Genomic DNA, 72089 nt, shown 5'->3' with positions numbered 1-72089 from the left:
TTTTTAGCATTTGGCAGGATTAAAGAGTCACAATTCACAACATGCAATGAGTATCAGCTGTGAAATGTAATCAGCTAACAGGAAAAATCACCCATTTTTCTACTCAGGGAGTATGTTTTCTTCTTAACCTGTTTTCCCCCAGTGTGTCTTGATTCCCTGAGATGGACATGCATGTTCCCTGTAGCTGGATCCCATGTATATCTGCTCACAGGCTGCACCCTGGGTGGCCTCCCAATGTTGGAACAAAACTCCAAGCTCACCCTTTATTGTTTGTATAGATCTTATTGTTTGCCTGTTAATTTTTTGAAACACTGAGGTTTAGTTAAGTAGTTCTGTTTTGGTCTTGTACCATTAATTTTCACTAGGTCAGGTGTCTTCTTGACTGCACTAATCTGTGAGTGCACCCTACTCAAAGTTGAAGAACATGAGTTTCCTTTTAAATTGAATGGATTTTCCTGGGTCCACTGGAGATTACCCACTCCAAGAAAGTGGTGTCCTTATGATCTGAGGAGACCTCTTACTTCCAATAGATGTTCTGGATGCTGGTGAAAAGGTCTTGGCAGGGCACCTCCTCATATCTTAAACTTCCATTCCTTCAAGATGGTGTTATAGTTATATGGTGTTATGTGTGTGTGTGTGTGTGTGTGTGTGTGGTGTTATATATATGGTGTTGTATATATATGGTGTTTTATATATATATATATATATATATATATATATATATATATATAATATTTTTCTGCATTGCTTTCTTAACTTTGAGCACAATGCCTTCCCTCAGTTTCCCAGAGCATCTAGATTGGCCTCTAGATGCTCAGAGACTGTACTGGAAGTTGGGATATAACTGACAGGAAGAAGGACTTGGCAAACAATTTGGGATTGCAACCAGAGGCTCCAGACCAAAGAGAGTGGTGACATCAGTACTTCATTCCCAAATCCCCATGATCTTGAAGGGCCAGGTGCCTCTTCCATATGAAAATTTCTCCTAAACTCTAGTCTCAAAAACCAGAATCCACATAAAAGAGGCATAACCCAGTCAAGTTCTTCCAGTTCTTTCTATCCCAGACTAGCCTCTCTCAAACAAAGGAAAGAAAAAAAAATGTTGAAAGAAAACATAAAATTTAGCTCAACTTAATATTCCACTCTTTTTTTCTAGGTAATGGGTTCAGGACTTGTGGAGTCAACTCTGAAATCTCTCTTTCTCTGAGTCCACTTTTAATGTGTCCATAAATCTTGTTAGCTATATTTTCAACTATATCTAGAATCTGAACTCTTCCCCAAATCTCAACTGTTAACACTTACTCCAAGAATCCATTATTTTATGCCTCATTTATGAAGGAAGCTTCTAATTTGTCATCTTTTTTTACTCTCTACTTTTTCCACCCAATTGTACATTCTCAACTCAATAGTGTAAAGGGATTATTTTTTTCATTTAGAACCTATGAGAACCTATTCTCTGATCAGAATCCTCCAAACCTTCCCCACTCCTGGTCTCAGAGCCCATATACTAGACCCCTAATTTTCAAGCCCCACTTAGTCCCTCCTCTTTGATAACTACCTTCAGGGGCCACACAAGGCCTGCCTCTTCCCTGTCCCCCAGACTACAATCTAAGTATCCTGGAGGAATTATCTGAGAACAGTTAGAGACTGCTCTGTGCTTTTGTGTCACTCAGAGAAAAGTCAAAGTCTTCAAAACTCCTCCAAGGCTATATTATTCTTGTCTCCTACCTTGTCTCTTCAAGTTCATCTATTCCAAATCTTCATGCTTCCAAACAGTTCCTGGAGTATTTGGAGGAGTTTGCCATTGTGGACCTTTGCACTGGTGCTTCCTTCTACACAGAATTCTCCTTTCCTTGCACTATTTTTCTTCATAGCAAATACTACCTTATGATCTACCCAATTTCATACTACTATAATATTATATACATTATAGTATCATATTTTATTTTATTTTTTTAAGATTTATTTATTTTTATACAAGAACTGGGGTACAGGCCAGTGGCACAGGAGGGTGAGAGGAGTCACCAGAGACAGAGTGGGGAGCAGAACAGGCAGAACAACCGAAATACACTGCCGAGGGGAGCAGCAGGAGAGACAGGAGAGGTCTGCTGCACCATGTGGGTATCTCCCTGGTGGGCCCATAATAGAACCCATGCTGCAGAGGCTACGGACAGCTTCACAGCACTGGGTTCAACCTGCTGCACCACCAAGGAGGCCCAGTATCATATTTTAAAAGGTAAAATCATGACTTGATTCTCATACAAATATAAACTGAAGACAAATCAGACTTTATTTCATTTATTAACTAGTGAATGAACCAGCAAGATATTAAAATTGGTTCACAGAGAACTTGTCTTGCAGAGTTTTATATTCTATATTCAATAAAATGTATTTGCATTGTTATTGAAAGGATTCCCCTAATGTGTCACTTTAGCATGTGGATTATTTTGAGATGAAAGCAAATGAGATCCTGCAGGCTCAAGAAACTTCTTCTTTTTCTATAACTATCTAGAAGAATTTAGATAACCACCTAGAATACCTTGCTCACAGTACAAGTTACTACCAGAAAAAAAACTTTTTATAACCTATATATGTGGCAGCACAAGCATCTAGTTACCAAACATCAACTCTTTTTATAATTCTGTGAATCACTCCCTTCCTTTTAAGCCCAGCCCACCATCACACATTCTTTAGCCCAAGATGGCATATATATCTCATTTTGCCTTTCTATTTTGGACCCCTTTTGTACGCATTTGCTATATATATAGGAAATTATTTTATTTTCTTCTGTCAGCCTAGAGTTAATTTGATTATTCAACCAGAGGAGAAGAAATAAGCGGATTAGGAAGTATTCTCCCTTCTCACAGTTTACACTGGAAGTATTTGCCTTGCTATAGGTTGGAAACTTATATTCTTTTCAGTTTATGCAACTTAAGTTCTAACCCCACAGAGTCATAAAGTAGTCTTGTCAATCACAGTCATACCTTGAAGATTCAGATAACCCAGTGGACTATCTCAGACAAAACATTCCATGGAATGGACACCCAGTGATCTTTTTTGCACTTTTTTTGAGTCTTGGGCAAATACTATATATTTATAGTCTATATGTTAATATACTAAATACTATATATACTAGATATTAATTATGACTGTTATCTCAGACTAGAATGTGAGCTTCTTGAAAGCAATGATTTCTCTAGTTTTTTTCACTGCATATCTCATGTCCACAGTGGTGGTTACAAATACAGTAATCATTCATTAAATTTTGTTGAATGAATGAATATACTACTGTACCACATCATGCAATAACCCTATAGGCACAGTGAAATCTAAATCTATATAGAGGAAAGTAAGAGTTATTATATAAAATATAGTGTGCAGATATGTCATTAACATGCAATTTGCCCTTAGGTTATAATATTGAGTAGAATGCTTAACATCAGATCTTCAACTTTCTTCAACGCTAAGTCAATCCCCACCCACCCCTGCCCAAATGAGTAAGTTCATATCTTTTGTTTCCTTAGTAAGTATACAATGTGTGTGTGTGTGTGTGTGTGTGTGTGTGTAAGGTAAAATTTTACCAGAGGTAAGTTCCAAGTTTCACCCATAAGAAACAAAACCTATTGACTTGGGTTTCTCCCTTACCATCTTAAAAATATCTTGGATGTAGAGGACAAGGGTGCCTAATTACATATGTTTTTTATAGACTTCAGAAGATATTTAGAGACAAAATATTTTCCATAAAGAAGCCTTTTATTTTTAGTAAAATATTTGTAATACTCATGACTTATATAATTGTTGGCTCTACAAGAGGTAGAACTCATTTTTTCCCTCAAATGGAGCATAAGAAAATAACCACTTTACTTTTTGACACAACTTGCTTCATACCAGAAGAGTTCTTCAATCCAGCCACTTGGATTCCAAGTCAGATCTCATCAACAATTTTTCAAAAGAAAGCAACAAACTGTGTATTCTCCCCCAAAGCTCATCAATCTTCTAGAAACCTCAAACATTTTGAAGTTATTCTTTTAAGAAATGGTCACAGCAAATTCCTCACTTAGCCTGTGCATTCATTGAATGCTGGACTGAGAGATCTGGCCAGTTACAATCTCACTTTATAATCTAAGCTTTCTAAGATTCTACCAAAATTTGGATTTGGTATATTGATTCCAAGAAAAGACATACTGAAACCAACAGGCGGTAAAAAAGAAAATAAGGGCTTATTATGTCCATAATGGTGTACTAGCATTTTTTTTGTATTTATTTTTTAAACATCCTTGTTTGTTTTTTCAAAATATAGGATTCCTCTCCTCAGGAGCTGTCACCATGGTTTGCCCATGCTTACAGTGCCCACAGTCCTCCACCACACTCCATCCTGCTCTTATCTCTCTCTCTCTCTCTCTCTCTCTCTCTCTCTCTCTTACACTTCCTCCATCATCCATCCGATATCCCTCTTTCTCCTTCAGGCTCATTTCATTTAAAATAATCCCTTCCAGTTCCATCCATGTTGTCACAAGTGGCATGAGTTTATCTTTTTTGATCACTGAGAAGTGTCCCATTGTGGATATGTACTGCATCTTTATCTACTCATCTGTTCTGGGGAATTTAAGTTGTATCCATATGTTGGCTATTGTAAATGATGCTACTATAAACACAAGTGTGCATATTTCCTTTCAAATTAGTGTATTTATATTCTTTGAACTTATACCTGGGAGTGGAACTGCTGGGTCATATGGTAAATCCATTTTTAGTCTTTTGTGGAATCTCCACATTTCTTTCCACAGGCTGAAGAAATCATAGGCAAAATACTCCATGGCAGGGCCTCCCTGATGGTGCAAGTGTTAAGACACAGCCTTTGAAGCAATGCACAGCCACTGCAGTACGAATTCGATTCCCAGTCAGCCAGGGATCAACCCCATGGCACAGCAGACCTCTCCTGACTTGCCCGCTGCTCCCCTCAGCAGTGTATTTCAGTCAGTCTGCCTGTTCCCCACTCTGTCTCTGGTGAATCCTCTCTCACCCACCACACCTCTAACCTGTATCCCAGCTCTTGTATGCATAAATAAATGAATCTTTAAAAAAATACCCCGTCACATAAATCTCAGAAACATATTTGCAGACTCATTTCCAGCAGCAAGGAAAATGAAGGAGAAAATAAATAACTGGGACAACATCAAACTGAAAATCTCAGTACAATGAAAGAGACAGTGACCAAAACAAAGTGCCCCCCTATTGAATGACTGAAAATGTTTGCACACTATGCATCTGATAAGAGGTTGATATTGAAGATCTACAAAGTATTTATAAAACTCAACAAAAAGAAAACAAATAATCCAATCAGAAAATGGCATTCTCTAAAGAAGACATACAGATGGTCAACAGACGTATGAAAAAGTGTTCATCATCACTTATCATCTGGGAAATACAAAACAATCTCACACCTGTGAGAATGGCCCATCTTTAAGGATCTACAGACAATAAGTACCGGAGAAGGTATGATGAAAAGAACCCTATTACACTGTTGGTGGGAATGTAAACTATACCAACAATTTTCAAACATTATTTCCTTTAATTTTCACAGGATTCCTGGGGCCTCCCCGGTGGAGCAGCGGTTGAGCGCTGGGTTGCGAAGCTGCCCGAAGCCTCTGCAGCGCCGGTTCGATCCCCGGCTGCTGGGCGTGGGTCGCACATGGTGCTCAGACCTCTCCTGCCACCTGCTGCTCCCCTCAGCAGTGTACTTCATCACCCTGCATGTTCTACTCTCCGCTCTGGCTCTGGTGAATTCTTTCACCCTCCCGTGCTTCTGACTGTACCCAGTGCTTGTATAAATAAATAAATAAATCTTTAAAAAAAATTGTTTTCACAGGATTACTATGAGGTAAATATCATCTCAACTTCATCACCATCTTATGTATTCTTTTTTTAAATATTCCACATCCATTTTTTTTAAAGATTTATTTATTTATTTATACAAGCACTGGGCACAGTCAGAAGCGTGGGAGGGTGAGAGAATCCACCAGAGCCAGAGCAGGGAACAGAGCAGACAGAGTGACGAAATGCACTGCTGAGGGGAGCAGCGGGCGGCAGGAGAGGTCTGCGCGCCATGTGGGACCCTCACCCAGCCGGCGGGGATCTAACCGTGCTGCAGAGGCTGTGGGCAGCTTCGCAGCCCAGCGCTCAACCGCTTTGCCACCAGGGGAGGCCCACCATCTTATGTATTATGAGACTGAGGCTCATTTATGGTCAAATGACTTGGCCCAAGTCACAGAACTTCAGATAACAAAAAGAAGATTCAAAACTATGTGTCTTATGCAACCAGTCTTTATTTGACTATAACAGGAGACTATAGCCCAAGTTATTTAACTCTCTTCTGCTTTAATCTCTGCATTTGTAAATTAGTAGTGAGGCTAAAGTCCCACAGGAAAGAGAATTACAGAAGGGACAGATTAAACATATTTACACTTAAAATACATATTTTTCCAAGAATTTTACAATGACCCCTTGAAGATGTATAGAAATGTATCCACTGAACCTTGGGGCTACCAAGGTTGTCATAATCAAAAGTTTCTTGCCTGGGAATTTTGAATTAGTCTTGTTTAATTGAAAAGGACCTTTCCCAATAGAATTTGTAATTCTATTGAAGTAACCACTACTTATACAGTGTAAAGAAATTTCTTAACTTAGGTCTAAACAAAATAACCATGTGGGTTTGGGCATCTCTTTCTGTACATCTAATATTTTGCTTCAGTCACTGGGGAATGGTCATAGTTCTTTTACAGGTTCTCATTGGGTAATAGAAAGGGTGCAATGAGGTAGGGGATGAGAAAATGTCTTCAAAACCTGATAATAAAATTATCAAATGGCATCATAGTAAGAAGTGGTACAACACAAAAAATCATTGTTTTGAACTTATCCTTCTCTTCAGTGGATTATCTTTGTTAGCAAGTTGCTCCTTGCTTAATTTATTCTTACCTGTAATAACAATACCTATTAAGTGTCCATGGAAATGTCCAGGTAATGCTCAAAACATAAGGAGACCTCAATATTACACCCATTTTTCAGGTGAGAGAACTAAAGATGAAAATTTTCAAATAACTGGTTCAATATCATCTAGGTGAGATTCAATGGTATCATCTAACTTTAAACTATATTTATTTTTCCATACCATATCCCATAACTATGGAATTTAGACATAGATAGTTTTAGATATCTCCAGTCATATTGGATATGGGGAAGTGTGATAGCAGACAAGAAAAAATCCTATGGATTGAGAAAAAAATGTTTTCCTTTCATGAAAAATATAGAAGAAACAAGGGAAATTAATTTTAAAAAAGTTATGACCATTTGAAAATAGTGTTTTACCTATCATATCTATGTGCATAGATCCATATTTTAAAATATACCTGAACCCCACCCTAAACTTTGGTCCTCCGTTATTTGTTCTGCCTGTCTTTATCATAATTTAAGCATCATATTTCATCATGTGGAAAGCGTATGTGGCAGGCTAATGGTCTTATATCTAAGTTTCATTTTATAAATATTTATTGCAACTGATGTGTTCATATCTTTGAAGTCATATGCCAGGCTCACCCTGAGCCTGTGCTTCCCTCCCCTGCTTGCGGAGAGTAACTACCCAGCAGTCTGTTTATAGGAGGATCACTTCAATGTATAGCTAATTTTTTTTAACTGCAACTTCTCACATCACTCATGCTTCCTTTGTTATAATTTTTCCACCTTTCACCTCACACCTCAAGCAGCAAAGGCCAGAAGTAATAAACCAAACAATATGATCTATGCTGCTGCTGAACTAAAGCAGCCAGACGGGATGAACTGATTATTCATGAGCCACCTGAAGGTGCTGCAGGGGATCTAATGGGTTCAAAGGAGAGAATTGTACAAAACTCAGAGAAGAAATTCAGGATAGAAGAGGTGCACATTCAACATCCTAACCATAAAACTGAAACTCCTGGACATGATTCTACTGGCAATATAAAACAGGGCTTTAAAACAGAAGAACCAAGTAAAGAAATAGTGCTTCAGGAAAATTAACCAGACATTATGTATGAAGGATTGCCACAGATTGGAGGAGAAGAGACCAATTAGAAGGCAACCACATTAACATAAATGAGAAGGGATGAAGAACTGGAAATAAATATAGTCCCACTAATATTTAGATACTGGCTTATGAGAGTGAAATAAATAGGAAGGTGTCTTCTTCTTCTTCTTCTTCTTCTTCTTCTTCTTCTTCTTCTTCTTCTTCTTCTTCTTCTTCTTCTTCTTCTTCTTCTTCTTCTTCTTCTTCTTCTTTCTTCTTCTTCTTCTTCTTCTTCTTCTTCTTTTTAATATTTATTTATTTATTTCATGCAAGCACTGGGTGCAGTCAGAAGCACAGGAGGGTGAGAGAATCCACCAGAGCCAGAGTGGGGAGCAGAACAGGCAGACTGATGAAATATACTGCTGAGGGGAGCAGCGGGCGTGGCAGAGGAGGTCTGCCCGCCATGTGGGACCCTCACTGGCCAGCCGGGATCGAACCGGAGCTGCAGAAGCTGTGGACAGCTTTGCAGCCCAGCGTTCAACCGCTGCGCCACTGGCAAGGCCCTCTTTTATTTTTTTAAAGATTTATATATTTATGCATACAAGAGCTAGGGTACAGGCCAGAGATGGGGGGGTTGACTCACAAGAGACTGAGTGGGGAACAAAACAGTTAGATTGACTGAAATACACTGCTGAGGGGAGCAGCAGGCAAGACAGGAGAGGTCTGCTGCACATGTGGGATTCTCCCTGGCTGGGGATCAAAATCATGCTTCAGTGGCTGTGGATTGTGTCATAGTGCGGTGCTTAACCCCTTTTGCCACCAGGGATGCCCTAAATTGAGTTTTCTTAAGGTATATCCAGATGAAGACTTTCAGACAAGTGAATCAGCTGCCTAGAGCTCAGTGGATGGTCTAGTTGAGGAATCTAGATTTCATAGTAGAAATAAAAGTTTAAAACAAGGCACAGAGGGCCTCCGTTGTGGGGCAGGTGGTTGAGCGCAGCACTGTGAAGATGTCCAGAGCCTCTGCAGCACTGGTTCAATTCTGGCCGGCCAGGGAGATACCCACATGGCACAGCAGACCTCTCCTGCCTCACCCGCTGCTCCCCTCAGCAGTGTATTTCAGTCTGCCTGTTCTGCTCCCTGCTCTGTCTCTAGTGAATCCTCTCACCATCTCCCACCTCTGGCCTGTACAATTCTTGTATGCATAAATAAAAATAAAACCTTTAAAAAATATGCCTGATCAATTTTAGACAATGGTACAAAAGCAATTCAATGGAGGAAAAATAACTTTTCAAGGAATACTATTGGAGTCCACCCATAGACTTCATTCAATCTAAGCTTCATACCTCACACAACTATTACTAAAAATGGATCTAAAAAATAAAGTGCACAACTAGGAAAATGTTAGAAAAACAACACAGGAGGAAATCTTTAGAATCCAGGGCCAAGTAAAGATATTTTAGTCTTAACAATGCTAAAAGCATGATCCATAAGAGGAGAAGTTGATATCCAGGGTTTTATCAAAATTAAAAACTTTTGTTCTGTAAAAGACCTTGTTAAGAGGATTGTAAAGATAAGCTACATGGTAGTGGGAAATATTTGCAAACCACATATCTGACACACTCAAAACTCAAATGTAAAAATTTGACAGCACAAGTAGAACATATCTGTAAAACATAAAGAGACATTTCATTGAGGCAGATATACATATAGCAAATAAGCACATTAAATTATATTCAACAACATTAGGAATCAGAGAAATGCAATACCCCCCTCTATTTTCTCCTCTGTTATTTTTTATTTTGTTTTCATAGTCTGTTTGTTTTCTTTGTTTTGTTATCTTCTATATACCAGTGAGATCATACAGTGTTTATCTTTCTAGATTTGATTAATTTTACAAGCATAACACCTCTGAGTCCATCCATGTTCTTACAAATGGAAAGATTTTATCTTTAGTATAGTTGCATAGTATTCCACTATTCCCATATATACACCACATCCTTTTTTATCCAATAACCCACTGATGGATAGTCAGCTTATTTCCAACTCTTGGTTATTGTGCATAATGCTGCCATATACATTGGGACGGGTATATCACTTCAAATTAGTGCTTTCATATACTTTGGAGAATTGGGATAGCTGAATCATATGTATTCTCTTCTTAATTTTTTGAGGTATCTCCATACTGTTTTCTATAATGGATATACTAATTTACATTCCCACCCACAGTTTACTTTTCTCCACATCCCTGCCAACACTGTTTCTTGTCTTTATTAATAGCTATTCTCATAGGTGTGAGGTAATATCTCATCATTTTAATTTGTACCTCCCTAATAATAAGATCTTTTCATGCAAGGAAATGTAAATTAAAACTACAATGGGGTACCACTACAAAGCTACCAAAATGACTAAAATAAAAAATATTGACAATACTAAATACTGGCATGGATGCAGAGAACCAGGGTCACTCATATGTTAGCAGTAGGAATGCTAACAAGTCACATGAGCACGTGTGTTCCTTTTTTAAAACTTATTTGATCATATATTCATATTTCTAGTAAACAACCATTTATCTTTAGCATATTTTAACATGTCTTCTCTAAACATAAAAAACAACTCTTTGTATAAAACACTTTACTTTCTATCAATTCAAAGACATTAATGTATACATTAAGCTAATAGGTTTTGTTGCCTTAAGAAATAGACAATCCTGAAATGGTAGATATAAGATTGTTAAAGAAAGCTGTTTGGTTCAAAAACACAACTCTCTATCATAAAGAACAATAAAGATTTCACCTCCAAAAAAAGCATCTTCACTTGTTTTAGTGGCAAGCGCCTTCTCCACGGCACATAGGGGCTCTTCTACCTTTTCAAATAAAGAGTTTTGTCTTGTGAGTTTCTGGGAAGTAATAGCCTACAATAAGTGCATTCCCAGGAACTTTACATTCAAGTGAGATGGTCAATATGTAGAACAGCAATCCAAGGAGAACTTGAGATGGCCTCTACTTGAAAAATTACATGATGAATTAGCTTTCAAAGTTTAAAGACGTACTATAAAAGTAGCTTGACCAATGTTATATTGCATGGCCACTATTATTCTTCAAAATCTAAATTCAGAGAAATTGTGTTTTCTTTTCAAATAATTCATCTCACAATGACACATTGAATAGTTTGTGTACAAAGCTAAATTATTGAATTAAAAATAAAGAATAGAAACAACTTAATGATCTGAAAGATTATGTTTCTCAATTAAAAGGCATCCTCATTATTCTCATTCTTTAATCACAAAAGCTCTTTTACATGAGATTATGCTAGTATTATCTCAGGAACACAAGTAGAATAGGTATTGTTGACATCACCCTACAGAAACAAAGCTTCTAGTTCAAGATCACACCAACAAATAAAATGACACCCTGGACAAAATACATCCTATACTCTACAACAAATTCATCTACTTTCTTGTGCATATATAATTTCCAATAAGCTAAGACTGCACAGTACTCACTCACATGAAATGAAGTTCCATTTGAAACTTTCTCAGCCTAAATATTTTATTCTTAATGGCTTCCCCTTGACTTCCAAAAACTCAGAAATAAGTTTATGTAATTACTAAATTGACTTCATATTAAAACAAGAGAAAACAAGGTATAGGCCAGAGGTATGGGGGTGAGAGGATTCACCAGAGACAAAGTGGGGAGCAGAACAGGCAGATCTACTGAAATACACTGCTGAGGGGAGCAATGGGCTACGCAGGAGAGGTCTGCTGTGCCATGTGGGTTACCTCCCTGGCTGGGGATTGAACTCTTGAACTCATGGTGCAATAGCTGCGCATAGCTTCACAGTGCTACGTCTTAACCCTTTGCACCATCAGGGAGGCCCAAAATGTACTCCTCTCTTATTTTATAGATTCGTAAGGGTCGGGGAAACTCAATTTACATTCAAATTAATATGGCAGGTCCAAGGAAACTTTAATTGAGTCCAAGTTCAAACAAATGACAAAAGTATTCATCTTATTAATGAAAATCTTAAAAGCAACTTAGTTTTTGACAATCTGAGATAAATTTTGAATAAAAATGGATCATGGGAAATAATATCTATGAATTAGTGGAGAGAAGGGCTTGCCAAAAATGAGAGCCAGACTTGGAAACAATCCCTCCTGACAAGTGTGACCGAGAGAAACTACCTACAATGTGCATAGGCAAACCACACATTTATTTAACAATCTTACATAAATATATTCCATGTTGGGCACTATTCTGAATATTTTATACCTTCAAACTTTATGAGGCAGAAAAGATATAACTTAAAAAAAATTAAAAACAATTAAAAAAACTATGAGGCAGAGCTTTTGTTCTCACCTTTTATTTATTTATTTATTTTTAAAGATTTTTAAAAATTTATGCATACAAGAACTGGGGTGTAGGCCAGAGGTGCTGGATATGGGGGGAGTAATAGCATTCACCAGAGACAAAGTGGGGAGCAGAAGTCAGATCTACTGAAATACACTGCTGAGGGGCGCAGCGGGCAAGACAGGAGAGGTCTGCTGTGCCATGTGTGGGTTATCTCCCTATGTGGTTTAGCTCTCTGGCCAGGGATACAACTCAGGCTGTTATAGAGCAACCCCGATATTAAACGGGTTCCTGGCTGTGGGTCCTCACCCGCGCTTTAAAGGGACTTATGAATACTCTACTACAGATACACACAAAAAGGTTAATAAAAAGTTTATTTACAAGAGGAAAGGAAATAAGGAAAATGTACAACTCAGGGAGAAAATAGGGAAATAAAGTCTTTAATGCGTCCTACCAGATCTGACGACCTGGAAACCCAAAGTCACTCTCAGAGCTGGCTGGACGCTGCAAGCTGGCGGAGAGCCAAAATGGGGTCCCCCAAAGCCCACGTGTCTGCCTTTTATATCCACCTGGCTGCTTAATCCCACCCTCAGGTCCCAGCCACCTTCCCTTTGGTGGTGATGGGATTTGGAGTTCCCAGTGTCTTTGGCTTTGACCTGGGGTGGGGGTGGAGTCCACAAAGCCTATATGGAATTTGCTTTGGGACATCCTTTTTCCCCTAACAAGGCCACAGTGGTGATAGCATGATAGCACTGAGTTAACACCTATCCCACCAGAAAGGCCCTGCTCTCACCTTTTAAAACAGTTACACCTGAGAAACCTCAGATTTCTCACATGTGCTCGACTGCCTAGTCAGCTTCAGTTCCCATGAGGCCACTGCCATGCTCTTCCACACCTCTGATGAGGAATCCAGCACACAGCTACATCTTTCAGAGGTCACTTTGAGAATGTCTTTCTATTGGGGCTCCCAAAACTTGTGGTCCAATTTCTACACAGCATCTTATGGGACTGTTTTCAATGCAAAATCAAGGAAAATAGTATTCTCTCCCATAAGTATCATGATTTTTAATTTAGGAACCAAAGGGGTATCCACTTTGTATGCTGTCTTTGGGGTAAACAGTCAATCCACTTCTGCCTGCAGTCATTTCTATCCACTGGGCTCGATTAAAGTCTCTGAAGCCTGACTGGTGAAGAGGCAGCTTTTTCACCTGAATTTCCCTTGGGCACCTACTCCACAAAGGACTTGAAGCAACTTGATTTCTAGAGGCCAGAACATGTATATATTAGTTTATATCCTTATAAGTAGAAGTCACAGCTGAAGAGAAGCACCTGACCTCAACCTTAACCACCCTGAGTTTCAGCTACTTTCCCCATAATTTTGAGTATCTGAAAGTTCTATTAAGTAATTTCTGTCTAACTCCTTAGAATTTATCTCCATTGCTTAATTCATGTCCTCCTACTTCTGGTCTTTCTCTTTTGAAAATCAGCCTTCCAGATGATAGATGGATCGAGTCAGAATCTTAGTTAGGTACTTGTTCAATATAAAAATAGTTTAAGATAACATTTCCTGATTTGTGTAATGTTTAAAACCCAAAGATAAAAACTGTTTACCATTACCCTCCCTTAGCCCCCCGGGATGCCTGGTTGAAGAATGAGCTTGAATAGTGGAATGATCTGGTGCTGGGTGAGAACTGGCCATCTTAGGAAATGGAAGGCATGTTTCTCTTGTTTCTCATATCTGCTGACATATGGCTTTCTGGGCCATGGAGGGGGACCAGATGACATTTACTGTCCATTTCTCTCAAGGAGTCACAAGACTATCCTCTCCATTAGGCATTTCTGAGCTTGGAAGTCATTCTTTTGAGTTTTCTGCCCAGTTTTTATAAAGTGGCAAAGTGAATGATTAAGGTAATACCAAGAAGCTAATTTTCAATGTAACATGTATCATTTTATCCCAAGGAAGTATCAGATTTTTTTAATCTGAGGTCATTAACAGTAACGTCATGACAACATGGTTCTGTCCATGATCTGATGGAGACAAGTGAAAACTCACTGTTTTGAGAACATAAGAGTTAGAGGATTTCAGAGCCATGATCCCCATAATACTTGACGTAATAATGGCTAATCCACATATGATTTTAGCACCCCCAGTCATTTCACATAGTTGGCAATTTGATTGTGTTTAAGGTACGATCACTCAGATGGAAAACAAGTTTTATCTTTAAAAATATCCTATTTAATGACAATTTTACTTAGAGTCTTTGAGGGATAAATTAAATTGACCATGAAACACAAACATTTGTTGTTGAGATCAATGGTGAGAAGGCTCCCTGGTTTCATTTAGAAGGGTTTGATGATTGTCTTCAAAGTGTTTGGAGGCTCTAGCACAATAAACACTTTGAAGCGCAATGCTTTGTCATCCTCCTGCCTTAGGCCTGCTGTTTCTGGCATAGATTAGCAATGTTTGTCTTTTTTTCCCTTTTTTTTCTTTCTTTCACAATGGAAGAGTTTCCCCATAATGACTGCCTTTATCCCATGTGAGCACCAAGCTTTTCAAAAAGCTTCTGCGGTGCTCAACTATGTTGGGACAACTTCATTAATGAAAGGCGTATTAGATGGGATCTTTGTTGCCACATTACAGTATTTGTCTTAGAACACTGTGTCCCCCACATGACAGTGATGCAGGCCCCACCACCACCATAACAGTAGGAATTACAGCAGCAAATTAACTCTTGCCCTAGGTGGTTTTCTCAGTGCTCTTTATGACAGTGACTGAACCTTGTCTCAACACTTCCTCTGACTGCTTCCCAAGCAGAAATCAGTTAAAAAAAAAAAAAAAGATTCATCATTTTTATTCAATAAGTTGACCTAATATTTCCCCAAACCACTTTCAAAATTTTAACGGCCAAGTTATCTTCAAGTAGAGTACTTCTGTGGTGTCCCTCCAGGGAATTTGAAGTCATGGTGGACTCCTAGGAAAACAGGCTCATCTTGAATGTGGACATAAAGTGGGGCAATTGTCTGTTTCTAAGAAGTCTTGAGACAGCTCTGTGGTTCCCGGCTTGTGGAGAAACAATTGCCTTCCTTATTTTTTTTTACTGTAGGCCCTAATTATACGACAATGAAAGAAGCCTAAAAGGGTATAATGGAGACTTTCTAATAAATCCTGCCTTTTCACGGACCAAAGAGAAGACTCAAAATTGGATAAATGGAGAAACAGCAGAATTATTTTAAAGGAGCTGGCACTTGATATGGTGCAAGCAGGAATTCTTGCACTGCTCTCTTCCCTTTTGTTTGGGTGCCTTCATAGGACTGTTTAATGAGAAAGGATCAAACCTTTATATAGGATGAATTTAGAGGTTTCCTTTACATGATTATACATTCTCTTTTTGTCATAATAGACATACGTACACACATATAACATGTTAGATGTGATATATAGATTACATAATTACATATTATACACAATATGCATGTGCCTATATAACATACACACAGATACACCTATATATTTTTCTCTAATAGATTTGTCTTCTTTTAGTTACCCATATAAATTTCATGACAGTGCAACTCCTTTGCAATTCCGTGGGATTTTTACTTAGTCCCTAATATTAAACTCGGCAGGAAATGAAGACGAATGACTGTGCTCATGTGTACACACCTGTGTGCATACACACATATGCACACATAACACTGGGCCCGTAAAGTAAAATACCCTGGATAAAAAAATTCCTCTATGAAGATATAAAAAAAAGAGAAATTAATAAATTTAAAGCAAAAGTGTAACAATTTTCATTTTCTAATTGAGGAAATTAAAACTTTCTTGTGTAAAACAAATAAAAGAGGAATTTGTATGGATTTGGCATTTCAACTGCAGATAAGTAGACATGAACTATCTCCATGAGTATAAGGTGTCTGGGATAGTAAGTTAGAAGTGTCTCAATGCTCAACTCTCATTTCTGCTCCCACATTTCCCCCAGGAAACAAGGGAACCAAGAAAAATCTTGGAAATATAGAAAACTAAAAGAAAGTTAACTTTATACTTGAATACAGACCTGACCTACAGTGCTAGTTACAATTAATTTTACTTTATGCCTTGGGTTCAACTATAAAGGTAAAGATAACATTTACTTGAGGGAAGTTAACCCATGTGTGAAGAACAAAGCGGGTGCATGGGGACATGCCTGGTTCACACACTCACATGGATACTAAAAGACATTATTTTTTCCATATTTTTTCCAATTTCTAGGATGGGTACAGATACTAGAGAAAACCCACATGAAGGAAAGTTTGAACAGTCACTCTTGACGGCAGTTCTGTTATTTCAAATAGGCTGTTAGTTGGAGCACTTTTATTTCCTCTGCATATAGTTCTCTAGCTGTAACAGCCATGCAATTTCAGGCTCCCAGTCAGAAAGAGAAAGAAGAAAGTAAAGAAGGAATGAAGAAGGTGGGAGAGGATAAAAACAGGTGCAGTGGAGACTGGAAGGGAATTTATCTTCATTTCATGTTAGTTGCCACCAGGGTTTGAGAAATGGGAAATTAACAAAAATAATAAAATATAATGAATGTCAGTCCAAGCCCATTACAAATCTTGACAGTAGCAATATATGTTCTTTCACATTTTGAGTGCTCTCATTCACGCTTTTGTTTCTCTCTCCCATTCAATCTTTTTCTCATACTCTTCTAAATAATTAGTGTGAAATAATTATCACCCTGTAAAGGATGTAGCAATATGTGTGCAGAGTTGATCTTGCAAAGCCAATAAGACATAAAATAAAATAAAAAATAAATAAATCCCAAACAGGTTTTTTATTTAACATAAGGCCAAAGAAGCTATCAGGCGTTGCTGAATACTGTCCACTAACTGTACAAAATATTGACTGCATGCCTCGCAAACAACAAAATATCCGCTGGAATGCCATAGAAATAAATAACTTCTGCTATAAACACATGGAAACATATCAAACTGTTATCTCTTTAAACATATTGTAAATAAAAAAATTACCAGTACTTCTACACAATAAATATTAAGAAACCATTGACATAGTTGAAATGCACTCATATAAATTAACAACTTTAATTACATTAGCCAAACAGACATTGGTTAAAAAAACTGCATGTAGTATGCAAAAAAAAAAAAAAAAAAAAAAAAAAAAACAGACAACATCAATCACAGAACATAAAAAGTTTTAAAACAAAACAGGCTTCAGATTATCTTGGCTTTCATAACTATATTTTTCTTTTAAAGAAAAATATCAACCCATTGTCAATGCACTGTTTTTCAAAGCATTTAAATAGAGGGTAAAACCCACTGGAAATTAATACAGAAGAAATGATTCACTTTATGCAATAAAAATAAATAATAATATAGCCGAGACACGTGGTTTGCTTCTGCTTTTGAAGATGTGAACAGCTTCTAAGCATTCATTTTCTCTGACCAACAACAGCTTCTCAGTGATAAAGGCTTTATTTAAAAACAACGTCCACCCCCAAACCTCTGCTCACATCTACAAATTTCATTTATTGTGCAGGTTTTCTGGGTGACTACGTTTTTCTCTTCATTGAAAGGGAAAATTGCCAAAAGGCCCACAGGAAATCATTATTTTCAAGCAAACATGATAATTTTAATATGACAGGTATTTGTGTGTTGTATTTTAGAGTCACCTCTTGAGGTCCAATCTCATGGGGGTGAAAAACAATTCACTTGCTCTATCTTGGAGGAGAATGTAGGCACTCTCCTTAAAAATGGAGTGTGGAATCAATCTTAAATAAACATGAAATTATTTGGTCTGAAGGGACAAGAAAATTCCAGCTCAGTTGCTGGAACTTGCATTACACTTTTGAAAAAAAGAAAATGTCAATCGAATCTACAAAATATATGTCATTTTAAAAGATATTTGGGGACAAATGCTTTTTAATCAATGCTTCTAAGATTGGTGCCGATAGATGACCCTAGGAAAGAGTAGAGACACCATGATCAGACAGGGCAACTCTGGTTTCAGAGAAAACGTACTGTAAAGAACTCTTTTGGTCTTACGCTGCTACATGAAAATGTGGTTGTTCACGAGATCCCATATATTCCAGAATTATTAAAGATAGCAATTTATAATTCTATTTCTACTTAATGAAATAAGGTTAAAGTTTGTAGATGTATAATAACTTCATCTACATGCATTTAAATTATTTAAATTAAATCACCCTATTAAAATAATGTCATATGGAATTTCATTTTGCTCTGCTTCTTTTACTATGGCCACTAATCAAACCCCATCTCCCCCAGTATGTTGAGGAATTAAAGGACTTAAAATGATGGCCTACATGAGCTAAATGGGGGTTACAAGTAGATATCAGCTGACCTTTTAACTTCTATGTTTCCATTGCCTAGGCCATTTTTGCTACTGTACAGTGAACAAGGACTTGTGTTCCCATGCTCTTTTCGTAAGTTCCAATATTAGTTTCAAATAAAAGACAATGCAAAAGGCCATCAGAGATTTTCCAGAAATTTGTTGAGTTGAACCTCATTGTCTACTCCTCTGAAAATGTTCCTCACCTACATCCACCTTCCCCACCTGCATGATTTCCTGGCCCATGGTTAAGAGTTAGGAAGTAAGTATTAATGTTGCATATTCTCTCTTCAATTAGAATCCACTCTTATGCAATGCATGTATTTCTTGCATAAGAAGACGTGGACTTTCAGAATTTATAAGTATATTTGCTCAGCAACGACATTAAAGTAATTTGCCTTCATGCAGCCTAGTGTCATACAGACAAGCGCTAAGTCACCTATTGTAATGTCTGGTTTCTCACCAATACTTTGTTTTCCTACCATTAACTTTTTAGGAAAACCATGAATTGACATAGACCTGAAAGTTTCAATATTGTACAAAACACTAATAAGTGTAATTTCCCCAATTTTTAGAACTTTTTTCAATTTTTGCAAACTTCAAACAAGTCAGTAAATGCAAGGCTATATTTTAAAAGGACATGAATGAATAACCTTGTAATGGCTCTAGACAAAATAATGCTTTGGGATCAATTAGCAAAAAATTTAGCTTTAAGCATGTACTTTGATATAGATAAAACAGTTTTCGTTTTTGCATTTGCATCAGCGCATACAATCTTATACATTGAGCGTTTTGGCTGCAAATTAAAATATTAGGAATTTTTTACTTTTGCCCACATCCCTGCTCGTAACTGATCCTTGTTCCCACACTCTGCTCTTAACACCGTCCCCCAATTATTTATCTTTTAATTAATGACAACATTATCTAGCCCAGCTATGCAAGTAACATTTCTCACAACCAGGCCTTAACAATTAGGAAGAAAATAAAAAAATATGCCAACCCTTATTCTGGCCCAATGATTATTTTTTCTGAAAACTGTTTCAATTTAAGATCGATTCCAATACCTAGAATACATAGTTAGTTGCCCAAAGCCTAGAGCTTTGATTAAGATGAGTTTCCTGCTTTCCAGGCAGGGACTAACGTGTGGTATGGGGGAGGGGCTCATAAAAAAGGAGGGAATTGGATCTCAGAACATTGAAAGAGGGTCTTAATGAATATCCACTGGAATATTTAGGCTTTCTCCCAGCCAAATTTTTGAAATGTGCCTACCAAATTCAGAGTAAAAGCAAAAACTATAGCCTATCCTTCTTAAAAATACTGTGTTTTGCACACAAACATTCATTGCTTTAAGAAAATTTTAAAATGACAGCCTGAAGTGCTTAAAATGCGTATGGACATGATTCGATACATGTATATATACACACAGATATGCATATGCACAAGCAATGTATATATACACATACAAGCATGGAGCGTTACATGAATTTGATTGAACGATATCCAACAGTGTGCAACTACTGTACATCCAGTATGAAATGTCCTGTTTCATGGATGTAAAAGGAGTCAAAACAAACTTCTCATGTCTTTTAAGCCTGAACACAAATCCACCCTATTCAACCTTGAATCTCAACCCCTGACTCATTGATGGTGAATGATATCAACCACAGACAGACTGTTTAAAGGCTCACACAAATGTCTTTGGTGTATGTGTCTATTTTTTAAGGTACAAAATAATAATAATAATAATAATTATAATAATAAAAATAGCTATTTTGTGTGCTGTAGCAGTTCTTTTATAGCTCACATTAAGTGCAGCTCTTAAACCCCTCCCACCCCCACCCAAAGAAAATACTTGTTAAATAAAGATTAGACAGGTCAAACACCATTGTAGTGCAAATAGTAAACAATAAAAAAAAACATTTACAAAATATAGAAATGTTTGGATCCAACAGATGGACAAACATATTCCTTTCAAGTATCTCTCCTTGAAGAAAATAAAAATTAATCAGGTTACTTCCAATACAAAAAAGTCTCTCTTTTTTTTCTCTCTCAGGTAAACAGTTTCAAACCTATTAGGTTGCATAGTTCTAAGATCATAAGCACCTTAACGAAATATAACTTGGTATTCTTTTTTCCTTGATCTTTCACTCTTCCCATTCTTGTTCTTAATTTTTATGTTGGTTTTTTTTGTTGTTTTGTTTTGCTGTGAAAGTGGTGCAGAAAAAGAAAGCGTGACCGTCTGCACAATATTGTTCTCTTACCAGTGTGTGCATGCATGTGGTATGTGGAAATGCCTGTGTGTGTGTGTGTAAATGTGCATGTTGCCTATGTGGTGTGGTGCATGTGGTGTGCGTGTCTGCGTGGTGTGTGTGTGTGTGTGTGTGTGCAGTGGGGGATGTAGGGTGTGTGTGCATGGGGGTGTAGGTGCGCGCACAGGCTGATATACACAGAGAGAGGTCCCACAGACATACCTTATGACCTGGGTAACTGGGTGGGAAAGTGCCTGTAACTGGCCCTTTCAAACTCATGGCTTTCTAGACGCTATTTGGGTTGTGCTAGCCTACATCTGCACAGACTAGACAAGTTGACTTTGAGGCTCACACTGAAAGTGACTGAAAAGGAGAGGACAATGCTCCCATCAAGCAACCTCAGCTGACACTATCATCACATCGATTTTGGAAGAAATGAAAGGTACATGGTTCTCCCTGTCCCTCCAAATTCCCGTCTCCTTCCATGCTTCATCTCTGAGCCCTGGCTAAGGAATGTTTTCACTTCTTCCTTCATCTGTCTCAGGTTTTGTTTTTAGTTTTTTTGTGGTTTTTTTTTTTTTTTAATTTCTAATTTTCTGGTTGTTTACTTCAGAAACCTTAAAAATCTCTTCATTTTGCCACTTTCTTCTCTGGACAACTCTGTTCCCTTCCCCGGGGCCAGGGAGCTCTATGAGCACCCACACTCCTCTACTATCATGTTCTGAATGTCCTTCTTGATGATGTTCTGCCCATCATCATAGTACAGCATGGACATGGGTCTCAGTTTGGTGGGCACACAGCATGACTTGAGGTTGGCGAAGGGGCTGTGGCCCCGCATGCGGTAGTGGTTGATGACCGTCGAGTGAAAGGAGAGGGAGGACCCCGACGTGCCTGCTATGTGGCTTGGGCACTCGCCCTCGCAGTAGTTGGCGTGGTAGCCAGAGGGGGCAATGATCCAGTCATTCCAGCCGATGTCCTTGAAACTGACATAGAATTGCTTCTTGCAGCAGATGTTGACCCTGCCGTCGCACTCCAGGCCGCGCCGCCGCCGCCGGTGAGGGTGGTCTTCCGACTGCCGCGCCTGCAGCATGAGGAAAGGTCTGTGGGACTGCTCCTTCTCCTCGTCTGCCCCTGCTCCTCCTTCTCCGTCCTTCTTGTCCTTCTTCTTGCCTTCACCCTCCTCTTCTTTCTTCTTTTTCTTGCCCAGGAGTACAAGGCTGGCGCCGGTCTCGTGGCACTGCTCACAGGCAATCCGAATGTCCAGGGAGCTTTTGCCCTGGTCCAGCAATCGCTGGATGCTGCTGGAGACGGGGAAGATGTGCCACGTGCTCTTCCTAGCGTCCACCACCTTTTCTGATATCAACTGCTCACTCCTCTCCCCCGTGAGTCCCTCCTCTGCCTCCTCGCCTGCGTCCAAGCCGCCCTGGGGCCGCTTCTGCTGCTGAAAGAGATTGATGGTGACTTTGGTCCTGTTTCTGTTGGCCTTGGGGACTTTCAGGAAGAGCCAGACTTCTGCGCGCTCCACCACCGACAGGTCACTGCCTTCTTTGGAAATCTCAAAGTGCAGCGTCTTCTTGGCTGTGCCTGAAGAAGAAACACAGCACAAGAGAAAAATAGGGAAACTCATTAGTCCCACGTTTGTGCCGACTTTCAGGCAAGCATGGTCCTGGTTACAAGCCATCTCCACAGGCTGTCAGTAAATTCTGACCCACGGGTTCTAAGGATAGTTTTGACATTTTTCTTTTTCTTTTTAAATAACTTTTTTTAAGATTTATTTATTCATGCATATAAGAACCGGGGTACAGGCCAAATAAATGTATGCATTTATTTATTCATGCATACAAGAACCAGGGTACAGGGAGGCGAGAATATTCACCAGAGACAAAGCAGGGAACAGAACAGGCAGACTGACTGAAATACATTGCTGAGGGGAGCAGCGGGTGAGGCAGGAGAGGTCTGCCGTGCCATGTGGGAATCTCCCCAGCCAGCGGGGATGGAACCGGCTATAGACAGCTTCACAGCACTGTGCTCCACCGCCTGCACCACCAGGGGAGGCCCCGGTTTTTGGCATTTTTCAATGGTGGGAGAAAAATAGCATTTTGTGACATGTGATAATTATATGAAATTTAAACTTAAGGGCCCAAAAGTAAAGGTTTTTTGACTACAACCAGCTTATTCCTTGACAGGCAGCATCTACCGGCTTGCGTGCTATGACACTGCTTGAACAGTGGCGTGAACAGAGACCCTCTGTCCCACAAAGCTTAAATATTTACTCTCTGGCCTTTTACAGAAAAAGTTTGGCAATCTTGCTCTAGAAAGTACAGGGCCGAGGTCTCAGTGTGACGGGGGCTTTGGGGATCTGGGTTAGCTGACTCATTGCTTAATCTCAATTTTCATCTCCTATAAAATGGAAATGACATGAGATTTGACCTACTACTGCACAGGTTTGGAAGCATCAAATGGGATAACATAGACACAAACACACTGTAAACTACAGCAAGCCGTGGAAACACCATTACTCCCGCACGAACAAGCAAATAGCGGTCTCCGCCTATCTCTGTGGCATGGACCCACAGCCCAGTCTCTCCCTGCCACAACCTGCTTCACTCCCCCTTTATTTTTATAATGGGTCACTGCAACAGCCTTTTCTTTCCCTTGCCTCTCCAGCACAGAGCCAGACCGCTCTCAATCATTTCTCCACTGAGCAGATAGAAGAATCTTTCCCAAAGGCAGATCTAATCAGGAGGCACATTCTTGAAAGCCCTCTGCTGATTTCCTATTACTCTCAGAATAAACCAGAAAGTGCCTATGACTGAGCTGTGATAGTGCTGCTGCTACCTTCACCCCAGCTCTTGGCTTCATGGCAGTTCTCAGCTCTCACAGCGGTCCCTGGCTCGAGTGGTCTGGATCCAGGGGCTTACTTGAAGCCTTGGTCATCCTTGCACTCTCTCACCTCCAAGAAGTAAAACGAGCTGCTCCTTTGGCCCAGATCATGCCTGCTCCCAACGCAGAGCCCCCAGTTTTCAGATCAGAAGACAGATCCTCTTGAAACTTGTCCTGACATCTCCACCAGCACCCCCATCAGTTCTATTTAAGCAGCCCCCGACTTGTGGTTCTGCTTATCTCCATCATTGCCATCAATCCCAAGTTTAGCAAAAAGGAGGCAACTACTTGCTAACTTAAGAACAACTGGAGGCACCCTTAACCTGGGTTATATTTGATTAAGAGCACTCCCTCCTGCCTCAGAACCCACCTTTTTGGTTCCTTCCTTGTTTTAAAGATTTATTTATGCATACAAGAACTGGGGTACAGGCCAGAGGTACGGTGGTGGGGGTTGAGAGGATTCACCAGAGGCAGAATGGGGAACAGGACAGGCGGATTGACTGAAATACGCTGCTGAGGGGAGCAGTGGGTGAGACAGGTCTGCTGCACCATGTGGGTTTCTCCCTGACCGGGGAGCAAACTTGTGCTGCAGTGGCTACAGGTAGCTTCACAGTGCTGAGATTTAACTCCTTGTGCCACCAGGCAGGCTCCTCCTCCCTTTTGGAATGCAGCTTAGTAAGCACTAACTAGAGCAACCCTTACTGCCAAAGAGGAAATCCCCACTCCGGCATCAAATTGGATTCCGTGACCAGCCAGTTCTAACCTAAGTCTAAAATCAGAAAATCATTTATTTCCATCTCTTTCCATATGCACCTCACCTATATGTTTCTTCACACAACATTAATTAAGAAGCAGAGGCCCAGGGCCTCCCCGGTGGCACAGCGGGTTGAGCACAGTGCTGTGAAGCTGTCCGCAGCCTCTGCAGCGCGGTTCAAATCTCGCTGGCCTGGCGGAAACCCATGTAGCACAGCAGACCTCTCCTGCCTCGCCCGCTGCTCCCCTCAGCAGTGTCTTTGGTCTGTCTGCCTGTTCTGTTCCCAGCTCTGTCTCTGGTGAATCCTCTCACTCTCCCGCACATCTGGCCTGTACCCCAGTTCTTGTATAAATAAATAAATCCTAAAAAAAAAAACAAAACAGGGGCCCAAACTAGAATTCTTGAACTAATCATTTTCCCTCATTTCTGCTTTTACCATGTGGTGACTGGTAGATGAAACACCCTCTTTTCACCACCACTCCCTGCATGTACCTGCTTACAACTATCCAGCACGTGCACAAATCTGAAAATATTCTTAAAGAAGTTTATCTTAGAATTTGCAACTCCCTAGGAGGGTCTCCCTGCCTGGATTTCTATAGCTAACGGAAATCCAGCCATACTTATCACTCTCAGCCCCGAGATGTTTACGGTACTATAAATTTTAGGCACAGTTTCAACTGCTCTGCAGCAGAAGGCAGGCTTTTCTGTGCATTGCACACTGAAGATTCTGTTCTTAATTTAACACACTGAACACTGTGATTATGATAGTGGTAAATTCACTAAGGCCAGGGCCAAAAAGGGCTGACATGTATAGGCTCTCTGGCATCTTTGTGTAAACTTGCTAGGACCGGGCTGAGTCAGTGGTGGCAGTGGCTGTGGTGGTGTGGTGCGGTTGTAAAGGAAGTGCCTTTGCTTTGACTTCCATCTCTGACAGAATTGAAATGAATAATAAAGCTGGGTTTATGATTAGATCATCAGAGTGGGAAGCAGTAAGAGGGGGAAAGTAGCTTTTTGGTTTTTGGAAGTATGATGACTTTTTTCCAAAATGTGTACCCCAAATTCCCCTAGGCTGTGAAGTAGTGGATTTTGTTGATGATTTTTAAGAAAACTGAAGAGAAGATTCCAGGAAGAAGAGTTTAATCCTTTAAATCTACAATGACTATCTGCAGATTTTTAAGGTGGTGGGACCAAAGAAAAAAGATGCAGGAAGCCACCCAAGTCTCCACTCAGCAGCCTGGAGGAGCAGGCAGGCTCCCTGCACTCAGGCACATCCGCCCTGCCCCACAGAGAATGTTAACAAGCTACCTGCTGTTCTCCCTTCTGCCTCTTTGCTGGCCAGCTTCTGAAACCCTAAGCCGCACAGGGTGCCACTCTCAAGACAGAGATAGTAGCTGCTAAATTAGAGAAGCCAGAGGGCACAGGGTTGTGTTTTGTTTTTCTAGGAAAGGGTGTGAAACAGGAGAAGCTGCCTGGCTACCAGGCTCTGAGAGCTCTCTGGGTTTCAGGTAACTCATTCCCACAGGCTGTGTAGGCTTTTACCCACACTAACAGGAGGGGTCAGGGTGAGGTAGGTGCACGGTCCTCGGGTGAGGAGATTCCAGAGGCAGTGCCCACAGGACAGCACACACTGGGCTCCTATGAATCAAGTGCAGAGAAGCACACAGATGCTGGAGGAGAGGGGGGTTGTTCCACCAAGTTAGCCAGGTGACAGCACAGGCAAGTGGCCTTGGAAGAGCCAGCCAGGCCGAGGTCCTCGGCTTCCAGGAACAGCCTACAGGACAGCCCCTCATTTCCCTAGAGCAGGTTTCTAAAGCATGATGTAGCCCCACCCTCCTTCACGGGCAGCTGTACTTGGAAGCAAATGATTTAGTGTTCCTGAGAGAGGATTGTACAAAGAGAGTGCTCATTAGAGGGGGCTCAATCTGTCAGGTGCTGTTATATTAGGATCAGAGAGTCATCATAAAATGACTTTCATCCTGGTCCTGGCTGATAATTAACTGTATGGCATCGCCTGCTTATCGCGGTGCAGTGCGGCGCTGATTTATGCATCCATTTAATTATCTAAGCTGAAAGACTCTGTTCCCTGTGCCCGCATCCATTGCCTGCCTGCTACATTTCTCCCCCATATTTCTGACATTTGGATTTTCCCCCTACTAATTGACATGCCTGTCGCCTCCTTCTCCTGGTGTCCATTTCTGGAACTGCTATTTGTATATTGCATGATAATTTATCAAGAAAAAAATAAAACTGAGATCCAATTTCATGAAAATGCTGTTGCCATAAAGCTCAGGAGGACAGGGGGAAGAAAGAGATTCAAGTCTTCCTAATGTCTACCTTATATGCAGGTACATTTTAAAAGTTCTATTGTATTATGACTTAATAAGCAGTGCATATTCTTTTCTTTTACATTGAGCTTTCATTGCAGAAGGGGGTGGGGAGAACGAGACAGCCAGAAACTGAGATGAGATTAATATTTATCAGGGAGGGCTGTAGGTTTCAAAAGGATATTACAACCCTCAAATTTCTTGGGTATGAAAAAATATAACTAGTCACTTGATTATATTCCCTTTATCTGTATTTTGCCTGAGATCTGATTGCTATACTGCAGTGATGCTTTCAGGATGTTCTAATCTTAAATCTCTAAGAAAAGAAGGTTGCCTAAGGCTGAAGTGTTTGGATCAATTACTAATCAGTTTCAGACTTGACTTAAAAATCTCCTGCTCTAAAATCCTGAAATGGAAGCCTTCCCATGATGCTCTGTGAGCAGGTACAGCATAGTTTATACAGGTGCGCACTGAGTGCCTACACTGTTACCTAGCTAACTAGATATAGCGGGAGGCTTTGCTAACCTTTCGTTACCTACTCTCTGACGATATTTTTTTTTTCATCTTTTGTGCTATTTTTTTCCTTCCCAAGCCTTGTGAGCAAGGCTTGTATCACAGCCTGCTCTGCCTGAGTAATTCACTAAGAAAGTCCCACGCAAACCCATGTGGGTGATAATATTTCATCACTTAAACCTCTGTGAGCTTGGTGGACATACACCAAAGGGAGAGAAGTACATAGAGATGTGCAGGAGGGATTGTGCCCCTTACAGGGGACACCTTTTAAATGTTTCTGGGTGGGAGGGAAGCACAGAGGAAAGGCTGTTAAAGCTGGAAGTAAAAACACCTGGAGCCTGTTTGCCTTTACTTCCAGAATTCCTTTCACATATTTTTGACAACTCGGTCAAGGAGGCAAGCTGACAAGGGTTAAGCAGTCAGCTCTGGTTCCTCCCCTCTCCCACTCTAGGATGCAAAATGCTCCTCTTCCCAGAGTCCAGCAGCTCAGCTTTGTGGGCATCTGAACATTTGCAACGAAATGAGCGATGTACTAATAGAGTATTTGGTTTTTGTTCTGTTTTGTTTTCCTCACCAGGCTCCTGCTTAAAGTATGCTGCCCTTTTACATATGGGTAATAATTATGTCTCTAATGTTAACATGGAAAGCCTCGTTCTATGTAGAGTATTTAAATTCACCATGGGGTGGGGCAAGCCTTGCAGTAAAGTGAGACTGTTTCTTTAATTTTTCATTCTTCGCTGGGGCACTAAGGTGACTAGATATGGCATAGTCCTTGGTAGGGGCATACAGAGCTACCACTTAGACCCTGTGTGTTCTCTGAAGCAATTACTCTGCATTTGGACGGTTTCCATAGGTTTCTGCATAAGGTGACAAATGAGATCTTACAGGTTATTCCTCGTTTAGCCTATCATAAAGGGTCCTGCCTGTAATAAAACTACAGATTTGGTCAAAAATGACCTTGATTGATTTTTGTGAGCCTTAATATTATTTTCCTTAGGATCTGCTATCAGATTGTAAATGCTCAGCCAGAGATCTGCGTCTTCCATTTAAATGGTGATGAAAATGAAGGTTAAGCATTTAGAGAGAAAGGGGTTTTAGGCTCTTAGAAGAAGTAGAAAAAAATTCTTAAAGTTCAATCCACAGAATTTCAGAAATTCCTTCCAAAGTTCCTGAGAACTTTTACACTAGATTTCGGAGCTATGAACCAGATGAGTATGAAGAATTCTACATTGCAGCTAAGAGATCATGCTAGAGTATATCTTAGGGGAAGAGGGGCCAAGACAAATATGTGTTTTCACAAAAAGTGCCTGGGAAGGTATTACTCCCAGTTCTCCAAACATTAAAACTGAATTTCTACCCTGATGCCTTCCCTCAACCCCCTCAAATACAGTTACTTCACAGGCCCAAACCACTGTATCTCTTTTCACATCTTTTCTCCACCATTTCCCTCCACACTCTCAGTTTGGAAACAAACACATGCTCTGAAATGGCACACCATGTTCCCACAAGGCGTAAAACAAATAGTATTTTCTCCCTGTTGGAAGTCACTAGTCATTTGTCGCTAGTAAAAGCGTTGATCCAGCAGACAAAATTCAGGGAAGCAACAAAAATCAGGGAAGACAGAAGACATTTTTTTAAAAGCCCAGACGACCGTATTAGGGAGAGATGTGTGAGCAAATCAGTATTGCTGATGATTCACGGTCACATTTCTCTGCTTTGTTTGCTTCTGAAATTTATCATTACTCTTGTCTTCCATAGAGCTCTGGAATGCTCGCATGTTTCACAAAAATTCCCATTTCCTTTCCTTCTGTCTCATTTAATGTATTATAGGTAGTCATGCTCCTCCCATCCCACAAATCCTAACTTTTGGGGGGTGATCAGAAGAAGCAGAAGATAACCGACTATCAGCAAGACAAGGGTGTGACAGACTGGGGTTTCCAGTAGGTGAAGTTGCATTTCCCTAGATTAGCCAGCAAGGAGCAAAAGTCTTTGGAATGCGCCCTCTTGTGGCCAATCATTTACTATTATCCTGAGAAGAAAGCCCCTAAAGGCACTCTTCCGTGAGGGGTAAATCACTGGCAAGTTCAAAAGACTGGAGTGATTGAAATGCAAGGAGTCAACCCCACCTTGAGCTGGCTTTCTTGGGGTGGGGAACATAACCATCCAATCAAGCCTTCTTCAACTCCTGTTTGGGAAGTACATTTCTAACTAAAATCTCCAACTAGTATCCTCTAGGAGGGGAGGTGTGTTGCTTTCAACAATGCTTAGGCTGTATGAGGATTTTCCATTTCTTGATTTCATTTGTCTGTCCCTATTTTTTCTCCAAGGAGTGCTGTCATTTGCTAAATGAATGACTAAAGGCCCGCATATACATTTGGCAGTATATGGAAACTCAATGACAAACTGTTATTTATTTGACTGACCAGCTCTTATGAATGAAACTAAGATCAAATAAGATATAGCAGTCAAGAAGTCCACTGATTTTAGTCTCATTGACAATTATAGTGATAACTAGCTTGTCTCTCTCTCTCCCTTCTCCCTTTCCCTTAAGGTCTTAAGGTAAAAACAGATGATTCTGTGCTAGCCATGCATAAACTGTAATGACATTGATGTGCAACCTTAGGTACAAAACATAAAAAAGAAAATCATGTTTATGTGTTGGAAAAATTTTTTAGAGAGACTGAGGGATTCCTCTTCACTTAGTCAACATATCTGCTTTACAAAGATGGGGGCATTTTCCAACTGAGCACAATGGCACAGACTCAATTCAGAGCTCCAGGCACATGAGCTTTTGCAGTGCTTCGAGTGTTGTGGCCATATCTTGGCCTTATTAAAACATCAAGCAGAACAGAGGCAAAATGCCACATGTATCTCCAAATTGAGGGACCTTGAGGTTGAAAGGCACCTCTGTGACATGTATGAGGCGGCACTTACTGGATGGATTTTTTCCCATAGAAAACAGTTTACAGAGAAAAGAAAAATGAAGGTTCCTTTGCTATTCTCCCCAAATCTTGAGTTTTGATATAGTTTGATTATTAAGGTTCAATTATTCCAAATTTAACAAGACATTTTCAATATATTTACTATAATCATTCTGATGATAGATTTCTTTCCTAGGCTAGCAAAATCAGCAACAAAGTAAGTACATGGCACTCTATTTGGAGGGTAGGTTGTCCATATAGCAATCGCTAAATTTGTGAAGTCGTAGTAAATCAACTTGAAGTTGATGTGCGAAACTTCTCAGATAAGAAAAATAAGCAAGTGTAATAGACCTTTACTAAGAATCTTGAACTTCAGCAACTAGTCAGTCAAATAATTCACCTTTACTGAAAAAAAAAGTTCAATTTTTTTCAAACTAAATACCTAACAGAAAAAATTTTAAAATGACAATATTTTAGATAATTGGGGGGAAAAAAAAGACTGACACAAAGATGAAGACAATAAGTAAGAAAGTATGTAAATGGTCAAATTCTTTGACTGCAAAATTGCTCACTGGCAAGAGAATGATTTGCTATACCTCAGATATGTTAGAAATAGGGGCATATTGCTAGCATCAGGTGTATATATTACAAGTGCTCAAAGGCATAGGTGTTCTCAGTCATGTGATGCAGGTAATGGCAGCTGAGGAGGAGCTGCAGTGAAGGTGACCATGGGTGGCAAGCGATGTAAGAACATGAACGGTGCCCGTTTGTGTCAGGAGAGACCATTGGACCTCTGGAAGACATTCCCTGTACAAGCACCAGTGTTATAAGCACCTTCTTTTCTACTTTGCCACCAGGAAAGCTCCAACCTGACTTTTATCTTCAATATGCTTCAGAAGATAAAGTCATGATAGATATGTCCTTTGGGAAAGTATTAAGAAAGAGCTTCAGGGAGTGAAACTCCCAAAACCTTCTTAAGAGAGACAAACTTCTGGTGAGAGAGCTAAATTGCCCAGCCCCGAAGCTTGCAGGACATCAGGGTTTCTACAGGGGAAAAGCCAGGTGGCCGGGGTGCTCTCTGATCCCCTAGAATGATGCCCAGGTCTAACATGGTTTCTCGAAAACAGAATGTCTGAATCAACAGGTTTTCAGGATTGGAAATTCTGAGTGTTGCCTTAATTGTTTATACTGCTGCGGAAAACTTTTAAACAAAAATGCTGGGAGTCCCTGCACATACTTTACTGGCCATATGTTCTACCAAACAAAACAATGGCATTCCTTTCAAATGGTTTTGGCAAGGGATATAATTCTTTAGCCTGGCATTACCATGAAAGTAACACAGCATTAACACATCTGTGTGCCCGGACGTGCAGGGGCTTGTAGGCATGCAAAAGGATCTGTGTCACATAACTAAAAATAACCTGACTCCAGGTCTATGGCCTGCACTTTTGACAGGTACTTTCTATTCAGCAACAGGTTAGTGTGGTCCTAAGCCAATGATTAGGATCTATTTATTAAAGTTCTTCCTCTTAAGGATTGAGTGAGAGTTCAGTGTAGTATCTGAGAGCACTTTGTCAAGGTTGCATTCCTTGGCAGAGAGCTCTTAGTAACTTTACAGAGAACAAAACTCTTTGTTTTTTGTTTTTTGGTTCAGAGAGCAAATGTCAGTGTCCCCACAGTGACTGACTGCTGTTCATTGCCAACTGTCCCCCAAAGTCCCTTTAACTGCTTAGAGTGGGATGCCTATATACTTCCAGACAGTTTCTAAAGGTGAAAATGACTGTCATTAATAAACTTGCCCTGCTTCTCTGAGGAGGCCTCTGATTGGACTTTTAAAGGGAAGGTTTGTTTTAAGACAATGACTTCATCTGTGCCATTCTACCCCAAAGGAGCACTCTCCCACCCCCAATAAAAACTTTGGATAGGGTCCTGAAGCCTCCTTGGCTCTCCTTCCTACCCCAGCACCCAGAAATGCCCAGGCTTTCCTTAGGCTGCTCAGATCTAGATTCCCAGGCAGGATGAAGGAGCCCCTTGCAGGCTGGCTTCTAGCTCCAGCTTGACCCCTGGAACTTCCGCCTGGAGTGACCAGATGAGTTTAGCAACTAGAAGCTAGCCACTGCCAGCCAGGACTCCACCAAAAATTCCCTTTCTGTGAGGTCCTCTCCCCCCTCCCTGACCTCCTCTCTCTCCATCAGCTACCACCACCTAATAACTCATGACCTTCCGGGCAGTTTACAGATGGAGGGAAAGAAGTTCCTCCCAGGACTGTCAAAAAAAATGCATTCTCCCCACCGCACCCCCCAATGCCAGCACCGACCTGATTCTGCAAACGTGATGATCTCTGAGGTCTGCTCCATAAGTTCATTCATTTCTGCCCTCCTTCCGATGTCATCCTCTATCTCCACATACCCGTTTTCCCCCACTTTGCCCACATGAAGCTTTCTGATAGCGTTGAGAAGCGCTGCCTTGGGCACCGGCTGGGTGACATCGGGTCTCTTCTTCAAGTGCAGCATGTTTAAAATGTGCTTCTTGACGGCCTCCACCATCTCCGGCTGAGGGTTGGGTACATCCTTTGGGAGGGTGGCCAGCGCACAGGATGGGCAGTCAGGGGCTGCACTTTGCCCCTCGGATCCTGGGGTCGGGGAACTCCTTACTATAATCCAGCAACTCGCCAACAAAAATCCTCTCAGCCAAAGCAAGGGCATCCTGGCAGCAAAAGTTGTTGTGATTGCCTTTTTAAAAGGCCCTGCTTTTCCTCCCCCCTCACGCACAGGTTTTTTTTTTTTTTTTTTTAAGGGGGGGGGGTTTTTTTTTTTTTTTTTCCTTCTCCTCTTCAGCAAATTCTCTGGAACAAGAACAAAAAGTTTTCTGTGAAGTTTTGTTTGCAGGTTCCCTCTCTGAATGCAGTCAGTGCTGTAGGTTTGTGGCTGTAAGGGAGGAGAGTTCTGACTGTCTCGGAGTAAGAGAGGAGGGAGGAAGGGAGAGAGGGAGGGAGAGAGAGAGGGAGGGAGGGAGAGGGTGGGGGGCAGACAGACAGAGACAGAGAGAGGATGGGAGGGAGAGAGAGACAGGGGAAGAAGAGAGGGGGGAGAAAAGAGAGGGAGAGAAGGGGGAGAGGGAGATGAGAGAGGGAGGGAGGGAGAGAGGAGAGGAGAGGGAGAGGGAGAGGGAGGGAGAGAGAGAGAGAGAGAGAGAGAGAGAGAGAGAGAGAGAGAGAGAACGATTGGCCCTAAGTGAGTGAGTGAATGGAAGAGGGAGGGAGTTTGTCTGTGAGTAAAGGCTGTGATTAGGAAGGGGAGGGACAGCCCGTTTTCTGACAGGCTGCTTTCCTTCTGCTCATTGCTCCCTCACACACACCTCTTTTCAAATATCACCATTCTTGGGAGTTCTACTTTCCTTCTAGAAGAAATTCTCCTAATTTTGTTCGACTTCCTTTTTTTCCCCCTCTCTCTTTCTCTGCCCAGTCCCCTGACTTCACCTTCTTCCTCTTTTGGAGGGGAAAGAAAACCCCCAATAATGCACACTGTCTCAATCAACAGGGATGACTGCATTGAAAAAGTCTGTCCCGAGCTACAGCCGGAGGTGACCCGATGCCCACCAGTCTGGAAGGTGGCGCCCCGTCCCCGTCCCGGGAGGTCTCAGACAGGTAGTGGGGGCTGGGAAGAGGGGCGAGGGGTCCACGTGCAGCTGGGGCCAGCCAAGTCTTCTGGCCAGAGTGAATCCGGGAGACTTGCCTTTTCCCCCATTCATTCATATTTAAATGCTCAGGGTCGTCGCCACTGGCAGGCGATCTAAGAGGAGCGCAATAGAACTTTTGTTTGGGGTCACATAATACACTCTACTTTCCCCAACTGCAAAATGCAGCAGGGCATTGCAAGATCCACAGGCAGGCAGGCAGGCGAGGTTTTACTTGCTCCTGTCATAGGAAGCTCTTTCCCTCTCCATGGCCGCCGCCCCCTTCTGCCCTTCCCGCACACACACTCTCACAAATTACAGCTACCACCCTTTGCCCTGACTTCACAGATACAATGCATCATTTATTTGGTTTTTCCCACCTTATTTTATACCAAATAATGCATTCCTTTGGGGAATAGAATCTCTAGAATATATTGGCAAAGCGTTTTCTCTGCATTTTGGTAGTTTTACCAGGGGGTCCTCTACCCTGTCCCAGATCACTGTGTTCAGCTGCCTCTTCCGGCAAAGAAAAAGCACACACGAAATCCTCATAGATTTTAGTGTTCACAGAAAAAGAAAAATGTAAATTTTTAAACAATGCCTTTCTGCATTTTTTCCTCCCCCCCTTTTTTAAATTGTCTGTCTTATTGCTTTTATCTTGCAGAAGTATCTTTAAGAGGTCCATCTGTTAAAGCTTTCCTTCCCTCTCCCTCTCTTTCCCACACATAGCCCTCTCAGTTTCTGTAGATACAGTTAGCTTATATCTGACACCTAGTGTGTTCAGAGCTTTATCCTTAAGCACTGCAGTTTGGCTGAAAAAGTTAATAAATATCACTACTACAAGCCTAAGATCTGAGGCCAAGGACAGGAGAGTGAGAACAGTGTGACACTAAGTTACAACTGCAGTTTGCCCAGGTAACAAACCTTCTCTGAATGGTATACTCAGTCCTCCTTTCCCAAAACAACTCCTTGCAAGACTTTCTCTGTTACAAATCACCTATCACCTTTAGGATTTCAGGTTCCAGAAACACCAATCATTCTGCTCTTACTGTTAAGACTGGGTCAATCACCCCTAAAAAGTCAACAATTTTAAGTGGGGGGCAGTGAAAGAAAATGAGGAAGAGGGATTTATTTGTGTCATATCTGTTTGTGTACGATTTGTTTAATAAAATAAAACATTTTGAAATATAATACTTAACACAGTATTATATTTGACCTCACATATACTGTGACCAAATTATTTTGTAGTTCAGTTGATTTATTCAAGAGAGGCTGAAATACAACTAAAAGTTTAATGACTCTAAACTATTCAACAGTTCTAATAGTAGCATTTAGATAACTGCAACTGATCAGTATTTGGGTTCTCTCTGCATGTGAGTATGTGTGTGTTCACTGAATTCACATTTCTGAATGTAACTTAAAAATAGCTTTTCTCTCATGCATATTTACTTGTATATATGTGCCGAATGGGTTGTATCAACACATAATCTATTTGCTTACCCTACTATTAAAAGCTGTACTAACCTGCGCGAATAATATACAAAAGTACATATCACAGTGTTCTCCAAGTGTCACTAAGTTATAAAATTTCTCCTGACCATGCTGACTCTGAATTTGTAAGTAGCCCAGAAGTAAGAATTAAAAAGCATTACCTTTCCAGTCCTCTCACCAGCAGACTCCTGTGTCATGTGGAAAGAGCTGTCTGAGTTCCTCTTCATGGTATTGGCACTGTGAAGTTTTATACTGTACTACTTATTTGTACACTCACACATTGGTACCACTCAAAGAGAGGAGGGCTGGGGCTTTGTTTGGGATTGGTTAGAATCAGCATGACATCAGCAGATGACTGGCTTTTCCAGCATGAGGCATATTTCATAATTCATTATCTAATGGAAAGACTTTCTTAACTGCTATGACACTTCTGGGTGATCAGTGAACCAGTGAAACCTCTGAGAAACTAGTCTGCCTTGTAGAAAAATACTGGCATCAAGCAGATATATCTTATTGACTTTCCAACTTTCAACTTTTCTTTTACTGCTTGTGCACACACTTCTCATTATATTCAGGTTCAGTTTTATGTCTTCACATAAAACATCTGTTACTTCATGAAGTCGCCTCTATTTACAAAGTATCTAATTGTTTCATACAGGGAAGAAAATTCAGTGTTCTTTATAGGAATTCCAATTTTACTTTTTAAAATAAGACTTCATGGAGGAAAAAAAAAATAGGAAAATATGTCTACTTATATGACAACAGCCTCCCCTCCCTGACATACACTATTATTTTACATCTTGAAATTGAATACCTGCTTCATAAATCATTTATCACCAAGAACTCTGGAAATACTCTCTGCTAGCGAACTTTAAAAGTATGCTTCTCAGGTCTTTAGAGTCTCTATCAAACTAGTCAAGAGACAAAAAACAAAAACTGAAACAAAAGCTCTTCATTCTTATCAGATATTCAAAACCTGTAATTGCTAAATTGTTACAAACATAATATGAGATTAATGAACTAATGAACGGAAGTGAATACTCCTTGAGATAGGGATTAAGTTGGCCAGGCAGTAGGTGGGGGGGATTCAGCCAGCAAATTTGGGAAGTAACACAGGAGGAAGGAATCTTCAAATAAGAATGGTGGAGAAGGACTGTTTGAAAGAGAACTCTGGAGCAAAAGCCGGGTACTCATGACAAGTTGGATAAAATGTGCAAAATTGGGAGTTAATGACATCCATATGACTAGATATGTTGTTTTGTATGCAGGATTTAACATGTATAAAATAAACTTTTCACTGTGCCCACAAGCAAACTATAGAGGTTCTGGCCTCCTGATGTGTAGTCTCAGTAGGTTCCTGAGGACATCAGAAGTTTTCTGTGTAAGAAGGTCTTTCTTGGCTAACCAGGCAGCGAGCGTGTGTATCTGGGGGTGGGGGAGTTATTCTATGAACTGCATATGCAGAAATGAAGTAGGAAATAAAATCAATAGGTTGTAGAGGATCAGAGGGAATCTGAGAAGGAAAGATAGAAACAAGGTCAGTGTTGGTTAACTTCAAATCTGCCCATCAGTTCAGAAGGGGGATGGACTCCATCCCTACACAGATGCAGGGCATCAGGGCATCTAAAGTACCCCCCTCCTGCAACCGTGAACCCTGGTGTCCTAGCAATACCACGTGTCAATGCTTTGGGGGCCCGGCACAAAATGAACTTGGATGGGACCTGGCTCAACAGCCTACTAAGCATGAAAGTTTGGGCCTCGCTGTTCTGCTCGTATCTATAAAGCTGGATTCGCAGTACAGAACTGCGGGGTAAAGTTCAGAAAATAATGGGTGGTATTATTTCTTAGGTGCCTGGTGGCTCTTTCTAAACATTTGTGTCACAGGAAGCTGCAGCGCCCTGACTAGAGGAGCCACCTTATATGTGTCGATGTGTGACTCAGACCGCCTTGGCTGTGGATGCCACCTAAGTGCCCACCTGCCGGGTCAGCCCACCAGCGGTGATGTCATACTCTACCTGAATCCCCCACCTCAGAGCTGAGCCACCCTGGAAATGCCTCCTCACTCAGTGGAAATTAAGCTGGGGGTGGTAGAGGAAGCAGGCAGGTTAAAATAACTCCTGTGGAATATTCTGGAATGGGAACGCTCTTTTCCCTTCGGAACTCCAGCGCCCAGGGGTTGAGCAGGGCAGTCCCGCTCCAGACAAGCATCTCCTCTTCCTTCCTCGGTTTGGTTTCTCTTTCACTTCCTGCCCCCTCCCCCCTTAGCTTCCCCGCACCCCGGCCTCTTCCCACTACTCGGCTGCTACTGTACCTTGAGCAACACCTGCTGGCGGCTCCCGGGGATCACGCCGGAACTCTGCCGCTGCTGAGCCCGGCTCGCGGCTCCCGGAGTCAGGGCCAAGCGGTTCCGAGCGGCCGCCTCTATTTTTACCCGGAGCACCAGCAAGGGCAACTTCTTTTAAGAGCAGCTCTTGATTTTTCCCCCCTTTTGGCAGCTAAAGAATTCAGGGAGGGAAAACAGAAATCACTGTTCAGTGAGTGTAGCTGAGAATCTATGAACCCAGACCTCGGTGCCAGGGCTGAAAGCACAGCCCATGTCAGGGAGCGGGACCGGGACCTGCGGGCGGGCGGGCTCTGGGGCGGCCAGGGGAGCGCTGACGCCCCGCGAGCTGTCCCCTCCGCGATGGTGGAGTCGGATGCTACCGGCGGCTGCGCTAGCACAGTGGCCCGCTGCCACCGCGTTTTTCACCTAGAGCAGGCGGCCTGATTTACTGGCTACTTCACAAAGCTCTTAACTACTCGCTGGAGCATTTGCATGACTATTCTCGCCTGGAGGAGCAGCCCCTGGAGAACCCGGTGGAGCAGCTTGCTGGGAGAAGGAGCCGGGAGGGAAACTGTGGTACCTTATTTTACTGTAATTGCAAAAGGCACGATGTGCCAGAGATTTATATTTAGAAGTTGTATGTTTCTACTTTTATGTAAATGGAGCAATTAGGGCCTGTCTTGCTGCTGCTAACTCCAGTGCTTGTGCCTTGCTGGGGAGCTGGTGTTTTCAATCACAATTAGTGAGCTGGTCAAAAAACAAAGTTCATTTAAGGATAATAGCGCCATGGTGCGAATGCAGGAGGGACCAGTGTCCGGCGCCTGCCGGCGGCTCTCGGTCGACACACACCTTAGGGTTCCCTAACCTAGACTGGCGTTTCCCCGTGGCAGCTTCTGTTCCCATACAAAGTTGGCATCGATCAAGAAGCAAGAATGTTCATTTTTCTTCTCAAGCAAAGCGTATGTCCTTCGGCTTTCATCCATGCTATTAATTGGTCTCTTTGCTCACTACTACTGGAACAAGGAGACAGGCCTAGGAAAGGGGGGGAGTTTTCAGGGCTCTGTTATTGTAGCTGCTGCTCACGCATCAATGTTATTTAGTGAAAAATACATGCCAGGAGACGTGAACACCCCAAGTAGGTGACTGGGTAGTTATCCTGTGATTCAGTGGAAGAGGCACGAGGCTGGGGGCTCAGAGCACGGACTAGGCTGCTGACGACTCAGGGTGTTTTAGTTCCTTCCTATGAAAAAAAAAAAATCTGTTTCCAAAAAGGCATGATTTCTGGTTTATCCCGTCTGGGAAACTGAACATAAAGCGTGACTATGGAGAGAAATCAAAAGGACTCGAGGTGTTCTCAGCAGCTGACGTGTTATTCTGGGCTGCAGGCAGGAAAACCTTGCCTGGGTGGTGAGCGGTGACTCCCTCGAGAGGCAGCTCAGAATCCAGAAAACGTGGGCAGGATCCAGAGTGATATTTGCTGCAGCAAGATTTCAGGAGTCTCATCAAATGGTTTAGATTAAATATGGGATTGGCAACCCGGCCTGTTTCCTGGACAGTCAGAACCTGCCAGTACTTGGGCTGCACGTTAGGTAGAGAGATTTCAGGCAGAGAAGTATCAACATTTCACAGTCCAAATTCAACTGGAAAGCTGTTTGCTTTTAAGTTAAGTCAGTGAATGAATGTATCTAAAGAGAGAGGGAGAAAGGAAACATTGTAATTTCCCCAAAATCCACTGGAAAACAACAGGGTCAGAAAAGATGAATTGAAAACTCTGTTTCTAAGTCCCACATGTATTTAAAACTAACTGGAATATCCCACAGCACCTGATGCCACATGTAAGTGCTCTATCTTTGCAAAGTATTTGGTATGTGTGCTGCCAAAGCAAGCACTCTTTGCAAAGTATTTGGAAATACCTTATCTGAATCAAGATGCTAGAACCAAAAGGATTAGGAAAAGAAAAAGGAAAACAGTACCTAAACTGGTATCCTTCTATCTAGAGGAGCAGTTCTTAACGCCTGTTCCCCCAGAAGACACTGGGCAGTGTCTGAGACAATTTTGCTTGGCATAATGAGAAAGGGGGGCATCTAGTGGATAGAGGCTGGAGATGCCGCTAAGCAAGACAGCCCACAACAGAAATGATTTGCCCCCCAAATTGCTAATCACTGCAGCTGAGAAACAAACCCTGATTTACAGTTGTCATTTTCGAATTTCACTTAATTTCCTTCCTATCCATGCTCTAAGGGGCCTTGACCACTATGCAAAATACTAATAATTCAAGTGACTCTGCCTCCTCATGTGTCTTGTTCTTCCTGATTAATGGAAGCCCCCACCGTGTAGAGAAGTCCCTGAAGTAGACTTCACAAAAGTGTGATTCCCATGATTTTCTCCCAGAGGAAACAAACATGATGTAGCTAAATTTGATTAATTTAATATTTTAGGGGAATGGCACACAATCAGTATTCAAAGAGATAAGGCCAAGTGCTTTGCCTAATCCTAATGCATGTTCTGACCGAGACTGTATGCTCCACAGTTCCTTTTTAAAAGGAAATGGTATGATCAATCAAGGAAGCCATGGCTATTCAGGTATTGCCTCTTATGGGCCAGGGTACTCTCCTGAAGGATCCCATCTTGTGAAAAATAATAACAATCACCAAATGTTGATGCAAGTGATAAGAGGGGATTGGAAATGCTGTTTTCCACATGATCAGCCCCACTCCCCTGGTTCATTACTCAGTCCTCGAGTAACTTATATCATCCAGAAAGGACAGGGAAGATAGACGGTACTAAGATGAAGAGAGTCATGATGCCTTCAATACTCTGATGCCATCACATTTGCTCTGACATGTGGATCACTGTGTCCTCAGATAAATGGTCATTTAGGAACCTAAGAAAGACCACATTCAACCTCCAAATCATTCAGAAATGCCTAGGTTTCTTCCCAAGAAATAACCACTTAGTATATATGAAAAATCAATGTAGAGATAGGCATAATCATTCATAACCTCCATATAAAAACATGTATAAAAAAACACTCAAACTGAATAAATATGCCCTCAAAGTCCTTCCTGACCACCACATATTTCAAAATTCTTTATCATGACTTTGTTCTAATCCAACCAGGAAACATCTGTAGTGGCTGATCTTCCTTATTGCTCCAGAAGATTATAAAAAATACTCACAAAAGAACATGTAACCGATTGCTCATTTTTCTCACCTGGATCCCCTCGAGTAATAAGTTCCATATTGCTGACGTGAGGACATAAAGGTTAGCATAAAGATTCCATTGGATGGATAGGAGAGGAAAAATTTTGATTCTAATCCAATTGCTCCTCTCCACAAAGATAGCCCCACGACCAGTTAGCAAACTGTAGCTTCAGAGGGAAGACAAGTAAAGGCTGGGAGCTGTGCTGTGTGTATATTTTTTTAATCAGTGAAATGCTACCTCCCTTGTATGCTGATAGGGAAAGTCCAAAGGTCCTGCCTCTCGGTCAGAGCACCTCTGAGGCATGGCCAGCCCCACTTCCAGGGCACCGAGTGCTTGCATGCACACAGACAGTGCACTCTGGCAGTGGTGAGCTCTGTTAGTCAATATTTCCAGATGCCCTGTTCTAATTTTAGGAAGGTCAAGTTTGCAGAGGTGAAATAGCAAGCAGGACTTCTGTTAGTCTTTATCAGCTTGGAAAGCCAAGCTGTAATTAAAGGACAGTATCCTGAGAGTTTAACTGGAACCACTGGATTCTACAACTAGTCATCAACTTGCAAAAAATAACTTTTGCCACAGTCCCTTTTCTTAAGACTCGTTGAATTCCTCTTTAAAGATGAGATTAAATGATAAAGGAAAAAAAAAGAGTCATTATATTTGAAGGGAAAAAAAAAGCTTCAGAAAACCTCTCTCTCAGAGGCCAGGGATAAATTTGTGATCACTTAATGAACAGAGGCAGCATGCCAATAATGTAATTTTGGCCAACTCCAACATCATTTAACTATGAAATGAGAATAATTCAAATGGTGTTCCCTGTAGGAAAAAGTTCACTCAATAAGTTCTCCAAATTTCAAGGAGCTTTTGTTTTATTCGATGCTGTTAGCTTCATGTTAGTCACAGGGAGAAAGATGCCCACATACACACGCACGACTAAATGTGGCCAGTTTGCTCAGCTGCTGCTGACGTCACTGCTGCCCACTAGGAGTGAGTTACTGTAATAATCCCCCTTTATTAATCATCCAGTGGAGGAAGCAGAAAGTGGGTGACATCATTAGGCAAAAGACTGGCTAACTCATGCTTCAATTTACTCAGCTTTATTATAACATTTCTCAAGTGTCATATGAAAGGGATTACCATTTCACACGTTTCCCCTCTGCACAGTCACTCCTAGCCATGAATCCCAACTCCCTTTGAAAAGCATAGCTTTCAGATGGAGGCCCCTAACATCCACATCTCATTAAGAGGCCGTGTTCCAAGAAGGAAGGTCCTCTTCAGAGCAGCTTCACCCTGGACTAGAGCTGGAAGCAGTCACCAGAACCTCAGCATCCCAAAGAACTTGGTTTACTCTGGCTAGAGTGACTGGAGAGGACAGACACACTGTGGTAAAAGTCCCAATGGATCACAGCTTCCCAGGGCCTCAGCTTCACAGTAACCAAGGGTGCAACCAGGCCCTCGAGCGTGTCACTCAAACGTGAAAATCCCCATTGGAAGACATGCTAAATAGTAGTGGTTAAGTATGTGAGTTCTGCATCTAGACTGCTGGGTTCAAATTCAGCATCCACCACATTCATGCTGAGGGAGGCTGGGCAAAGTGCCTATCTATCTCAGCTCATGACTAGTGAATGCTGGTAAGAATAGCACCTCCTTCACAAAATTGTTTGGAGGAATAGCTGTGTTAATTCTTGCACAGTACTGGAACCATGCCTGATACACAGCAAGTATCATTTACCATATTATATCTCCTTCTTTCTCTAAAAAGTTTTGCTGACAGAGCTCAGTTTTCTATGCCTGCCCCAGAGAATACTGGAAGGATGGACAAAAGTACCATGAGATGCTGTTAGGGTGCACTGGTCCCGGGGTCACCCACCTGCATATGATCTTTCTGTCACAGGATTGATTGATACCCATCAACCCACCTTTCTGTGCCCCAGTTTCCCTATCTACAACTATTTGTCAGATTAATTGCTGACATCTAAAAAACACATGTGACTAAAACCAAAGAAGACATTGTTTCAAAGATTCCCGAAAGTTCAGCATCATGCTACTGTTCCTTCTGTAAACATTTTGAACAGACAAAATTGTGCTCTCTCCTCTCCTCCCCTCCCCTCCCCTGCTGGTTCATGAAGAACCAGCATCTCTATGTGTCTGTGCATCAGAAAAACAAGTGATTTTTACCACTGGCTGAGCTATACTTCATTCTCTTAAACTAGCATCTTGGAGTCCTTGCTGAAGCAATTTTATAGACGTCTTCACTCACCCCTTTACTTAACAGTCCTATCCGGAGGGTATTTTAAGGAGTCAAATGAAACTTACTTAGGGGTGTGTGAGAGACAAAATGATGAGCAGAAGAGAAGGATGGGTCTTTGTAATATTTAGATAGTGATGAAACTGGCTTGACCAAAACAGAGTGCAGTAATTATACAGGTGATTTATTACTTGGGCTTACCTTTGGTCTGTATTCAATTATAAGCATTCTAGTAGGTGAGAGGCTTGGCTTCCCCAAATGATCAACTGGTGCAGAAAGGAACTATTTTATGTTACATGGTAAGTAGAATAGTAATACAATACATAGTGACTTTGAGATCTGCAAATTGGAAGCTTCCTTTAGACAGCAAAGAACGCCAGGATATCTGCTGCCCCCTATCAGGGGCTATGAAGAACACCACATATTTTTTTAAAGAAACAAAGCAAGGTTCAGATAGTTTGGTGGCTGAGTCAGCCTGTTTAGGTTGTAGGTGTCAATCTGGTCACTTACATGAACATGGCTGTGGCCTTTAGGGCAAAGTCCTCAAGTGGAGACAAGTTGTGCTTCCACTTAAAGCACAACATTTTGAAGAGGGGCTCCTGATTTCTAGCAGCTGCCTAGGTGGACCCAAGCACAAACATTTAAGAGTGTGACCAGAGGGAAATTTCATGACAGGGGGTAGGAGGCCATCAGTCTTTTGTGCAAATTTCTAGGAAACCTAGAAAGGGAATATGATCTCCAGGGAAAGTGAGACACTTCAAGTTAGAAATCTACTGACATGTGAAACATCCCTGAACCTATCTGGTGATGCAGATGCTATTGTGTGAGTAGAAAGAGGTGGTGGGGTCCTCTTCTGGTGTATCAGTACTGAAAGAAAGCCTATGCGGGTTAAAAGTTAGGGCGCCCTCTCTCTAAAGCATCTATTCCCAATATCTAAATTGTTGCCTCCACTACTTATTTCAATAGTAACACATATTCTTTGCAGAAAATTTAAATGAATATAAATGATATAATTCATATATAACCTCCCTTCCAGAAATAATAATTATTAGGTTTTTTGTTACATATGTGTGTAAAATGAAATTGCAATCTCACTGTAAATATAACTTTTTTAAAGATTGATTGATTTATTTATACAAGCACTGGGTACAGTCAGAAGTGCGGGAGGGTGAGCGAAATCACCAGAGCCAGAGCGGAGAGCAGAACAGGCAGACTGACGAAGTACACTGCTGAGGGAAGCAACGGGAGTGGCAGGAGAGGTCTGCGCCATGTGGGACCCTCACTGGCTGCTGGGGATCGAACCGGCGCTGCAGAGGCTGCGGGCAGCTTTGCAACCCAGCGCTCAACCGCTGTGCCATCGGGGAGGCCCTGTAAATATAACTTTGTATAATTTTATTTTTCACTTGTCATTATAGGTTGAGTACCTTCAATGGCCCAATTAGTCCTTGAAAATATAAATGACTTGGGAGTAATCTATCATATAGACATTTTATTTTATTTTTAGTCTGGTTTTAGACAGAAGTTGTCTCCAAAATTTTGCAATTATAAATAGCATTGCATACATATTTTTACATTTTTAATACATCTCTGATTATTTCCTTAGATGAATTCCTAGAAATGGAATAACTGTTAGTGTTTGGAAATACTTAAGGTCATCATATATATGGCTAAACTGCTCTTGTAAGGTTTTTATTTATTTATGGCAGACTAAAAAATGTAAGTGCCCAAAATGCAAGGATCATTCTCCATGTTCTGTTTGGATGTTATCACAGTCTTTCTCCCAGGTCACATATAGTATGTTACTTATCTTAATTTGTATTTTTTAAATTATTATTTAAAATGAAACACTGCAGTGACCATTTGCACCCCTTTCTTTTTCATTTGTATTATTTTTCTATTGAAGTTTATTGCATCATATCATAAGTTTCAGGTAGTAATCATTGGGAATCAACATGTGTCTATACTACAGTAAGTTCACTGCTAAAATTTCAACTCTATCGTCAATATACAATTCTTCCCTGTTACCTGATTTGCCCACCACCCTGTCCCCTTCCTTCCTGGTAACCACAAATTGGTCTTATAGTCTGAAAGCCTATTTTTGATTCTCCTTTTAGTTCATCTCTCTGTTTTCTCTATACCGCATATGAGTGAAATCATGCAATATATGTCTTTCTTTCTTTGTCCAGTATTTAATTAAACATAATTCCCCCTCAGTCCATCCACTGTGCTGCAAATGTGAAGTTTTCATGTTTTTTTTTAAATATTTATTTATTTATACAAGAATGGGGCTACAGGTCAGAGGTGAGGGAGGGTAAGAGAATTCACCAGAGACAGAGTGGGGAGCAGAACAGGCAGACGGATTAAAGCACTGCTGAGGGGAGCAGCAGGCGAGTCAGGAGAGGTCTCCTGAGCTATGTGGGATTCTCCCTGGCTGGATGGGAATCAAACCCATGCTGCAGAGGCTGTGGACAGCTTCACAGCACTGCACTCAACCCGCTGTGCCACCAGGGAGGCCCAGTTTTTTTATAGCAGAATAATTTCTAGGGCTGAAATACACTTAGGGGGTGCATATATCTCTTCAGATTGGATTTTGTTTTTTTAGATAAATATCCAGAAGTGGGGTAACTGGGTTACATGGAATTTCTATTTTTTTTATTTTTGAGCTATTTTCAAACTGCTTTCCATAATGGCTGCACGTATTTATATCCCTGCCAATAATGTATAACTTCCACCTTTCTGCATTATCTCTCAAACACTTGTTCTTTCTTGTCATTTGGAGAATAGCCACTGTCACAGGTGTGAGGTGATATCTCGTTGTCTTAATTGCATTTCTCTAATAAGAGATGGTGAATATTTTTTTCATGTTTCTTTTGGCCATCTACATGTCTTCTTTAAAGAAGTATCTATTCAGATCCTCTGTGCATTTTTTACTCAGGTTGTTTTATTTTACTGTTGGGTTTTATAACTTCTTTCTATATTTTGAATATTAACCCAAATGTCTTTTCCCATTTAGTAGGATCTTTTAGTATTGATGTATGTTTATTTCTTTGTGTAGAAGCTTTTTAATTTAACCTAGTCCTATTTGTTTATGTATGCTTTGTTTCCCTTTCCGTTGGAGTCAAGTCCCCAACCTCATCCCTAAGGCTGGTACAAAGAAGTAAATGGTTTACATTTGAATTATGTTTGTGCATGGTCTTAGTTAATCGTCTAATGTCATTCTTTTGAATGTGACTGTTCAGTTTTCACAAGAACATTTGTTAAAGGGAATTTCTTTGCCCAAATGGTGGGCTCTTGATTCCTTTGTTGTAAATGAGTTGTCCATATACTCAGAGTGGTATTATTTCTGTGCTCTCAGTTCTCTTCCCATGATTTGCAAGTCTATTTTTGGCCCAATATTGAGCTATTTTAATCACTTTATAGTATAGCTAATTAAATTATTTTATAGTATAGGTTGAAGTCATTCATATCATATTGATATGGTGTTCCATTTTTTTTTAAGATTTATTTATTTATTCATACAAGCACTGGGTACAGTCAGAAGCGTAGGAAGGTGAGAGAATTCACCAGAGCCAGAGCAGGGAACAGAACAGGCAGACTGATGAAACACACTGCTGAGGGGAGCAGCGGGTGCGGCAGGAGAGATTTGCTCACCATGTGGGACCCTTGCCTGTGGCCGGGGATCAAACCGGCACTGCAGAGGCTGCGGGCAGCTTCACAGGCCAGCGCTCAACCACTGTGCCACCAGGGGAGGCCTTGGTTCTATTTTTCTAATGAATATTTTTGCTACTAGAGTTGCTATTAGGAATATTGTTTAAATTTCATGATTCTCTATATCTCTGTAGAATGTGATTGGAATTTTAATAGGGATTGCATTGAATTTGTATATTGCTTTAGGTAATATAGCCATTTTAATAATGATAATTTTTCCAATCCAGAACAGAAAACTTTCTCATCTCTGTATCTTCTATTTGTTTCCAAAATGTCCTATAGTTTTCAGTACATAGGTTCTCCACTTTTTTGGTTAAATCTATTCCAAGGTATTTAATTCTTTTTGATGTTATTGTAAATGGGGTTGTGTTCTTGATTACTGTTTCTGCTAAAATTCATTATTTGTGTTTAGAAATGCATGCTTTTTTACATTAATTTTGTAGATGACACATTACTGTATCCATTTATTATTCCTAATAGCCTTATAATGGAGATTTAATGATTTTCTATGTATGTTATCATGTGTATTCTATGTATTTTATATTACTCAAAATAGCAATAGTTTTATTTCTCCCTTTCCAACTTGGATAAATTGATATCCTTTTCTTACTGGTCATACTAAGACTTCAAAAATTATTATCGAACAGTGTTGGTGAGAGCACACATCCTTGTCTTATTCCTGATCTTTGGGGAAAAAATTTCAATTTTTGCCATTGAGTATAGCGTTGGTTGTGAGTTTGTCTCATATGGCCTTTATTATGTGGAGATATGTTCCTTCTATATCCATTTTGTTGAGTGTGTTTTATCATAAAATGATGTTTAATGTGTTCAAATGCTTTTTTATCTACATTTATTGAGATATGATTTTTTTCTTTGTGTTGATGTCACAAATGACAATGATTGAATTGTGTGTTTAACCATTCTTGCATCCCTAGAATAAATTCCACTCGATCATGCTATGTAACTGTCTAAACATTGCTGGATTCAATTTGCCAAAATTCTGTTTAGGAATTTTACCTCTATGTTCATCAGAGATATTGATCTCTAGTTTTCTTTTTCCAACATGTCCTTGTCTGGCTTCAGAATCAGGCTATTGTTGGCATCAAAGAATGTGTTTGTAAGTTTTCTCTCCTTTTAAATTTTACAACAGAGTTTGCATAAGACAGGTACTAATTCTTTGAAGGTTTAGTAGAATTCACTAGTGAATCCATCTGTTTCCTTGTCGTCTGTTTTGGAGAAGACATTTGATTCCTGTTTCAGTTTTCTTAGTTATGATATGTCACATCAGTTCTTCCTGATTCAGTACTGTAATATAGACTCTTTATAGCATTTGGTCCATTTCTCCTACATTGTCCAATTGCTACCATGAAATCAACGTATAGTTACAGTGATACACTTTTATGAGATGTTGTGTTTCTGTAGTAACAATTATAATTTTTTTGAAAAAGATTTATTTATTTCTGTATACAAGACCTGGGGTGCAGGCCAAAGATGCAGGGGGGTGAAAGGCGTCACCAGAGACTGAGAAGGGAGCAGAACAAGCAGATGTACTGAAATACACTGCTGAGGGGAGCAGCATGTGAGACAGTCGAGGTCTGCTGTGGGTCACCTCCCTGGCGGGGGATCAAACTCATGCTGCAGTAGCTGCAGATAGCTTCATAGTGCTGCATCTTAACCCCTTGCACCACCAGGGAGGCCCAGTAACTGTTGTCATTTTTCCTCTTTTGTTTTCAATTTATTTACTTGTGTTTTACCTCTCTTTTTGTTGAGTCTGGCTAAAGATTTGTCTTTTTTCTTAATCTTCTCAAAGAACTAGGTCTTGGCTTCATCGATCTTTTGGGATTACCTTTTTAAAATCTCTATTTTGTTAATTTCTATTGTAATTTTTATTATTTTCATCTACTTTCAGCTTTGCCTTTTTTCTTTCTTCTTTTTCTATTTTAAAGATTTATTTATTTATTTATACAAGAACCAGGGTACAGGCCAGATGCGTGGGAGGGTAGGAGGATTCACCAGAGACAGAGCAGGGAACAAAACAGTCAGACTGAGGAAATTCACTGCTGAGGGGAGCAGCGGGCGATGCGGGAGAGGCCTGCCTAGCCATGTGGGACCCTCACTGGCAGGCTGGGATGGAACCGGCGCTGCAAAGTCTGTGGACAGCTTCACAGCACTGTCTGTGCTCAACCACCTGTGCCACCAGGGGAGGCCCGGCTTTGCCTTTTTTATTTTTCTAATGCCTTTTGGTGTAAACATAGATTTCTCTCATAATTCTTTTTGTTTCCTGAAGCAGACCACATTGATATAAACTTCTCACTTACGGCTGCCTGTACCCTACAGGTTCTGACAGTAATGTTTTCTTTAATCTGCAGGTATTTTTTGAATTCACCATTAATTTCCTCATTGACCCAGTAGTAGTTCAGTAGCATGTTTTTATTATCCACAAAATTGTTTTTCCTTCTTTTTTCATTGGCTGATTTTTAGTTTCACATCATTATGATATGAAAAGATCCTTGATATGATTTAAATCTTTGTAAACATACTGAGACTTGTTTAGTGTCCTATCATGTAGTCTGTCCTTGAGAAAGTTCCATAAGCACTTAAAAGGAATGTGTCTTCTGGTGTTTAGGGGCAAACGTTCTGTTAATATTTATTAAGTTAATCGCTATCAATTTGAGGGCATGGTTTCCTTTATGTTCCTCTGTGTACAGGATCTATTCAATACTGTGAGTTATTTAAGTCCCCTACTATTATTGTGTTGCTTTCAATGTCTTCTTTTCAATCTGTTAACATTTACTTTAAATACCACGAAAGTGCTATATTAGGTGCATTTAAACTGATTATTATGTCATCTGCTGTATTGAAATTTTACCATTGTATATATCCATCTTTCTTTCTTACTGTATTTTTTGGTAGGAAGTCTACTTTATCTGATATAAGTGTAGTGTCTCTTCCCTTTCAAAGTTGTCTATTGATTCCATCACTTTGGCTTTTTTTTTTTTTTTTTTTTTTTTAAGATTTATTCATTTATTTGTACAAGAACCAGGGTACAGACCAGATAATCGGGAGGCGAGAGGATTCACCAGAGACAGAGCGGGGAACAGAACAGGCAGACTGACGAACTACACTGCTGAGGGGAGCAGCAGGCGATACAGGAGAGGTCTGCCTTGCCATGTGGGACCCTCGCTGGCTGGCAGGAATGGAACTTGCGCTGCTGACAGCTTCACAGCTCTGAACTCAACAGCCTGCGCCACCAGGGGAGGCCCACTTTGGCTTTGTTTTTATGCTTTAAGTGAGTCTCTTGTCAGCTGCATATAATTGGGTTTTGTTTTTTAATAGCTCCAGCCACTCCAAGATATTTGATGGGTGGATTCAGTCCATTTACATTAGTTCATTTACATTATTAATACTATTACCATGTTATCTCTAGTTTTCTAGTTATAGCTACTTATTTCCTTGTTAAATTTTTTGTGGACATTCTCCTGTTTGATTTATAAAAGAGGGTTCTTTTTTAGCATTTATTGTATGGGAGAAATAATATTGGCAAACTCATTCAGTTTTCGTTTGGATAGGCCTTTTTTCCCCTCAAATCTAAACAAGAAACTTGGATGATATAGTATACTTTAGCAAAAATTTTTATTTTTTTTAATTTTTTTAGATTTTTTTAAATGAATTGTCATTGTTTCACATCCTTGTTAATAGTTTAACAGTGTAGGATTTCTCCCTCAGGTGTGGACACCCTAGCTCTACACCAATAGTCCTGCACACAATCTATTGGGTTTTTGCTTGTTGTTTTTTTTTTAATTTTTTTTTTATTTATCTTTCATTGAAGTAATATTGAGGAACCTCCATCAGGTATTACCACCATAGTGCACCCACCACTCACTTCCCCATAGTCCACAGCTATAGACCATTGTGCTTCCTTCCTCTTTGTTTTTGACCCTCACTTGCCCAACCCGCTTTCGGTACTTCAGTTCTATGATCAGCTATCAAGGGTTAGATTTTGAGCTTGTCTTTATCTGGCTATTAACTTAGTTACATTATATTTCACATTTTAGTGACACCATCCAGTTTTATCTTTCTCCTAATTATTTCAATTAGCATTATCCCTTCAAGCTCTATTCATATGGCTGTAAATGTCAGAAGTTAATCTTTTTATCACTTAGTAGTAGTCCATTGTGTATATATACCACATCTTGATTCTCTCCTCTTTTCTGGGGCACTTTGGTTGTTTCTACAGTTTAGCTATAGTAAATAGTGCTACAATGAACATGGGAATGCAAGTTTCATTTCAAATTAGTGTTTTTGAATTTTTGGTTAGATGCCTAGGAGCGGAATTACTGAGTCAAATGGCATTCTATGTTTAATGTTTTGAGACACCTCCATACTAATTTCCATAAGGGCTTGGCCAGTTTGCATTCCCACTAACAGTACAGGGTGTCCCCTTTTCTCCATATCTTCACCAGCACTTGTTTCTGGTTTTGTCCCTGTAGGCCATTTTCACAGGAGTGATATGGTATCTTATTGTGCTCTTGATTTGCATTTATCTAATAGTAAGTGATTTTGAACAGTTTTTCATGTGCCTTCTGGCTCTTTGAATGTCTTCTATGGAGAAGTGTCTGTTCAGTTCTTTTACTCACTTTTTATTGGGTTATTTCCTTTGTTTTTTTTTTTTTTTTTTGTAACATTTTATCAGTTCTTTGATATCCTTTGTCAGCTGTAAGGCATACAAATATTTTCTCCCATTCAGTGGGGGTGTCTTTTCATTGTAGTTATGGTTTCTTTCACTGTACAGAAGATTTTTAGTTTGATGTAGTTCTGGCTGTTTATGTTTTCTTGTTTTCCTTGCAGTGGGCAACAAATCCCTAATGTCATGAAAAGTTTTGTCTATACTTTCTTCTGTGTATTTTGTGGTTTTAGGTTTTTCATCCAAGTCTTTGATCCACTTTGAGTTGATTTCAGTGTATAGTGTGAGGTTGTATAGTTTCATTCTTTTTTCATGCAGCTGTCCAGTTTTGTCAACACCATTTATTGAAGAGGCTGTACTTATTCTGGTGTATGCTTTTGGCTCCTTTGTCATAGATCAACTGTCCACATATATGTGGGTTTATTTGGGGGCTCTCAATTCTATTTCATTGGTTTGTGTGTCTGTTTTTTGTTCCAGTGCCAAGCTATTTTAATTTTTGTGCCTTGATAATATAATTTGAGTTCCAGAAGTGTGATGTTTTCATTGCCTTTCTTATTTGTCAAGATTTATTTTGCTATTTGGGGAGTTTTGTGGATTCACGTGAATTTCAGTTGTATTTGCTCCAGTTATTTGAAATACGACATTGACATTTGTATGAGTATTGCATTGGATCTGTATATTGCTATGAGTAGGATGGATATTTGACAATGTTGATATTCCCATTCATGAGTAGGGAATATTTTTCCATTTCTCTGTATCTTCTATTTCTTTCAACAATGTCTCAGAGTATTCTTTGTATAGGACTTTTATTTCCTTAGTTAGGCTTACTCCTAGGTATTTTTTTTTTCCCCTTTGGTGTAATTGTAAATGGGATCTCTTTCTTAATTTCTTCCTCTTCTATCTCATTGTGTATAGGAAGGCAACCTACTTATGTGTGTTGATTGTATACCCCACCATTTTGCTAAACTGATTGTTTCAATTAGTTTTACCATGAAATTTTGAGGGTTATTTATGTATATTTTCATGTTTTCAGCAAATGATACATAATTTCTTCTGAATTTGGATTCCTTTTACATATTTTTCTTGTCTAATCAATCTAGCTGGAACTTCCAGTAATATGTTGAATGCCAATGGTGAGAATGAACATCTTTGTCTTGTACCAGATCTTAGTGGAAAAGATTCCAGTTTTTCATCATTGAGAATGATATTAACTAAGGGTTTGTCGTAACTGACTTTTATTATGTTATGTTCCCTTTATCCCTGGATTTGTGAGGGTTTTAAATATAAATGGATCTTAGATGTTATAAAATCCTTTCTCAGCATCTATTGATATGATCATATGATTTTTATCTTTCTTTTTGATGAAATAAATTATGTTGATTGATTTTAGAAAATTAACCATCCCTTTGTTTCTGGTATGAATCCCACTTGGTCACAGCATATGATACTTTTAATAAATTTTTGAATTTAGTTTGCCAGGATTGTATTCAGGATGTTTGTGTTTTTGTTCATTAGGGAGATTGGTCCATAATTTTATTTTTTGTGTGTTGCCTCTATTTGTTTTTGGTATTAGAATAATGTTGGCCTCATAAATTTGGAAATATTTATTCTTTTTCAATTTTGGGAAGAGTTTGAACAAGATAGGTATTAGTTCATCTTTGAAGGTTTGGTAGAATTCATTTGTGAAATCATTTGCTCTTGGACTTTTGTTTTTTGGGAGAGTTTGATTTTTGTTTCATTTCCTTGCTTGTGATTGGTTTGTTCAGGGTTTCTATTCTGTATTTAGTCTTGGGTGATTGTATAATTCTAAGAATTTTTTCCATCTCTTTTAGGATATTGAATTTGTTAGCATATAGATGTCCATAGTAGTCTCTAATTATTCTCTGCATTTCTCAAACATCTAATTACCTCTGCATTTTTCAAGCATCTGTTGTGATTTCTCCTCTTTTATTTTAAATTCTATATATTCAAGATTTCTCCCTTATTTTCTTGGTGAGACTTGCTAAAGGTTTGTCTCTTGTGTTTATTTTTTTTTTCAGAGAACCAGATTTCGGGTACACTGGTCTCTTGGACTGTTTTTTTAATTTCTATTTCATTTACTTCTGCTTTTATTTCTACTATTCTTTTCCTCTACTGGCTTTTGGATGTTTTTGTTCTTGTTTTTATAATTCTTCAAGTTGAGCGAGAAGGTTGTTTGAGTGTCTTCTTGTTCCCTATGTGAGGGTGTATTGCTATATATTTTCCTTTTAGTACTGCTTTTGCCACATCTCATGCATTTCGGATGGTTGTGTACTTATTTTCATTTGTCTCAAGTTATTCCATAATTTCTTCTTTGATTTCCCCATTAACCTAGTGGTCCCTCAATACCATGTTGTTCAGTCCTTATCTATTAAAATATTTTCCGGCTTTCTTTTGATATTCAATTGTAGTTCAATACCTTTATTGTCTGAGAAGATGCTAGGTATGATTTAAATTTTTGTAAAATTATTGATATTTATTTTGTGTCACAGAATAGAGTCTATTCTGGAGAATGTCCCATGTGTATTTATGATATATGTGTATTCTTTTTGGGCATGCATTGCCATGAATATGTCTTTGAGGTTGATGAAGTCTACTTCTCTATTTAAGGCTATCGTATCCCTCTTTATTGTGCCTCATTTATCTATCCATTGTGAGAGTGGAGTTTGAAGTCTCCTACTACAAATCTCCCCCCTCCAGTGTTTGTTTTCATAATTGATTAAATACATAGTTGTCTAATGTATTTTGGTGCCCCTTCTTTTGGTGCATATACATTGATGGGCATTATGTCTTGTTCATGTATCATTCCCTTTATTATTATATAGTGAGCCTTCCTGACTCTTACTATCTTTTTTAACAGGGAATATATTTTGTATGTTAAAAATATGATTGTCTCTGCTGTTTTAGAGTCCCATTTGGTTGTAGGATTGTTTTCCAATCCTTTTTAAACCTATATTTTTCTTTGGAGTTTAGGTATATATCCCCAAAGCAGTGGAATTGGGATTCTGTTTTCTGATCCAAACAGAAACTCTATCTTTTAACTGGTGAGTTCAGTCCACTTATGTTTACAGTGATTATTTATATGTGATAGTCTGTTGCTATCATTTTATCCATCATTTTTGTAGGTCAACCTATTTCCTATTTGGTTTTTTGTATATGTTCCTCTTTTTTATTTTAGTGTGTAAGCTCCTTTCAATATTTATTGGAGGGAAGGTGTTTGCAAGCCTTGAGTTTATCTACATCTGAAAAGGTCTCTCTTCTTCCCTCATTTCTGAAGGAGAGTCTTGAGGAATAGAGTATACTTGTCTGAAAGTTTTTCTCTCTGGGTAATTGGAATGTGCCATTCCATTCTCTCCTCACTGGTGATGTTTCTTCAGAGAATTCTGATAGCTGTTTTTTCTCCCTTTCCAGCTTCTGAATTCTTTTTTTTTTTTTTTTTTGTCATGAACTTTTAGAAATTTCACTACTATATGTCTTGTGGTAGATCTATTTTTATTTAGACATACCGGGGTTCTTTTAGCCTCCCAGATTTATGTATTTATTCCCTCTCTAGGTTCAGGAATTTTTCCTCTATTATTTCCTTAAATACATTTTTTTTATTTCTTTCTCTCTAACTCTCCCTGCTGGAATTCCCATTATTCATCTGTTGCCTTTTCTCATGGAGTTGAATATTTATTGGAGTAGTTCTTCATTTTTTAGAAATTTTGTTTCTCTTTCCTTCTCTAGCCACGTTCTTTGTACATTAGCATCTTAAATTACAGTGACTGTTGTTCCACTTAATCTGTTATACTTCTGTGACTTTCTTCTGGATTTTTCATCTCCTGTATTTCTCTTTTGAAATTCTGAAACTCTATTTTTATCTTATTTTGAGCTTCATTTTCCATCTTCAATTCATTGATTTCATTTCTAATGACATTCACTCGTTTTTCTGAGTTATCTTCAGTTACTTTTGATTTCCTTATCTTTGCAACTCTAAACTCTATTTCTGATAGGGAGAACATAGCTTCCATGTCTATGGAATTGGGATTCTGAAGATTTGTTGTTGCTTTTTGTTTCACTATTTGCTTGAGGACTCACATTGCCTTTTATTTTTTCCTTCTGCCCATTATTAATTTTGGAACTCAGCTGCTGTATATGGGTTTCCTCTGCAAGTGGCTTCTCCTCCTTCACTGGTCAGTATTCTCACCTATCTGGGCAACCTGCTTGTGGGGTCTCATGGGAGTTCATAAGTCCTCTGGACTCTTTGGCTCATTCTCTAACACTGCTCTACGTTCTCAGCAGTTTGTTTGAGTGCTGGTAGGGATCTCCTGGGAAGTAACAAGGCCTCTTTAGGTCCAGGTTGGCAATGGCTGGGCCTTATGGGAAGTTGGACGATCTCTGATGGTATGGGTGGGAGCTTGTGAAGTCTTTTAAGGCTGATGTGGCACTCTCTGTGATATGGGTTGGGTCTCTCTGGTCTGGGTCAGCACTGGTGGCCTTTTACAGCAAGTTGTAAGGCCTCTGCAAGTATGGGCAGGGACTGGCAGGGTTTCATAGAAAGTCTGGGAGAGGGCTGGCAGGGACTCATGGAAGGTCACAATGTGTCTGGCTTCTTTAGCATTCTCTCTTATGTGGGTCTGGTGTCTCACTTCTCTGAGTAGGTACTGGCTGGATCTCATGGTCAGGATCAGAATGTCATAAGACCTCTGCTGGGTGGGGGTCGGTGGGATCTTGTGAGACTTCTGGCTGCTCTGGCACTTTCCCTGATATGGGTCCTGTGTTTTACCAGTCTGGTCCAGCACTAGCAGTCTCTCACAGCAAGTTGTGAAGCCTCTGCAAGTATAGGCAGGGATTGGAAGGGTTTCAATGAAGCTTGAGAGATCTATGGACTCTCTGGCACCCTCCCTGATACAGGTCCCAGGTCCCACTGGACTGGGCAGAGTCTCCAGTTTTACCTTTGAATATTTTGAATATGTTATTTCATGCTCACCTAGCCTGCAAAAGATGGGCTGAAAAAGTATGATGAAAGCTTGATGGGAGTAACTTTTAAGTTACCTTCTTTTTTTCTCCAGCCACCTTCAATATTCTTTATTTGTGTAAAACTCTTGATCATTTTACTACTATACTTCCTGGCGTAGGTCTCACTATGCTTAGATAACTAGATATTCTTTAAGCTTCATAGGTTTGTATATTTAGTTCCTTTCTTAGATTTGGGGAGCTTTCCCTTATTATTTATTTGAGTATGTTCTCTGTTCCCTTCCAATTCTCTTCCCCTCTAGGATACTTATTTTTCTTAAATTGCCTTTCCAAATGGGGTTAGGTAGTTCTTAAAGTATTTCTTCTTTTTTTTTTTTTAAATCTTAATTCTCTCTCTGATCTTGGTCCTTTGTGCATTACTATCTTCAAGATCACCAATTTGGTCTGTTCTGCTTCCATAGTTTTATCTGGAGCACTTGATCTTGTTTATCTTTTTTATATCCTATATCTCTATTTTTTTATTTAAAGCTTTAATTTCTACCTTCTCTTTGTTAATTTTATTTTCCAGTGCATTCATTTGTCTTACTGAGTTTTGTTGTGTCTTTTTGATTAGTTTTTCTGAGTTTTCTTGTATAACTATCACTTACATTTCTACATTTTCTTCTGTTTCTATGAGTTTCCATATTGTAGCAATTTTGAACTCTCTGTCTGCTATGAAGGTATAATCTTCCATGTCTTTGTTTTGGATTCCAGAGAGTTGTTCTTTCCTTGTGATGTCATATTCCTTTGTGACCTCAAGTTACTGCACATTAAATTTTTTGTCTGCTCATTTTGCTGCTTTAAATTTTCCTATTAAAAAAAAATCTGTAGTAGTAATTGAGAGAGATAAACTGCTTTTACTTTTCCTGCAGATGGTACTGTGGTTTGATTTGATTTGATTTTGAGGGACCTTTGCTGGTGTCTATAGATACTGAAAACTGTATGTAGTTGTTCAGTCAATTATGTGCAGGAGATGCTGGGTAGAGTCCATCAGTTGGTGTGAGCTTTCTGATTGGGACTGGCTCTTGTTTGTGGTACTGCCAATATCACTTTTCTCTACTGTCTCATATCTGAGGCTCAGCAGTCTTTTCAATTGTCAGTGTGTGTCACAAGATCAATACCAGTCCGGAGGGTTGGGGCTGGTGAGAGTGTAGTCTTGAATGTCTTCTCTATTGTTTCCCTTATTGAATATCAGGCCTGTGAGGAGTACCCCAAGTACTTTGTATGGTTTTCACTTGGTTCAGGGTGTGTGTCTCCACACTCTTTCCACTCTTTCATCTTCAAAGCCCTGGAAGGAATTGCTCGCCTTGAAGTCTGTATTGCATTCCAGAACATAGCTTCCAGGTGTTTTTCTCTGATCACTTCCCATTTAATGAAGTTAAATTCTTTGTGTCTCCTATGATAATGTGTGTTCTGGTTTTTGAGGTCCAAGGTTCTACTTTAGTCTCACCCAGAGCTGCCAGGCTGTTGGTGTGCGACCCACTTGTCAATTGTTAGGTATTCCTCTTGGGATATCTAACAAGGATAAGAAGGAATCTTCTTTTGCCATATCAGTTATGTCATCCCTGCACAGCTTTCTTTTGAATAGCTATTCATATTGTGTGCCCATTGTTTACCTGTTTCAATTATAAAAACTTTACTCATGTAGTTTAATATTTTAAATAAAAATTCATAACATGCTTTTTTTTTTTTTTTAATAGAGGCATGTTTTATTTATTTATTTATTTGTTTGTTTGTTTTTTGTTTATACATGCACTGGGTACAGTCAGAAGCGCGGGAGGGTGAGAGAATTCACCAGAGCCAGAGCGGGGAGCAGAGCAGGCAGAAGGACCGAAGTACACTGCTGAGGGGAGCAGCGGGCGGCAGGAGAGGTCTGCGCGCCATGTGGGACCCTCCTCTGGTGGCCGGGGAGCAGCCGGGGATCGAACCGGCACCGCAGAGGCCGCGGGCAGCTTCGCAACCCAGCGCTCAACCGCTGCGCCACCGGGGAGGCCCTCATAACATGCTTTTATACATACTTTAAAAATGTATGTTATTATTATCGACGAGAACTCTTTATAGTAAAGACCCCAACTCATGTGCTACATATTATTTTAATTTTAATGTATCCTGCATATTGTATAGTTGTTTTATTTTAATACATATCCTACATATTATTTTAATTTTCCCCATTTGTTCTTTGCCCTTTTATTTTATGTGTAGTGTTTCTAACCAAAAGAGAGTTTACATTTTTATGCAGACTAAACAAAGAATCTTTATTTAATGTTGGAGCTTCTTCTCCATCAGGAAATCAAATAGATATTCATCTGCATTTTCCATTAAATATATTTTTTGGCATTTTATTCTTCAATCCAAAATATTTGGAATATATTTTGGCATATAGAACAAGGAAGAATTATAATTTTAAAAAAACAAAGATTTAATCGCATCATTTATTGATTTCCCATGTTAGAATACCATTTTTATCACTTATTGAATGTGTACAAAGCCATTATACTTCATTCCATTGATCTGTTACTGAGATTTCTGTTCCATCCCATTCATATCTGTTTTTAATTGTAATGCTCTTCCTTTACTTTTTTACATCTTTATTTTTTTTAAAGATTTATTTATTTTTATGCAAGAACTGGGGGTACAGGTCAGATGCACGAGAGGGTGAGAGGATTCACCAGAGAGAGTGGGGAACAGAACAGGCAGACTGATGAAATACACTGCTGAGGGGAGCAGCAGACAAGACAGGAGAGGTCTGCTGCACCATGTGAGTCATCTCCAGGGCCAGGCTTCAAACTCATGATGCAGTGGCTGCAGATAGCTTCATAGTGCTGAGACTTAACCCCTTGTAGCACCAGGGAGCTCCCTTTAGGGTTTTCTATATATAATATCATGTAATCTACAAGTAGAGGTAGCTTTACTTCTTCTTTTCTTATTTGAATATCTTTTTTTTAAGATATTTATTTATTTATTTATTTATTTATTTATTTATTTATTTTTCATACAAGCACTGGGTACAGTCAGAAGTGTGGGAGGGCGAGAGAACTCACCAGAGCCAGAGCGGGGAGCAGAGCAGGCAGAAGGACGGAAGTACACTGCTGAGGGGAGCAGCGGGCGGCAGGAGAGGTCTGCGCGCCATGTGGGACCCTCCTCTGGTGGCCGGGGAGCAGCCGGCGATTGAACCGGCACTGCAGAGGCTGCGGACAGCTTCGCTCAACTGCTGTGCCACCGGGGAGGCCCCTCTTATTTGAATATCTTTTATTCTTTTTCTTTTCTAATTTCTCTGGCTAATCCCGTGTTCTTCTAGTCTTATGTTCAATATAAGTGGTCCAAGTGGGCATCTTTGTCTTGTTCCTGATCTTAAAGAAACTTCTATCAGCTTTTCATTAATGGTTATAATTATAACTATGGGCTTGTCATGTATGACCTTTATTATGCTAAGGCATATTCCCTGTACACACAGCTGACTGAGAGTTCTTATCATGAATGGATGTTGAATTTTGTCAAATACTTTTCTGCATCTATTGAGATAACTATATAATTTTTATCCTTAAATTAGTTAATGTGGTATATCACATTGATTTATTTTTACATATTTTTAATTGTCCCTTCACTCTATAATAAATCACAATTGATCATAGAATTTAATGTTTGTTGATTTTTTTTTATTTTAGTATCATTTTATCCCTGATCCATTTATGTATCTGACTCAAGCTCGTACTCAATTGTTTTCATGATTAAAATATTATATACTTGTATCAGTGTTTCATTATAACTATAGACAATTCATATTTCTCTAATGTAGTTATTAAAAGTTTTTCATTTAACAACATACCATTCAACAGTATTTGTTTTTATTTATAATAGCTTTTCATGATTGTTAGAATAATAAATGTTCATCTTAAAAATGCAAATATTATGGGAGAGATAAAAAGAGAAACAAGAAAAAAGGAGGCCAGAGGAGAGATGAAATAAAGATATAACAAGAGAGGAGGAAATGATGATAACTTGAAATTTAATATTCAAAAAATAATGGTTTATGTCCTTCCAGAAATGGACAGATCTTTGCTAAACCTCAGGATCATTTCCTTTTATTTCATTTTTGAAAATCCTTTTAGTCAAATTCTGATTTGTTTCTAAAATTTTTCTGAATATGCGAGATATTTATTTAACAATTATTAAACTGTAGAGCATGACTTTTGATTTTTTTTTGCTCCTTTGTTTGGTTCTTTCTTTTTATTACTGAATTAACCCTATGTTGCTGTTTTAGTCTTTTCTATGAACTCATTTTTTGAATGAGGTAGAACAACAGATTACTATGATTTGCCCCAAAGTAGTAAATTAATACTCGATTTTTTCATTTCCACTACCCTCAATATCTTTTATATTTTAGTCTTAGGTCTACAATTGGGATGCTGGGTTCTTGTGGTCCCTAAGGCATAAAAAAAAAGAGCTGAGGTTATGAGTTGGAGCTTTCAATGTGGATTCTGAGGTCAGTATCCATTCTTCTAAGCTGAGTGCACATATTTTCTATTGGATAAATAACTTTTAGTTTTTAACTTGTTCTCTGGCTTTCGAGTTAAATACAGTGTTACATGTATTCTATTCTTAATCACTCCCCATATGTATTGTTCTTATTCTTTAATTTCTTTTCTCACTTATTACAAATTGTCCATCCTCTGGAAAGGAGCCTTTGCTACCATTAACAAACCTTAGTGAGAGAAAATAAAATGACCTCATATACTCAAAACTTAGCAGACACTTCAATCTGTCTCATCCCCTGTAGGTACTTTCAAGTAGTTTTTGCATTCTCTCACCTGCAGTTGCGATGGTTTGGGATATAGCTGTCTTTTGGCTTGCATTTCTCCTATGTAGCCCTGGCATGGTCAATTATCATTTTTTCCCAATTGCATTAATTAATTAATTAATTTTATTTTAACATTTATCTTTTTTTTTTACATTTTTTAGACAATATTTGCTTCCCCCTGCCCTTAATTATCATTTTTGATTGACTTACTCAGACCTTTCTTCTCCAGAGTCTACTATATAAAGAGTCTCTTTCTTTGCTTATCCTCTTCTTGGGAGTTTCTCTTGGGAAGGGTCTGAAGCATCCCCAGAGCTGCACTCTGCACTCTCTCTCACATGGATCATTTCAGTTCATAGGAAACTCACCTATTTCTGAAATTATATATATATATATATATATATATATATATATATATATATATATATTTCCTTCACAAACTAAGCCCTCTACTTCTTTATTTTTTCCTTTGCCATAGATCAATATATACTTTTCCTACTTGAGTTAAACATTAGTTACCAAAATACGGGGTCACTATTGATCCCTCATTTCAACTGATGAAGATTGTTGTCCACTCTTGGCAGAGGTAAGATTCACACACAGCAGATACTTTTTCTGAAGGCATTTCACAAATATTTCCCACTCCACTCTTTCAAATTTTTATTTTCTCATCAATCAGGGGCTTTAGGAATCATAGAAACTACTCTCAGATATTGACTTTAAAAATTCTTCTACATTTATAGTAACTTCACTCTACTACCTGACAACTATGTGGCATCTTGACCCCTTAGTTACAATTCCAGTTTTAAAACACCATTGACTAGGGCCTCCCTGGTGGTGCAAGGGATTAAGACGAAGCCTATGAAGCTGTCCACAACCTCTGCAGCTGTCTGCAGCCTCTGCTGCATGAGTTCAATCCCTGGCTGGCCAGGGAGCAACCCACATGGTGCAGCAGACCTCTCCTGACATTCCTGCTGCTCCTCTCAGCAGTGTATTTCAGTGGATCTGCCTTTTCTGTTCCCCACTCTGTCTCTGGTGAATCCTCTCACCACAACCCCCTCTCTCCGCACATCTGCCTGTACCCCAGCTCTTGTATGCATAAATAAATAAATCTTTAAAAAAAAGAAACAGGAGCAGAAATAGCTTTGAAAAAATAAAATAAAACACCATTGACCAGAAAAATCTATTTAAGATTGTTCCTTGAGTGAAAAAATAGGCCTCTATGATTTTTGAGACCTTATGTATTTTGGGATCTATTCCTTTACCAGTCATGTCTTAACACAAAAGAAACATCAGGTCAGAGTTTGGGGAACCCACATATTTAAGAGGTGAGTGGAGGAAGAGAAGCTTGTGAAAAATTATGAGAAGGAGCCACATGTTTAGGAGAAAAGCTAACAGGAACACTGTGAAGGAAGCCAAGCAAAGTGAGAGTTTCAAAGTGTCAGATGATGCAGGATGGTCAAGTCTGACATAAACAGAAAGATCCAATAGATCTATCAGTGCTTTCATTAGTGTGGTTCTAGCCAGAGTGGTTTGACTTTATGGTCAGGTGCTAACTTCAGTGGGAGAAGAAGACTGGGAGGACTAAGTAAATTTAGTTATTGTAGATCATTCTTCCAAAGTTGTGAAGCAGAAATGGAACGTGACCAGAGATGGGAACTGGCTCACTCAGCATTAAGAAAAAGTAATTTTTAATTTTAAGCTATAAGAGATTTAAGAATGTTTCTTTTCTGAGAGAAATGAGCAAGTAAAGAAAGACAAATGTCCAAATGTAGAGAGACAAAGAGCTTCCTGAGGTATTAAGAAATGATGAATTGTTTATAAAACAGACCCACATTCAGACCAAATTTTGTCCACTCTACCACAGCTACTTTGGCTAGTCCACCACCACAATTGACATAAATTGTCACCACACCTGATTTATTACAATACTTTCCTAGAATATCTCCCTACTTCCATCTATGATCCTATAGAATATTCAGAACACAAAACTCAAAAACATTCCAAATATTTTAATCAGATGAGGTCCCTCTTCTCCTCATACCCTCCAGTGGCTTCTTGACTCATTCAAAGTCTTAACTGTGGCCAGAAATGAGCTACATGATACAGCTATGTCCTTGACTACATCTTCTGTTATTTATTGATATTCTACCCACTTAGGCCTTCTTCTAGTAACCTCCAATATACTAAGAGCACATCTGCTCCAGAGCCTCAGCACCTAACCATTCCTTCTGTGAGAAATTTCCTGACAACAGCTGGGTTCACTTCCTGCCTTTCTTGTCTATCAATAGGCCTTCTTGACCCATCAATATAAAACAGCACCATTTCCACCCTGATATTTCTTAAATACCATGCTTTTTACTTTTTTCTATGATCCTTATATGAAATAGTTATTTATTGCTTACCTGGAAATACTAGAATGAATGTAGAGACATTGTCTTGTTAACAGCTAAAGCTCGGCACCCAAAACTGTGCATGCATGAAATACCTGCTTAATTAGTATCATTTGGCTGATGATTAATCCTAATCACAGATTTTTCAATAAACTGGAAGAAAAAATAAAGCTTGGCCATTGAGAAAATTGATTAAAACAGACAAGAGGAATAAGAGAGTTCTTCTCTATATTATTTATTTTCATAGCAAAAAAAAAAAAAAAAGACCAGTTCATGTGCTAATAGTGCTGAGTGTCTATGTGGTGGACAGTGTGGGATAGATAGTTTGAGAAGGTTGTTGAATTTTGTAATGACAGCAGGAGGTCAGAGATGGTGCTGATTCATTATAGCTCCAGTTGTCTCTAAGGACTATTAAGATTGAACATACTGAAATTTCAAGTATCAAAACCACATAATTGTTTTGTCTTCCTCAAAATGTCCTTCACTTCAAGGTATAGAAGAAAGAAAATCAATTGTTTAGATAAAGCATTGCAGTCCAGAAGAACCTTTCTGTAATAATGAAAATGTTCTGTAATCGGAGCTGTACACCACTGTCCACCAGTGTCTGTTGAACCCTTGAAAAGTGGTTGTTGTGGGCCTCCCGGGTGGCGCAGGGGGTTGAGCACTGAACTGTGAAGCTGTCTGCAGCCTTTGCGGTGCAGGTTCAATCCCGGCCACCCGGAGAGTATCCTACATGGTGCAGCAGACCTCTCCTGTCTTACCCGCTGCACCCCTCAACAGTGTATTTCGTCAGTCTGCCTGTTCAGTTCCCCGCTCTGTCTCTGGTGAACCCTCTCACCCTCCCGTGCATCTGGCCTGTACCCTGGTTCTTTATTTTTTTAAAGATTTATTTATTTATTTATTTATTTATTTATTTATTTATTTATTTATACAAGCATTGGGTACAGTCAGAAGCACGGGAGGGTGAGAGAATTCACCAGAGCCAGAGAGGGGAACAGAGCAGGCCGACTGATGAAGAAATACACTGCTGAGGTGAGCAGCGGGCGAGACAGCAGAGGTCTGTGGCACCATGTGGGGCCCTCGCCAGCGGCTGGGGATGGATCAGGCGCTGCAGAGGCTGAGGGCAGCTTCCCAGCCCAGCGCTCTACCGCTGCGCCACCAGGGGAGGACCACCCCTGTTCTTGTATAAATAAATAAAAAAAGAAAAAAAAGAAAGAAAAGTGGTTGTTGTGACTGTCAGCAGTTGAACAGCATGTTTAGGGTGATCCAAATCAGATTCTGGCAGAATAGAAGTCACAAAAGGATGACAAAGATTGGGATTAGAAGAAATAGCAATAAAGAAATGAACTTGGTGAAGAAATGAGCGAAGCAAGAAAGCTACTGATAGTTTGTGGAATATATAAGAGTCCAGGAATCAGGCATTGGTGGCATACCATGGTTTGTTTGCAGTGAGTGGAGAGAGCTGATAGGAAGTGGATCTTAGAAAGTGGGATATTAAATTAAAGATATATAATGGCAACCAGTTGTAAGTAGCATAAAAATGCAAAATGTTGCCCTGGGGATGAAAATTTTTTTAACGTGAAATGTGTTTGTAAGTGTCTGGCATTAAGGAAGTCACAAGTTTGTTTTTTAAAGATTTATTTATTTATGCATACAAGAACTGGGGTTCAGGCCAGAGGTGTGGGACATGAGAGGATTCACCAGAGACAGAGTGGGGAGCAGAACAGGCAGATCTAAAATACACTGCTGAGGGGAGCAGTGGGCGAGACAGGAAAGGTCTGCTGCGCCATGTGGGCAACTTCCTGGCCAGGGATGGAGCTAGTGCTGCAGTGGTTGTGGATAGCTTCATAGGTTGTATCTTAGCCCCTTGTGCCACCAGGGAGGCCCGGAAGTCATAAGTTTGTAAGAGAGGGTTAGATAAACAAAAATGCTGATATGGTAAAGGGCACAGAATATCGGCCCAAAAGCTGTGTGAGGATGAACATGTGAAGATAATGTCATTGTTAGTTATAATTATCAAACACTCAGCTCTGCTAAGCATGGTGCAAAGTACTTGTAATATGTGCAATCGCCTTTGAACAAGCTTTTGAAGTAGGTACTTATTATTTTGAATTAGATTTCTTATTCCCTTTAATATATGAGGCCAAAATAAATTGTCTAAAGATATACTCTAAAGGTGTGATAAAAGTAGGGTTTTCATCTTGACATTCGGCATTAAAGTTCATGTGCTTTGCTCTAAACACTTTACTTCATATTTACAGCAGTGAAAGGAAGCAATAGATACCTTTAGTGTCTCCCATTCCCCACACCCATCCTTTTCAGAATATGGAAGTTATAGTAAAATATGTGTGCTTGTTTGGAGGAAGAATGTCCATAGAGAGCTCAATGTCAGAGAAAATTAAATAATGGTGCAAGACTTTATGTTAAAAACTAAGAATAAATGGTACTTTATTAATGTGGAGAGAGGCAAGATCGATATTAAGAAGCAATATGATGAGACTCAGCAACAACAAAGAAAATAATCCAGTCAAAAAATGGGCAGAAGAGCTAAAAAGAAACTTCTCTGAAGAGGAAATGCAAATGGCCAACAGACATATGAAAAAATGTTCAACATCACTTGTAATCAGGGAAATGCAAATCAAAACTACCATGAGATACCATCTCACACCAGTGAGAATGGCACATATTAAAAAAACTAGCAACAACAAATGTTGGCGAGGATGTGGAGAAAAAGGAACTCTTCTGCACTGTTGGTGGGAGTGCAAACTGGTCCAACCACTATGGAGAGCTGTGTGGAGATTTCTGGACCTACTAAACATAGAGCTTCCATATGATCCAGCAATTCCACTCCTAGGTATTTACCCAAAGGACACAGAAACATCAATTCCAAAGAGCACCTGCACTCCTATGTTTATAGCAGCACTGTTTACAATAGCTAAGCTTTGGAAACAACCCAAATGCCCAAAAATAGATGACTGGATCAAGAAGATGTGGTACATATATACCATGGAATATTACTCAGCATTCAAAAAAGATAAACACATGCCATTTGCAGCAACATGGATGGCACTGGAAGGGATCATGCTCAGCGAAATAAGCCAGAAAGAAAAAGAAAAATACCGGATGGTCTCACTCATAGCAGGAATCTAGAAAACTTAAATAAGGGACCAGGAAAATGAATATAAGAAAGTGAAAATCAAAATCAACAAAAAACTATGAACCAGAGACACTTTTTGGGGGGTGGGGGGCGGGAGGGGAAGGATTGGGGTCAGAATGGGGCGTTTGCAATTGTATGGGGGAATATAAAAATAAAATTTAATATTTAAAAAAAATAAATAAATAAATAAAAAAAATAAAAATGAAAAAAAGAAAAAAAAAAAAAGAAGCAATATGATAGAAGGGAGTGGGGTAGAGTCACAGAGTTCATTGGGTAGGATAGCTGAAAGGAAAGGGCAGACTCTTGGAAGGCCTTGATTAGGGATGCTGCAAAAGACTGACAAGCAAACATCAATTGACATTAAGTTTTCACACTTATAATAAATATACATGGCATTGATATACTTATTTCTCACATCATAAGAAAACTTCGAAGTGTGATGATTACATGTGTTAATAGATGTTAGCAGAGCCCTGAAGAAGAAACATTTTAAATTTAGAAGTGCCTGGTGAGCATAGTAGTCTTCACCTGGTGCTTGCTAAACCTGCTCTCACGAGGATATTACACACAACAGAATTTCCAGAAACACTGAAATAAACATGAGAATGTACCTTAATCTATATATGCAGGTGCTTAGGGCTGATGTTTAACATTCTACTATGAGCATTCAATTTGTCATATGCTGCAAATGAACTACACCTCTTTGGAATCTCAAATTTCCCCTACATCTAAATTCTGTGATGGTGGGGCTTTGAGGTGGTAAGGGGTGAAAGTCTTGTCCAGTTTCTAGTCTTAATGAGCAAGATGACATAGGTGTGGGCATCACCTAGTTTGCCTAGGCCCACCACATCTTAGTCTATGCAGGTCATAGCTAAATTGTTTCTCATTCTTAATTGGTAAGTGTCTGTAAGGTAAATGACATAGGTGTGGGCATCACCTAGTTTGCCTAGGCCCACCACATCTTAGTCTATGCAGGTCATAGCTAAATTGTTTCTCATTCTTAATTGGTAAGTGTCTGTAAGGTAAATGGTTTTTCAGGCTTTTCTGCCCTCCCACCTTTAGGATGGCCCTACCTAATAGGGCACCTGCAGTTGTTACATTGTTGTGTTGTTTTACTTCTGTGGACCATGGCAGGAGTTTTGAATTAGTCACCAAGAGAAGCAGAAGCAGGAGAAGAAGCAGGAGAGACAAGGGGAGAAAGAAGGCCAAAGAAGCCCAGAGTTAAGACTGCCCTGGGGCCAGGAGGAGGGGCTGGCACCCCTGCCTGCCATGTAACCTGGTTGCTGCTCTACATCTAAAAGCTCAATAAAAGCCTGAGAAAGCCACCAGGTCTCTGGGACTCTCCTTTACCCGTCTGATGGATCATAGAAAACCTGCTTAGTCCCCATCCTGGCCCTACAGTGTCTTAATTGTTTTTGCAAGTTCTGGTAAGTATAATAAGGCCATACATAAAAATAATGAGGAAAATGTAGACAAATTTCATTTATTTCTTGACTGATGGCATGAATGTATTGCACATGATTCTTCAGTGACCAAATTCATGTACAAGACACATTACATTTATTTCTTAAAGCAAAACAAATCAATGGGAAATTACAGCATTGTTGTGAGTTTTTGTACTCTGTCTTATCCTAGTGTTTCCAGAGTTTTAACCAAAAGACTGTCCTGCTATATATTAGGTCCTCCACTGACTAGTACTGGGACTCTCGTGTCTTAGTCACAAGGAAACACAGGGACTGCAATTTTGTTGCTCTATTAGGATACCGTCCTGTCTCCCACTAGTCTCTTCTATTCCTCTGAAGAGGAAGTCTGTCCACTGCCTTCTGTTCCTATGGGCACTTCCTCACTCCCCTTCTTATTTTGGACGCCTGCAACTGCCTTTTCCAAACATTTGAAGTTTGTTATGCACAAGTACCCAGGGCAATGACATACAAAAGACCTCATTTCTACTTTTCTCATGAGTAAAACATAATGCCAAGGAAAACAAACCCAAACCAATGGTAGGTAACCAAATTATATTCACTGCTATATAACCATGAAAACTGTAACTATATCAACTCAATACAAATATGAGAATGCAACCTGATAACCAGAACACAAATGTTCAGAAAATCATTCATAATAGGAAAAATGATGTAAAAACCTAGAAGTAATTTCAGAAAGTAGATGCTTCTCCACCCTCCACCCCTCATTTCATAGATGAAAGAAAACACACAGAAATAAAGTAACTGGTCCAATTTATGCAACTATACAGTGGCAGAGCCAGATTAGAACACATTTATCCAGGTCCAAAATCCGTTCACCCAATCACTATAATATACAAATTTAAAAAATAAAATCAAATAATGCAAATAGATATATATGAAAATAATATATTGCATTAGATAAGTACTGTGTACAATATTATTTGCCAAGGACTTTTGCTAAATACTTTACAGACATTATCTCTTAATCCTGCAGTAATCTGCCTATATAGGTGATATTCCCCATTCTACACATGAAGAACTCAATAAATTCATTCATTTCTCATTTATTTTCAGCACATTAATTCAAAGGGCACCTGCACCCCTATGTTTATAGCAGCACTATTTACAATAGCTAAGCTTTGGAACAACCCAAATGCCCAAAAATAGATGACTGGATCAAGAAGATGGGGTACATATACACCATGGAATATTACTCAGCAATAAAAAGGTAAACTCATGCAACTTGCAGCAACATGGATGGAGCTGGAAGGGATCATGCTCAGCGAAATAAGCCAGAAAGAAAAAGAAAAATACTGGATGGTCTCACTCATAGCAGGAGTCTAGAAAACCTAAATAAGGGACCAGGTAAAAGAATAACTATAAGAAAGAAGAAATCAAAATCAACAAACAACTATAAACCAGAGACACACTATGAGTGGGGGGAAGGAGAGACTGGGGTCAAAATAAGCAAGGTGCATTTGTATGGGGTATATAGAAATAAATAAATTTAAAAAAATAAAATTCTCCTGACAACTGCCTACCAATAATCCTCTACATAGAAAATTCTTGTACCTTTGGTTCCACATTTAGCCATTCCTTATACATCTCTGTTGTCCAAATGGCTCTTTGAGATGTTGGTCCCAGGATCCCCACTTCTGGACTTTCCCTTTTTCATCCTCTCCCTTGGACTCCCTCCTCTTTGACCTCCTGCTTTTCTTTCTCTACACACAGAATCTCTTGCAGTGATTGAGTACGTATTGGTTTAATATTACTAAATCTCTCTGTGTGTGTGTCTCTCTCTGTCTGTCTCTGTCTCTGTCTCTCTCTCTCCTCTTACCTTCTGTCTGAGCTTTAGATTCATATAGTCAACTTTCTATTAATCTTATGCATTCCACATGTGAAAATTGAACACATCTCTGGCCTCTACCCTTCAGCCAACATCTACTTTTGCATTACTGATCTTTGTTAATTGTATCCCATCACCCATGAACTTGAATCTTTTCTCTTCTCTGCAACTAATACAATCAATAATACATCACAATCATTTAACTTGTATCTTTTTATCTAATTAGGTTTTTCTGTTTTGTTAAAAAAAATGGTATATTTAAAGAGCTCAGGTGCCTGTACAATGAAACCCCTCAACAAGAGTTAGCTATTATTTTTACTAATATACAAGCAATGAAAATACTTCCACCGCAATAGAAACAAATTGTCATGACAACCCACAACTGTTAATCAATCAGATGTTAGATCTTTCAGATTAATGGCCCTATTGTTTGTTTGTTTGTTTCTTTCATTTCATCCATTTCTTTGTTCTATTTGTTCTGTGTTCTAAGACATTTCTTCTACTTTGCCTTCCAGCCCTTTTTTATTTTTTGTTCTAACTTACATTTTTAATTTGTAGACACTTTTTATTGTCTCTGTTTCCTTTATATCTTTGGGCTTAAATGTGCCCTGTGAAAAGATACTTTTGGTTCTTTTTCCCGAATAATGTGTTTCTACATTAACTTTGTCTGTTCATCGTTCAGATCTTTGCCTTTCCTTATGTTTGGTGATCCTAGGTCATCCCTGAATATTTCATACAAAGCCTGACACAACTGACATTTTGATTTCCAGTCTGGAATTGGAACCCTTTACTATAGTTTAGCTAGGTTTCCCCAAAAACTTATATAACTCCTGATGGTAGGAGACATGAGAATATGTTTTGTTTTGTTTCGTTTTGTTTTGGTGTGGTTCTCAGTATCTTTAGTACTTAGAAAAGGCCTGGCACTTACTAAAGACCTAAGAAATAAGAACCTATTGTTGTTGAATGTTTTTTTCCTATTGTAGTTGACAAAGTTGTTAGTGGAATCTAAAGAAAGCTTCTAGTGAAACATCAGCACTAACCATATCCTGGGAAAGAGAAGAGAATTTATTTTAAGCATGGGCAATCCTTCAAGCCAATTTTCTTTTTTTTTCCCTCTTGTTTTTACTATAGAAATTTCCCAAAATTAAATAAAAATAGAAAGAGGTAATTCTTACCTGATAACTAGTGCCCTCTGTATTCACAATTAAAATATATGAATCCTGATCCCATTTGTATCAGTGAAATTCTGAGACACATCACTTAATCTAACTAAATCCTAGTCTCTAAATATAGAGGCCATAAATTTCATCAACTGCTTGTTTCCCAGGGTTCTGTGGGAATTTAAATAAATATCTCATAATGTTATTTCAGTCACCTTAGAAACAAAGTGTTTTACAAATACTCATCACCAGCCTTCAATTTAATTATATTATTATTGTACCATAACTCATAATTGTACCATAGCATATGTTTACAAGTAATTCTTCAAAAATGTACGTGATCATTCTTCAAAAATGTGAGTGATCACATGTTTTATTAACATGCACATATGAGAGACTTTCTGGGTTGTCACGAGTCAATAAAAAAATGTGCATGAATCAAGTTCTCGGTTAGCGATCTCTTGATCTTGACACTATTGATGTTTTCTGTCCATGGTCATCTTCTGGCTTTTGGAAAAGTAATTGAATGATAAATACCAAAGAGAATTTTTTCAACT

The 72089-nt window shown here is 39.5% G+C and overlaps 1 protein-coding gene across 2 annotated transcripts; it reads right to left on the bottom strand.

The window, feature by feature from the left end:
- Nucleotides 1-21557: 21557 nt before the first annotated feature.
- On the bottom strand, nt 21558-35819 carry INHBA (inhibin subunit beta A). Of its 2 annotated transcripts, XM_037507125.2 has the most exons (3): nt 35702-35819; nt 32692-33219; nt 21558-22563 (listed from the first exon to the last, which is right to left on the bottom strand). In XM_037507125.2, the coding sequence occupies exons 2-3, from the start codon at nt 33077-33079 to the stop codon at nt 21668-21670; spliced, it is 1284 nt and encodes a 427-aa protein (XP_037363022.1). In that variant the 5' UTR covers nt 33080-33219; nt 35702-35819; the 3' UTR covers nt 21558-21667. The 2 variants fall into 2 exon arrangements, with proteins under 2 accessions (XP_037363022.1, XP_054548271.1); XM_054692296.1 differs by lacking the exon at nt 35702-35819 and having other exon boundaries at nt 32692-33669.
- Nucleotides 35820-72089: the final 36270 nt, after the last annotated feature.

The sequence above is a fragment of the Talpa occidentalis genome, unplaced genomic scaffold (assembly GCF_014898055.3).
Source record: "Talpa occidentalis isolate TD23 unplaced genomic scaffold, MPIMG_talOcc4v2.1, whole genome shotgun sequence".
NCBI classification, from domain to species: Eukaryota; Metazoa; Chordata; class Mammalia; order Eulipotyphla; family Talpidae; genus Talpa; species Talpa occidentalis.
Note: the sequence above shows the minus strand (reverse complement) of the source record. Positions and strands in the feature narration are given on the sequence as shown.

Excerpts from the sequence above, each read along its gene's own strand:
- INHBA (XM_037507125.2), bottom strand. The coding sequence starts at position 33,079 with ATGCCCTTGCTTTGGCTGAGAGGATTTTTGTTGGCGAGTTGCTGGATT. Across the intron at positions 22,564-32,691 it reads CATCACGTTTGCAGAATCAG|GCACAGCCAAGAAGACGCTG; the intron begins GTCGGTGCTGGC and ends TTTCTTCTTCAG.